Here is a 70,657-nt window from a genome sequence, read left to right as displayed (position 1 = left end):
TAATGAAGTCGAACTTATCAGTAATTGCTACTGTGAGGAGCTGAGGGTCCAGCGGCAGGGCCCATATGTTTCTTGTGGGGAGGTGGCACTCACAGAGCCATTGGAGGTTGGGACCGTTCAGGAGGGAGGAAGTCACCTGCCCAGACACAGGCGTGACATCCAGGGCGGTTGCCCAGAGAAGCTTGGTTGGGTATTGGGGTGCCTGTCTGGGGATCTGGGATACTTGTTGGGTATTGGGGCACAGAGGGAGTGGAGCGGCCTTTGTCCATGACTTTAGACATCACCCCTCGAGGCGGGCAGGGCTGCCCCTGGGTGAGGTTCCCACTGCATGTGCCTGTGTCTGGGTTTCAGATGCTGAAAATGCTGAGGCAAAGCTCAGGGGCCTCCCGGGGCAGCTTGTGGACATCGCGTGCAAGGTGTGCCAGGCCTACCTGGGGCAGCTGGAGCATGAGGACATCGACACGTCAGCAGATGCCGCGGAGGACCTCACTGAGGCCGAGTGGGAGGGCCTGACCCAGCAGTACTACTCCCTCGTTCAGTAAGACTTGCGCAGGCCCCTGGCACGTGTCGGAGCCATGAGTGTGGATCGCAGGAGCTGCCAGGGCAGTGCAGCCTGGGAACTGGGTCACCTGTCTGGGCATTAGGCTACCTGTGGGGTATTGAGTGTTGAGATGCCTGTCGTGGTGTTGGGGCTCCTGTCTGGATGTCTGGGATGCTTGTTGAGTATTGGGGTGTCTGTCTGGATCTTGGGGCTTCTGTCTGGATGTCTGGGATACTTGTTGGGTATTGGGGTGTCCGTCTGGATCTTGGGGTGCCTTATGGGTGTCGGGGTGCCCAGGCCCTCTGTTGCCTGTCCCACCAGGCCCCTGATGACTGTTGAGAGGATGATACCCCCTCAGGGTGCCTTTGGGGAGTAGCATTGTCTTGTGCATCTTCAAAATCCAGAAGGGTATGATGTCATTTGAGCCCCCCACAGCCCGAGACAGGCAGGTGGGGTTTGTCTGTCTCTCCACTGGGGCACCTGCCTCACTCTTGGTGTTGGTGAGTGACTGGCAGAGGTGTGCCTGGGCCCAGAGCTCCTGGCAGCTGGCGAGTGACTGGCAGAGGTGTGCCTGGGCCCAGAGCTCCTGGCAGCTGGCGAGTGACTGGCAGAGGTGTGCCAGGGCCCAGAGCTTGGCAGCTGGTGAATGACTGGCAGATGTATGCCTGGGCCCAGAGCTCCTGGCTCGCTGACTCTCATCATCACCATTTGCCGCTCCAGGGGTCCAAAGGCTGACCCTGGCCTTCTTGCCCCCTGCTGAGGGCCCAGTTCTTCCTGGGGCCAGGGGTTCAGCACTCCCTCGACAGCGGCCACCAGAGAGAGGAGCTGGGCAGAGGTGGGCCTGGCACCCCCGGAGCATGAGCAGGTGCCGGCTGATGGGCAAGTCAGGAAAGTGACTTCTTTCAGAGGGTCTGCCGCAGCTTCATGCTTCATCCCAGGGTGGTGTTTATTCTTTTGTTTCTTTCTTCTTCTTGTGAATTAATCAAATATTTTTCTTTTCCTTTTCCTTTTATTGAGGGATTACGTAAATACGGTTAAGGGCACACAGTGTATAATCGTATTTGTACAGGTGGATGAAATTTTGCTTACGTGTCCACCTGCATAGCCACAGCCCACTTGAGACAGAAGACGTTTCCAGTCCCCCATCAGCCCCTATTAACCTTTCCCTGGAGAACCCCCACAGGGGTCACAACCCATTCTGGCTCCTGCAACCATGAACCAGTTTTGTTTTCAGATTTCACATTTGGGGAACAGTCTGTGCTCTCTCGTTTATGACTTCTTGTGCCCAACATGAAATCTGTGAGATCCGTCCACGCTGGCACACATGAGATCTGTGAGGTCCGTCCACACTGGCACATGTGAAGTCCTTGAGGTCCGTCCACGCTGTTACACGTGAGGTCCATGAGGTCTGTCCACGCTGGCACATGTGGGATCCGTGAGGTCCGCCCACGCCGGCACAAGTGAGGTCCGTGAGGTCCGTCCACGCTGGCACACATGAGGTCCGTGAGGTCCGTCCACACTGGCACATGTGAGATCTGTGAGGTCCGTCCACGCTGGCACATGTGAGGTCCATCCACGCTGGCACATGTGAGGTCCGTGAGCTGTGTCCACACTGGCACACGTGGGGTCTGTGAGGTCCGTCCACGCTGGCACACCTGGGGTCTGTGAGGTCCATCCACGCTGGCACACCTGGGGTCTGTGAGGTCTGTCCCTGCTGGCACACATGAGGTCTGTGAGGTCCATCCAAGCTGGCACACATGAGGTCCGTGAGGTCCGTCCACACTGGCACGCATGAGATCTATGAGGTCTGTCCACACCGACACACATGAGGTCCGTGAGGTCCGTCCACACTGGCACATGTGAGGTCCGTGAGCTCTGTCCACACTGGCACACGTGGGGTCTGTGAGGTCTGTCCCTGCTGGCACACATGAGGTCTGTGAGGTCCATCCAAGCTGGCACACATGAGGTCCATGAGGTCTGTCCACACTGGCACACATGAGGTCTGTGAGGTCTGTCCACACTGGCACACGTGGGGTCTGTGAGGTCCATCCACACTGGCACACGTGAGGTCCATGAGTTCCATGAGGTCCATCCACGCTGATACACGTGGGGTCAGTGAGGTCTGTCCACACCGACACACATGAGGTCCGTGAGGTCCGTCCATGCTGGCACATGTGAGGTCTGTGAGGTCTGTCCACGCTGATACACGTGAGGTCTGTGAGATCCATCCACACTGACACACATGAGATCCGTGAGGTCCATCCACGCTGGCACACGTGGGGTTGGTGAGGTCCATCCACGCTGGCACATCTGTAGTTATGAGTTTTGTTCCTTTTGAAGGTAATATCTTTTCCTCGGGATGCTTCAAGATATTCTCTATCTTTGGTTTTTAGCAGTTTGATTATAATGCTTCTACAAATAGTTTCTTTGTATTTCTCCTGATTGAGGTTCGTGGGGCATTTTGATCTGTGGGTTGGAATTTTTCCTCAAATTTAGAATACTCTAGGCCATTATTTCTTGGATGTTCCTTCTTCCCTGTTCTCTCTTCTCTCCTTCCGGGGCTCCAGTTACATATGCGTTAGTGCTGGGATTACAGGCATGAGCCACTGCACCCGGCCTAAATCTGTAATTTAAAAACTTCCCTACAAAGGAGGATCCAAGCCCATAATGATTTCACTAGTTAATTAAATTTAATTAATTCATTAATTAAAATTAATTCCAATAACACACAAATGCTTTCAAGTAACAGAGAAGGAGAGAACATTTTCTAATCATTTTATGAGGCCAGAAAAGCCTGATATCAAAACTTGAAAAAAGTAAAATAACAAAAAATTATAGGCCAGTATTTCTCGTGAATATATATGTACACAAAACTTTAACCGAAATATTATTTAATTAAGCCAGTGAAATGTGAATGAAATAATACATCAGAACCAAATGGGCTTTATTCCAAGAATGCAAGGTTGGTTTAACATTGAAAAGTTAATCAGTGAATTTTATTACATTTTCAGAATAGAAAAGAAAAGCTATAAGATCATCTCAATAGATGCAAAAATTGATGAAACTTAATACCTGTCCTTGTAAATTTGTTTAGCCAACTTGGAAATGAAAAAACTCTTCTTTTTTTTTTTTTTTGAGATTGGGGTCTCACTCTGTCCACCTAGGCTGGAGTGCAGTGGTACAATCATAGCTCACTGCAACCTCAAACTCCTAGGCTCAAGCAATCTTTCCACCTCAGCTTCTCAAGTAGCTGGGACTTCAGGCACGTGCCACCACACTGGCTAATATTTTAATTTTTTTGTAGAGACAGGGTCTTGCTATGTTGCCCAGGCTTGTCTTGAACGCCTGGCCTCAAGCAATCCTCCTGCTTTGGCCTCCCAAAGTGCTAGCATTACAGGCGTGACTGACTACACACAGCCAGATCTTTTCATTTGAAAGTTTAAGAATCCAACAGCTAACATATTTCATAGTGGTTGTATATTATTGAGAGTGTCCTCCTTGAAATCAGAATGAGACGAAGTTGCTCATCATCAGACTTCTGTTCAGCATAGACTGAATGGTCTGACTAGTTAAATAGTACAGGAAAAAAAACGTAAGGCATAAAGATCAGAAAGGAAGAAATCAAGTTCCTATTTGTAGATGATATGATCGTTCATATAAAAAATTTAATATTTAAATAATTTAAATAAATGATAAAGTACTAAAATTAAGTGAAATCAGCAAGGTCACTGGGTACAAAGTTAATATACAAGACTCCATCATATTTCTGTGTTCTAGCAACAAATTGTGAAATGAAATTCTAAAAACACAGTACACTAACATCAAATAACAACAAACCTCTAGAAATAAATCTAACAAAATACATTCAAGACCCTAAATTGAAAGTTATAAAGTTAGAGACAGTAAATACCTAATAAACGTGTGTGTGTGTGTGTGTGTGTGTGTGTGTATAACATGTTAATGACTTAGAAGACTCAATAATGTAGAGATGTTTGTTTTTCTCAGACTAATCAATAGAGTCAATGTAATCCCAGCCAGAATCCTGAGAGGTATTTTTTTGTGGGGGGGCAGGAGGAATTAATGAACTGATTTATATAGAAATATGAATGATTTAAGAAAAGCCAAAACAGACTTGATAAAGAAAAACAAAAGTGGAAGACTTGTGCTCCAAATTTCAAGACTTACTCTAGGTTTACAATAGTTAAGATGTGATATTGGGATAGGATCGGTGTAAGAGAATAGAGTCTAAAGATAGACCCTCCTATCTGTGTTCACTGCATTTGAGACCAAGCTGCTGCTGCAATTCATTAGGGAAAGGTTGGTCTCTTCACCAAATGGTGCTTAAACAGTGGTCAGCCATACGAAAAAAAAAAATGTACCTTGAATTCTGCTTCACAAATACACAAAAATTAGTTTGATATATCATATATGTGAAAGGTTTTTAAGAATGGGAAAACACTGGGCCAGGTGCGGTGGCTCACGCCTGTAATCCCAGCACTAGGCCGAGGCGGGCAGATCATGAGGTCAGGAGTTCCAGACCAGCCTGGCCAATATGGTGAAACCCATCTCTACTAAAAATACAAAAATTAGCTGGGTGCGGTGGTGCGTGCCTGTAGTTCCAGCTACTCAGGAGGCTGAGGCAGAAAAATCTCTTGAACCCAGGAGGCAGAGAGGTTGCAGTGAGCTGAGATGGCGCCACTGCACTCCAGCCTGGGGCAACAGAGCAAGACTCTGTCTCAAAAAAAAAAAAAAAGTTAAAACGACATCACCAAGTATCTGCCAATGTGTGGAGCAGCTGGAACTCTAGCACACAGCTAGGGGAGTGTAAATTGGCACAACCCATTTAGAAAAGTCTTTGACAGTTTCTTACACGTTTAGGCATCTACATACCCAATGGCCCAGATAATCCATTCCAAGGTATTTATGCAAGAGAAATGGAAACATGTGTCCTCAGAAAGACTTCATTCTTGATGGCCCAAATCTGGAAACTGCCAAACTGTGTCCAAGGAGGGGCTGAGCTATGCTGCAGCGTGGATGAATCTCACAGTCAGGTCGAAGGAAGCCAGACACTGGCTGGGCGCGGCGGCTCACACCTGTAATCCCAGCACTTAAGGAGGCCGAGGCGGGGGGATCACCCGAGGTCAGGAGTTTGAGACCAGCCTGGCAAAAATGGTGAAATCTGTCTCTACTGAAAATACAAAAGTTAGCCGGGCATGGTGGCTCACGCCTGTAATTCCAGCTACTTGGGAGGCTGAGGCAGGATCATCGCTTGAATCGGGAGGTGGAGGTTGTGGTGAGCCAAGATCGTGCCACTGCACTCAAGCCTGGGTGACAGAGTGACACTCTGTCTTAAAAAAAAAAGAAAAGGAAAGAGGCCACACACAAAGGAGCACCAATTATGTAGTTTCATTGACAGGAAGTTCAGGAACAGGGCAGTCCTGTCTGCAGTGATAGTCAGCACGGTAACTGGTCTCTGTTCCTGTTGAGGAGCCCAGGCGTTCCTGTCTCGATCTGGGTGGCGTGTACACGAGCGTACAAGGACGTACACACTGTTCAACTTGACTTTTTTGAGTATGGCAGGATGCACCCCACTGTGTTTTCTTAGACCTGAATTAAAAGGAAGACCCAGGGGCGACCACCAGTGGCAGCATCGGATCCCCGCAAGTCCCTGTGGTCGTCTCATCCCAAACCGTGTCAGGAGGGTGGGCGTCCAGGGGATCTTCCCGGCTGCTGCCGGAGGGGTCTCTCTGGAGTCCCTGGTGCTTCGGGCCTGTCAGTCCTCACCTGCTGGGCTCAGCTGGGACCCCTGGCAGGTGTGCCCTGGGGTCAGGACCCAGAGAGCCCTGGCTGTGGCCCCTGCTCGCCGTCAGCATCTGGAGGCCCGTGCTTGTTCTCTGATGAGTTTGGGATGTGCATCTCATGGTTCCTGGACTTTGCCAGCTCCTGCGCGGTGCTCCCCTGGGCTCCTGAGCAGCTGTATCCCTCACTGCTCACAGCCTTCTCCCCCCAAAGCAGGGGCAACACAGTGGCGTGTACACTTGTGGGGACAGTGGTCCTGCCCAAATACCACCTCCCAATGTGAGGGCTGTCACAGGCTCGGGGCTGGGCTGTCCTGGGAGGCTGTGAGGGATTCCTTCCCACAGCTCATCCTCCTGAGGGAGTCGCTGTAGCCCCGTGTCACTGGGAGCTTGCTGGTATCCTGGGCAGCCTTGGCGTGACCAACATGGTGGACGTCATGGGTGACCCACCCTATTTAGACCACAATAGTTGGGGGTTGGACTGTGCTGCACAGACAAGGCTGCTTCAGGGGCGCGGGGGGTTGGCCATGGCCGGTTTGCTCCAAGTTCTCATCACAGTTGAGCAGTCCTGTTGCCATCCCGAGGTCAGGAGTGCTCGGCGCTCACCACGGAGGAGGCGTGGCAGCCGGTGAGAGCCAGGAGGTGCCCCTGCCTGAGGTCGCCTTCAGTCCTTCCCTGGGAGGGGCTTGTCCCTACAGGGGCTCTCGCCCAGGCACCCCCGGCCACAGTTCCACAGTGGTGGGGCCCCTCCCATGTTGTCAGGGACACCCCAGCCTCACTTCTCCCTTCAAGCTGCCCCCAGCAGGTGTGAATGGAACCCCGATGTCCTGTGTCTTCAGGGGCTTCCCCACCCCAGCCCAGGCCACCCCAGCCCACGCCGGCTGCGAGAGTCACGGCTGGCGTCCTTGGAGCCCCACTGGCTCTCACTCCTGTGCTGCAGCCACCTTGTCAGGACGCCGTGGGGTCCACACTGGGTCTTCACAGCCCTGAGTCTGCCCACGCAGGACGGCTCCAACGGGCCCTGGGGCAGCTGCTGGTACTGGCATGGCTTCCCCCCAATCCATCCGGGCAGCAGGAGTGCACCCCCGAACTCTAAAAGCCCCTCAAACAGCTCTCCCCACCCTCTCCTTATTCCCTGTGGTTATGATGATTTCGTGAGTCTAGCCCATGACTGCAAAGGGTCTTGAGTCAGAATGACGCTGAGCTCGCAGGATGTGGTGCTGGCAGCTGGCCGGGACACAGGAGGCCTGCACGGGCCAGCCGCTTTCCTACCAGGGGTCGGTCCCAGGCACCACCAACCACAGGCGGAAGCTGGGCATGGCTGCGTCTGCCCCCGCCTGTGTCTCCCACGTTTCCGCATGGCTGCATCTCCCCACCCCCACCTGTGCGTCCCACCATTTCCACCCAGGCAGGGTGCTGCTTGGGGCCTGTGGCCAGCTCCGACCCACACACCGGGGTTCCCACTGTCTTAACACAGCCCTCGTCTGGAGCAGCCTCACAGGGCTGTGTTTTCCAGGTGTCCATACTGTTGGGAGAACTTCCTGGGCCGACCCGCAGCCCTTTCCCGCCAGGCCAGCCCCAGACCATCCTAGAGCCGAGCGCCTGCTTGGTGGGTGAGGCGGGGCCCAGGCCTCCAAGTCTCATGCACTTTCTGGATCTTGCTTTGTAGTGGCGATGCTTTCATCTCCAATTCAAGAAATTACTTTTCGCAGTGCCAGGCTCTGCTGAATAGAATCACGTCCGTGAACCCTCAGACGGACATTGACGGGCTCCGGAACATCTGGATTATAAAGCCCGCGGCCAAGTCCCGGGGCCGAGGTGAGTCCCCTGGTGCGGGTGCTCCCCGCACCGCGTTCATAGCCACCAACGGCCGCACTTGATGCCAGGGGCCGTGAGTGAGGGACAGTTTCAGGCCCACAGCACCACAGGGAAGGAAGGGAGGGAGTAGAACGCCGAGGCAGGCGTGGGGGTCAGGACTCAGGCGCTGGAGCAGAGCTGGAGGCATCTTCACGCATGTATTCCAATCACAGGGCAGGACCCGGGTTGACGGGCTAATCAGGATTTCCTCCTTTGTATTCACAAACTGGTCTATGCTTTCCTTTTTAGTTTTTTATTTTCATTATTTTATTTTTAGTTTTTTGAAACGGAGTTTCGCTCTTGTTGCCCAGACTGAAGTGCAGTGGCGTTATTATTTTATTTTTATTTTTTTGAAACAGAGTTTCACTCTTGTTGCCCAGGCTGAAGTGCAGTGGCGCAATCTCGCCTCACTGCAACCTCCACCTTCCAGGTTTAAGCGATTCTCCTGCCTCAGCCTCCCGAGTAGCTGGGACTACAGGCGCCCACCACACCCGGCTAATTTTTTGTATTTTTAGTAGAGATGGAGTTTCACCATGTTGGCCAGGCTGGTCTTGAACTCCTGACCTCAAGTGATTCACCTGCCTCGGCCTCCCAAAGTGCTGGGATTACAGGCATAAGCCACCACGCCCATCCTCCTGGCTCCCTTTTAAAAGTGTCTCTGTCCCTGCCCCTTCACTGATCTCTGTGTCCCCTCTGGAGTCTCAGAGGCTGGTTCTGTTGGGGGAGAGCCTGGGGACTCAGGCACTGGCTTTAGCCTCATCCATGAGCGCTAAGCCTTCCCTGCTCCCCCGTCGCCCCCACCAACCATGCTGCCTGCTGGCCTTGGACAAAGCCAGTGCAGGTCTCAGGGCCAAGCTGCGACCCTGCCCCAGGGCTCAGGAGCTCAGGTCCCGCTGCACAGTGGCTGTGCATGCTGGGTTGAGCGGTGGCCTCTTGCAGACATCGTGTGCATGGACCGTGTGGAGGAGATCCTGGAGCTGGCAGCTGCAGACCACCCTCTTTCCAGGGACAACAAGTGGGTGGTCCAGAAGTACATCGAGACGCCGCTGCTCATCTATGACACCAAGTTCGACATCAGACAGTGGTTCCTCGTCACGGACTGGAACCCCCTGACCATCTGGTTCTACAAGGAGAGTTACTTGCGGTTCTCAACACAGCGCTTCTCCCTGGACAAGCTGGACAGGTCAGTGCGGTGGGCGACCTGGACACCTCGGGCCAGGGAATGGGCTGCTGCCTGCATGCCTGGAGCAGCCGCAGTGAGAAGCAGCATGGGCGGGGCCCCCTCACTGCCACCTGCCACCACGAGAGGCACAGATGGGGAAACTGAGGCTTGGGAGGCTGATGACCTCCCCCAGGGACAGGCCCAGGCCCACCGGCCTTCAAAGCCAGCGCCCTACACCCCATGCTCTGTGTATCATCTCTGGAAAATCTTAAAAGGCACCATTTTGCCTGTGCCCAGGGGGATTGGAATGGTGTGGGCAGCACCTGGGCCCTGGTGCAGGGGAGGCGGCGTGTGGGGTGCCTGGTGGAGGCTCAGATATCTGCAAGTGTGCTGCCCAGGGTGGATGGACCCCCGCCTCACCCGGGTCCCCTCGTGGGCAGGATGGCGAGAGCCTGCGGAGTCCTCAGGAGTGTGCTGTCCACACGGCGATGCCTGCCACCCTCTGTCTGCACCAAGGCTTCCTCTGACTGTTGTGTGGCCCTTGCTTGGTGTGAGGCGCTAGGGGACCTGACAGCTGGGCAGGAAGGGGGTCTGCTTTTCAAGAGTGAGAATCCAGGGAGGCCTGAGAGTCATGTAACAGAGACCTTGCAGGGGAGTTAACTCTGGCCCAGGCGAGGGACTGTGGTCATGCCTGGTGGGTCATGCTTGAAGTCACACCCAGAAGAGGCCTGGGAGGAGCTGGCCAGGGGCCACGACCCTCACCTGCTCACTGCCTCTGGTCAGGTGGGCCTGGAGGGGGTCCAGGAACTCACCTGTACAAAAGCAGCTCCCAGGCAGGGCAGTGAGAAGCCAGGGCCCCCTTCCAGCGCCCATTTCTGGGCCTCCAGCTGTGAGCTGTGCGCCTGGCCAATCCCATGGCCTCTCTGAGCCCTGTTTCTCCATCTGGGACAGTAACACTCGTCCCAGCTGGGCCCCTCCAGCAGAGGGTTGGAGTCCTCAGGGGCAGGGTTCTCTAGAGCCAGCTGGGTGGGCTCAGCACGGCTGGGAGGACCGGCCTTGGGTGCCCTCCTGGGCCAAGGGAGGCTGAGCACCTGCCCTTCGTCCCCCCTGCAGCGCCATCCACCTGTGCAACAACGCCGTCCAGAAGCACCTGAAGAATGATGTGGGCCGCAGCCCCCTGCTGCCCGCACACAACATGTGGACCAGCGCCAGGTTCCAGGAGTACCTGCAGCGCCAGGGCCGCGGCGCCGTGTGGGGCAGCGTCATCTACCCGTCCATGAAGAAGGCCATCGCCCACGCCATGAAGGTGGCCCAGGACCACGTGGAGCCTCGCAAGAACAGCTTTGAGCTCTACGGGGCTGACTTCGTCCTTGGGAGGGACTTCAGGCCCTGGCTGATCGAGATCAATTCCAGCCCCACCATGCACCCGTCCACGCCGGTCACAGCCCAGCTGTGTGCACAGGTGCAGGAGGACACCATCAAGGTGGCCGTGGACCGCAGCTGTGACATCGGCAACTTCGAGCTCCTGTGGAGGCAGGTGAGCCACGCCCGCCCCTGGGGACTTTGGTGGCCGCCCGCCATGTGGATGCTTTGCCACCTGGTCACTGGGCGAGGGTGGAGCTGCAGGCCGCCAGTGCAGCGGGGTCCATGGAGGACGCCGATCCTGCTCTGTGACCATGCTCGGTCCCGCTGAGGGCCCAGGCCTGCCCTGCTCTCCCATGGGGCTCAGTGCCTCGTCGGCACCGAGGAAGGGGCTACTCCAGGCGTGCGGGTGGAGCGGCCCCGCTCACTCAGGCTCAGTGCCTCTGTCCAGCTTTCCTCCCTCTTGTTCCCAGCCTCACCCAGTCCTGACAGTGCTTAGAGGTGGGGGCTCCATGCCCGCAGCCTCCAGGCCACCTATGCTGCTCCTTCGCCTTGGCCTGCAGTGCCTCCTCCACTCTGAGGATCTTTCGCGGGCCTCCCTGTGCCTGCGGATGTGCTGGAGCCATTGGGAAGCGTGGCCAATGCCTCTCTCTTGCGGCCTCTCTGTGGCTAAACTCGGGAAAAGAGCAGCTGAGTCCCTGGGTGTGGGGCCCCCCAGGCTGACCCCCAAGCCTCAGGAAGCCTTGGTTCCCCGCAGGTTCTCCAGAGCCTGGGAGCCTCCTGGGGGGGTCTGCGTGGGACCCCAGGTGTTCACTCCTGAGTCAAGTGGGGGTCTGTGCCCCGACCAGCCCCTCCTGCACAGACCCCTCCTGCAGGGACCCCCCTATCCCGGCCACAGCCCAGCACCCCAACCTGTTCCTTCCCCACAGCCTGTGGTTGAGCCGCCCCCATTCAGCGGGTCCGACCTCTGCGTGGCGGGCGTCAGTGTGAGGAGAGCCAGGAGGCAGGTGCTGCCCATCTGCAACCTCAAGGCCTCGGCCTCGCTGTTGGACGCGCAGCCGCTGAAGGCACGGGGCCCCTCGGCCATGCCAGACCCTGCCCAGGGGCCCCCATCACCAGCTCTCCAGCGGGACTTGGGACTGAAGGAAGAGAAGGGGCTCCCCCTGGCCTTGCTGGCACCCTTAAGGGGGGCAGCCGAGAGCGGTGGAGCCGCGCAGCCCACCCGCACCAAAGCTGCTGGGAAGATGGAGCTCCCGGCCTGCCCCTGTCGCCACGTGGACAGTCAGGCCCCAAACACCGGTGTCCCCGTAGCCCAGCCCGCCAAAAGCTGGGATCCAAACCAGCTAAATGCGCACCCGCTGGCGCCTGTGCTGCGGTGTCTGAAGACAGCAGAGGGCGCGCTGCGTCCGCCGCCCGGAGGAAAAGGTAACCTGCGCCGCTGGCGGTGCGCTGTGGGGTTGGGGGCCGCTTGCTGCATCCCCAACCCTCGCCAGCAGCCGCTGCATCCTCCAGAGCAGCGCGCAGGGCAGGCTTCGGTGCTGGGGCCCGGGGTGTCCCCTGACGGAGGTGCCGGCGGGAGCCGGGGAGCGGGGTTGGGGCACCTGTCCCAGCCCGGCACGGGGGTCTCGGGGTGGGGGGCGTGGGAGTGCCGGCCAGGTGGATAGTGGGGTCCCCTCTGTAGAACCTGGCGGGTGATGCCTTTGTCTCCATACCTCTGGGAGTGTGGTGCGGGTCGGAGGGTTTGAGTTAGGACCTTGAACTGCGCCATGAACAGCACCAAACTCCCTGGCCGAGCGAGGGGGCCAAAGTGGCCGCTGGGCTTTTGCGTGTGGTTTTCTGAAGGCTCTGAAGGCTGAGGTGACAGGCCTGAGCCACCACGCCCGGCCCCCATCGGGCTCTTCCGAGCCTCGGCTACACGTTCAGACTTCAGGGGCTGCCACAGGCTGCTCTTGGCCTCAGAGTCGCGGAGAAGGACGTGGGGCAGGGACGCGGCTGACCAGCAGGGCAGCATCAAGCCGTTCCTCCCGCATGGGGGTCTTCAGGACGGCGTGATGGGGGGGTCTTTACGAGGGCGTGATGGGGGTCTTTAGGCAGCATGACGAGGGGGTCTTGTTTTTTTTTGTTTTTTTTGTTTTTCTGAGACGGAGTCTTGCTCTGTTGCTGAGGCTGGAGTGCAGTGGCGCAATCTTGGCTCAGTGCAACCTCTGCCTCCCGGGTTTGTGCCATTCTCCTGCCTCAGCCTCCCGAGTAGCTGGGACTACAGGTGCCCGCCACCACGCCCGGCTAATTTTTTGTATTTTTAGTAGAGACAGGGTTTCACCGTGTTAGTCAGGATGGTCTCAATCTCCTGACCTCGTGATCCGCCGCCTCGGCCTCCCAAGGTGCTGGGATTACAGGCGTGAGCCACCGCTCCCGGCAATAGGGGGGGTCTTTAGGACAGCGTGATGGGGGTCTTTACGAGGGTGTGTGGGGGTCTTTATGAGGGTGTGATGGGGTCTTTATGACAGCATGATGGGGGTCTTTACCAGGGTGTGTGGGGTCTTCAGGATGGTGTGATGGGGTCTTTACAAGGGCATGATGGGGGTCTTTATGACGGCGTGCAGGTGTTGCCGCCTCCCTGATTCCCACTGCGATTCAGGGGCTGGGACCCACTCACGGAGATGCCTCTTGCCCTACAGGAGGCGAAGTTCCTCCTGCAGCAATCCCGTGGCTATGGCCCGCAGGGCACATTCCCAGGTGTGGGGATCACTCAGGAAGGCCAGTGACGTGGCCTCCCAGACACCAATGACTCCCCAGTCCCCACGTGGTCTGCCTGCCACAGGGCAGTGTTGCCGTAAGCAATGTTGCCCACCAGAGGAGTTTATGTTCCCCTTTACCAGGTCACCAGTGGGAGGCAGCTGGAGGCTTAGCCCAGTGCCAAATTCTCATGCTGAAGAGGAAAGATCTCCTCTGCCTTTGATCCTCACATACCAGCCATGCCACCAGGGTTCTCCCTCCAGACCCTCCTGCCCGGTGCTGCGAGTTCACTGGGCAGATTGCCTGCCTTCGGAGTCCCCGCAGATGACTGTTGATTCAACCTGGCATTTTGACACCACCTTACAGAGGCCTCTGTCTTTCCAGAGCTGTGACATTTCCTCACCACCCACCAGCTGCTTCCAAAGCTGACACCACGTGTCTGAGGCACCTCTCACTTGTGGGTGCTGGCGTCCGTGCGTGAGTCAGGTTCCTGCCGCAGTTGCCACGCGTGGCAAACAACTCCAACCCGTGCGTACGAGCGTTTCACGGTCAGGCCCTCGAGGGCACGGCCGGGAGGAGCTGGGCTTGCTTCCAGACTCCTGGCTGGGCTCAGGCCAGCTCCATGTGCCCCTCGGCCTCAGGCTAGTGGCTGCCTGGTGTGTGTTTGTTCCGTGACAGTCAGGCAACCGCACCGTTGCACTCAGAGCCTGTGCTACAAAAGGCCTGTGGCGACAGGGTCACCAGGCCCAGTCTGGCCAGCAGGACAGGAAGTGCGTGCTGGCCCTTGGAGCTTGTCGGCTTAAGAACAGCAAACTGCTGGGACTTTGACTGGGATCACCTTGAATCTGCAGATCTTGGGGAGAACGGACATCCTTTTTTTTTTTTTTTTTTTTTGAGAGGGAGTCTCATTCTGTTGCCCAGGCTGGAGTGCAGTGGCTCGATCTTGGCTCACTGCAAACTCCATATCCCAGGTTCAAGCAATTCTCCTGCCTCAGCCTCCTGAGTAGCTGGGACCACAGGCGCCCACCACCATGCCCAGTTAATATTTTGTATTTTAGTAGAGACAGAGTTTCACCATGTTGGCCAGGCTGGTTGGAAACTCCTAAACTCAGGCAATCCACGCACCTTGGCCTCCCAAAGTGTTGGGATTACAGGCGTGAGCCACCACTCCCAGCTGATTTTTTTTTTTTTTTTGAGACGGAGTCCCATTCTGTCTCCCAGGCTAGAGTGCAGTGGCACAATCTCAGCTCACTGCAACGTCTGCCTCCTGGGTTCAAGCGATTCTCCTGCCTCAGTCCCCTGAGTAGCTGGGACTACAGGCGTGCACCACCACACCCAGCTAATTTTTTTGTATTTTTAGTAGAGATGGGGTTTCATCATATTGGTCAGGCTAATCTCGAACTCCTGACCTCAGGTGATCCACCCACCTCGGCCTCCCTAAGTGCTGGGATTACAGGTGTGAGCCACCGCAACTGGCCGACATTTTTTTAAATAAAGTTTTCCAACCATGATCCAGATCTGGTTCATTTAACTGGGTTCTTTGACTTTCCTCAGTGGTTTTCAGGATAGAAGGTCTGGCAAGTCTGGCATGTCATTCATTAGATGTTTTTCTAGCCATTTGGTGGTTTTTCTTGCCTAGTAAATAGTATCTCTTTCCAAACGGTCTTGTGAAGGTATGACTTACCTACAGTGAGGACAGGCCGTAAGTAGACACAGCTTGATGGATTGTCACATGTGTGATACCCACACAGCCACACGGAGCCTCCTGCCTTTTCTAGTCTCTTCTCCAAATGGTGATCATCACTATTGGACTTAAATCATCATCGATTACCTTTGGTGGTCCCTGCACGTCTTATAGGTGGAGCGGCATGGTCTGCGCTTCCATGTCTGACCCTCTGCTCTGAGGTGGCGGCGGTGCAGAGTGGCGGGTGTATTTCCGTGTCTGACCCTCCACTCTGAGGTGGTGGCTGTGCAGAGTGGCAGGCGTATTTCCGTGTCTGACCCTCCTCTCTGAGGTGGCGGCTGTGCAGGGTGGCGGCTGTGCAGAGTGGCGGGTGTATTTCCGTGTCTGACCCTGCACTCTGAGGTGCAGCGGCTGTACAGTGTGACGGGTGTGCACCCTTTGTCGGTGATGAACAGTACTGCATTGCACACGTGTGCCAGACCCCGCCTGGTCCCCTGCTGACGGACAGCTGCCTTGCTTCCACTGTAGGACTGTGATAAATGAAGTTGCTCTGATCATCCTGTTCCGGCCGTTACGGGGACATGTGCCTTTGTCTGTCTTGGCTGTGTGTCCAAGAGTGGCACCACTACGTCATGAAGGATGCTTGGGTTTTGCTTTAGAAGAAACTCCCCATTTCCAATATGGTTGTGGCGTTTTGCACTCCCACCTGCCACATGAGAGTCCTGGTTGCCCCACATCCTGGTCAACACTGGGTATTGTCAGGCTGTGTTTTTAGCCAGTCTGGTAGGTGTACGGGTATCTCATCGTGGTTTTAATTCATGTTTCTCAGGTGACTAGTCATGCTGAGCACTTTGTTCATTAGCCTTTCCGATATTTTGCTTTGCAAAATGCCTTACTAAGTCTTTTTCCTATTGTAAAATTAGGTTGCTTGTTTTTGGTTAGTTACTTGTAGTGGTTTTTATAGATTCTGTATATTTATTTAATTTATTTATTTTTGAGACAAGGTCTCACTCTGTTGCCCAGGCTGGAGTGCAACTGCACGATCTCGGCTCACGGCAACCTAAGCCTCTGGGGTTCTAAGCGATTCTCCTGCCTCAGCTTGCCGAGTAGCTGGGGTTACAGGCATGCACCACCATGCCCAGCTAATTTTGTATTTTTAGTAGAGACGGGGTTTCACCATGTTGGGCAGGCTGGTCTCGAACTCCCGACCTCAGGTGCTGGGATGACAGGCCTAAGCCCCTGCGCCTGGCCTCTTCTGTGTATTTATTTGTCAGATACGCACAGTGGGACTGTTTCCTCCCAGTCTGTGGCTTTTGCCTTTTTGCTTTCTTAGTGATGCCTTTTTTTTTTTTTTGGAGTTTTTGCTAATTTGTTTTTTTTTATTTCTGTGGGTACACAGTAGGTGTTTATATTTGTGGGTTACATGAAATATGATGATGCAGGCATGCGGTATGTAATAATCGCTCAGTGTAAACAGGGTGTCCAGCTTCTCAGGCATTTAGATGCTCTTCTGTGATTCCTTCGACAAGCTTTATGGTTTTGACTTTCACATTTTGGTCAATGATGCGTCTTGAGTGAATTCTTGTGTATGGTGTTGTAAAAGCCAATGATACAAATGGGCTCACTCTTGTCCTACACAACTAAATCAGAATCAAGGGGCCAGGGGAGAAAACACTCAGAACATAACCTGGCACCTGCTCCAAAAATTAAACATTTTGTGAGCCCAGCACCTAAAGCAGCCCCTGTAATCCGAAGACAGTTTTATCTGCGAGCTGCTGAAACAACCTGCTGGGACTCTGAACATGCTTTCACCCACACCATCATTCACCCGTCAGAGCCCCACAAGTCTCCTGGTGCTTACTGGTCTTGCTGGTGAGCTTGCTTGTGAAACAACACAGATCATTTATGTTTCTAAGAAAACTCCCAACCTTGTCTTTGTTCTTCGGACGTAGCGAGATCACCCCGTCTGTGTATATGCCCTGAATTGCAATTCTTGCTTCCTAAATAAAACGTTAAATTTAGATTTTCCTGTGACTGTCCAGTAGTTCCAGCACCATCATCAAAAAGACCATCCTTCCTCCCACTGAATTACTTGGGCATCTTTGTCAAAAATAGACTCTCTTGAAGGAATTCTGGATTATTTACGCTGTTTCAACAATCTATTTACCTGTCCTTATGTCAATACCATACTGTCTTCGAAGTTTTCAAATACGACAGTGGTGGCTCACACCTGTAACCCCAGCACTCTGGGAGGCCGAGGCGGGCGGATCATTTGAGGTCACAGGTTGGAAACTAGCCTGGCCAACATGGCGAAACTACTAAAAAAAAAAAATAGCCAGCCATGGTGGCAGGCACCTGTAATCCCAGCTAGTAAGGAGGCCGAGGCAGGAGAGTTGCTTGAACCCAGGAGGTGGAGGTTGCAGTGAGCCAAGATCGTGCCATTGCATTCCAGCCTGGGTGACAGAGAGAGACTCCGCCTCAAAAACAAAACACAAAACAAAACCAAATATGATAGTATACATTTTCCAATTTTGTTTCTTCTTCAAAATTGCGTTGGCTACTCTATGTCATTTGAATGGTTTTGTTGTTGTTATTGTTGTCTGTTTGTTTTGAGACGGAGTCTCGCACAGTTGCCCAGGCTGGAGTGCAGTGACATGATCTCAGCTCATTGCAACCTCTGCCTCCTGAGTTCAAGTGATTCTCCTGCCCCAGCCTCCCAAGTAGCTGGGATTACAGGTGCCCACCACCATGCCCGGCTAATTTTTTGTATTTTTAGTAGAGATGGGGTTTCACTGTGTTGGCCAGGCTGGTCTTGAACTCCTGACCTCGTGATCTGCCCACCTCGGCCTCCCAAAGTGCCGGGATTACAGGTGTGAGCCACCGCACCTGGCCTGAATTTTCATGTTAAGTATTTATTTATTTATTTATTTATTTTGAGACGGAGTCTCGCTTTGTTGCCAGGCTGGAGTGCAGCGGTGCGATCTTGGCTCACTGCAACCTCCGCCTCCCAGGTTCAAGCGATTATCCTGCCTCAGCCTCCCGAGTAGCTGGGATGACAGGCGCACACCACCACGCCCGGCTAATTTTTTTGTATTTTTAGTAGGGATGGGGTTTCACCGTGTTAGCCAGGACGGTCTCGATCTCCTGACTTTGTGATCCACCTGCCTCGGCCTCCCAAAGTGCTGGGATTACAGGCATCAGCCACCGTGCCCAGCCTCATGTTAAGTTTTAAAAAGACCTGCTGGGATGTTTATTGAGATTGCATCAAATCTATAGATCATTTTGGGGAGAATTGATATCCTACAATATTGAGGCTTCTGATCCCTGCACATGATGTATCTCAACATTTATTTAGGTTTTTTCAGTTTCTCCAAGCAATATTATTGCATAGTTTTCATTACATTTATTCCTAGGTATTTGATGGATTTTTGATACTTTTATAAGTATATTTTACAAATAAATTTTGATAATTTTATCAATAGTATTTGAAATTTTATTTTCCAATTGTTTGTTGCTAAAATGTGCAAAATGCCCTGGTTTTGTACATGGACACTGTGTCCTGACGTGTTGGTAAATTCACCTCTTGGTTCTGGTTTGTTGCTAAAATGTGGGACATGCCCTGATTTTGTACATGGACACTGTGTCCCAACTTGTTGGTAAATTCACCTCTTCGTTCTGGCAACTTGTAGATGCCTTTGGGTTTTCGACAAAGTCACATCACCTGCAAATCAATTCTGTTTCACTTCTTCCCTTATGATCTTTATGCCTTTTGTGTCTTATTCTTGCTGCTCCACACCTACATGGACCTGCAGTGTTAAGAGTGGGCAGGAGTCTCTTAACTGTGACAGAGGATGCTGGGTTTTCATCAACACACATCATCAGATGGAGGAGTACACATCATCAGATGGAGGAGTGCACGTTGTCAGATGGAGGAATGTGCATCAGATGGAGGAGTACACATTGTCAAATGGAGGCGTGCACGTCAGATGGAGGAGTACACATTGTCTGATGGAGGAGTGCACGTCAGATGGAGGAGTGCACGTCAGACGGAGGAGTACATATCATCAGGTGGAGGAGTACACATTGTCAGATGGAGGAGTGCACGTCAGATGGAGGAGTACACATTGTCAGATGGAGGAGTGCACGTCAGATGGAGGAGTGCACATTGTCAGATGGAGGAGTGCACGTCAGATGGAGGAGTGCACGTCAGATGGAGGAGTGCACATCATCAGATGGAGGAGTGCACATCATCAGATGGAGGAGTGCACGTCGTCAGATGGAGGAGTGCACGTCAGATGGAGGAGTGCACGTCAGATGGAGGAGTACACATCATCAGATGGAGGAGTGCACGTCAGATGGAGGAGTGCACGTCAGATGGAGGAGTGCACGTCAGATGGAGGAGTGCACGCCAGATGGAGGAGTGCACATTGTCAGATGGAGGAGTGCACGTCAGATGGAGGAATACACATCATTAGATGGAGGAGTGCACATCAGATGGAGGAGTGCACGTCAGATGGAGGAGTGCACGTCAGATGGAGGAGTGCACGTCAGATGGAGGAGTGCACATCAGATGGAGGAGTGCACGTCAGATGGAGGAGTGCACATCATCAGATGGAGGAGTGCACGTCAGATGGAGGAGTGCACGTCGTCAGATGGAGGAGTGCACATCTGATGGAGGAGTAGACATCATCAGATGGAGGAATGCACATCAGATGGAGGAGTACACATCATCAGATGGAGGAGTGCATGTCAGATGGAGGAGTGCACGTCGTCAGATGGAGGAGTGCACGTCTGATGGAGGAGTACACATCATCAGATGGAGGAGTGCACGTCGTCAGATGGAGGAGTGCACATCAGATGGAGGAGTGCACATCAGATGGAGGAGTGCACGTCATCAAATGGAGGAGTGCACATCATCAGATGGAGGAGTGCACATCAGATGGAGGAGTGCACATCGTCAGATGGAGGAGTGAATGTCAGATGGAAGAGTGCACATCAGATGGAGGAGTGCACGTCATCAGATGGAGGAGTGCACGTCAGATGGAGGAGTACATGTTGTCAGATGGAGGAGTGCACATCAGATGGAGGAATGCACGTTGTCAGATGGAGGAGTGCACATCAGATGGAGGAATGCACGTTGTCAGATGGAGGAGTGCATGTCAGATGGAGGAATGCACGTCAGATGGAGGAGTACACATCATCAGATGGAGGAGTGCACATCAGATGGAGGAATACATGTCATCAGATGGAGGAGTACACATCGTCAGATGGAGTACACATCAGATGGAGGAGTGCATGTCAGATGGAGGAGTACACATTATCAGATGGAGGAGTACACATTCAGATGGAGGAGTGCATGTCAGATGGAGGAGTGCACGTCAGATGGAGGAGTGCACGTCGTCAGATGTAGGAGTGCACGTCATCAGATGGAGGAGTGCACGTCAGATGGAGGAGTGCATGTTGTCAGATGGCGGAGTGCACGTCAGATGGAGGAGTACACATCATCAGATGGAGGAGTGCACATCAGATGGAGTGCACGTCGTCAGATGGAGGAGTACATGTCAGATGGAGGAGTGCACGTTGTCAGATGGAGGAGTGCATGTTGTCAGATGGAGGAGTGCACATCAGATGGAGGAGTGCACGTCGTCAGATGGAGGAGTTCATGTCAGATGGAGGAGTGCACATTGTCAGATGAAGGAGTGCATGTCAGATGGAGGAGTGCACATCAGATAGAGGAGTGCACGTTGTCAGATGGAGGAGTACACGTCAGATGGAGGAGTATATGTCGTCAGATGGAGGAGTGCATGTCGTCAGATGGAGGTGTGCACGTTGTCAGATGGAGGGGTACACGTTGTTAGATGGAGGAGTGCACGTCAGATGGAGGAGTGCACGTTGTCAGATGGAGGAGTGCATGTCAGATGGAGGAGTCCACATCATCAGATGGAGGAGTGCATGTTTTCAGATGGAGGAGTGCATGTCAGATGGAGGAGTACACATCATCAGATGGAGGAATGCACGTCAGATGGAGGAGTACACATCATCTGATGGAGGAGTGCATTTCGTCAGATGGAGTAGTGCACGTCTGATGGAGGAGTACACATTGTCAGATGGAGGAATGCACGTCAGATGGAGGAGTGCACGTCATCAGATGGAGGAGTGCACGTCAGATGGAGGAGTGCACGTCAGATGAAGGAGTGCACGCCAGATGGAGGAGTGCACGTTGTCAGATGGAGGAGTGCACGTCAGATGGAGGAATACACATCATTAGATGGAGGAGTGCACATCAGATGGAGGAGTGCACGTCAGATGGAGGAGTGCATGTCAGATGGAGGAGTGCACATCAGATGGAGGAGTGCATGTCAGATGGAGGAGTGCACATCATCAGATGGAGGAGTGCATGTCAGATGGAGGAGTGCACGTCGTCAGATGGAGGAGTGCACGTCTGATGGAGGAGTACACATCATCAGATGGAGGAATGCATGTCAGATGGAGGAGTACACATCATCAGATGGAGGAGCACACATCAGATGGAGGAGTGCACGTCATCAGATGGAGGAGTGCACGTCGTCAGATGGAGGAGTGCACATCAGATGGAGGAGTGCACATCAGATGGAGGAGTGCACGTCATCAAATGGAGGAGTGCACATCATCAGATGGAGGAGTGCACATCAGATGGAGGAGTACACATCATCAGATGGAGGAGTGCACATCAGATGGAGGAGTGCACGTCAGATGGAGGAGTGAATGTCAGATGGAAGAGTGCACATCAGATGGAGGAGTGCACGTCATCAGATGGAGGAGTGCACGTCAGATGGAGGAGTACGTGTTGTCAGATGGAGGAGTGCATGTCAGATGGAGGAATGCACGTCAGATGGAGGAGTACACATCATCAGATGGAGGAGTGCACATCAGATGGAGGAATACATGTCATCAGATGGAGGAGTACACATGGTCAGATGGAGTACACATCAGATGGAGGAGTGCATGTCAGATGGAGGAGTACACATTATCAGATGGAGGAGTACACATCAGATGGAGGAGCACACATCAGATGGAGGAGTGCACGTCGTCAGATGGAGGAGTGCACGTCTGATGGAGGAGTACACATCATCAGATGGAGGAATGCATGTCAGATGGAGGAGTACACATCATCAGATGGAGGAGCACACATCAGATGGAGGAGTGCACGTCATCAGATGGAGGAGTGCACGTCGTCAGATGGAGGAGTGCACATCAGATGGAGGAGTGCACATCAGATGGAGGAGTGCACGTCATCAAATGGAGGAGTGCACATCATCAGATGGAGGAGTGCACATCAGATGGAGGAGTACACATCATCAGATGGAGGAGTGCACATCAGATGGAGGAGTGCACGTCAGATGGAGGAGTGAATGTCAGATGGAAGAGTGCACATCAGATGGAGGAGTGCACGTCATCAGATGGAGGAGTGCACGTCAGATGGAGGAGTACATGTTGTCAGATGGAGGAGTGCATGTCAGATGGAGGAATGCACGTCAGATGGAGGAGTACACATCATCAGATGGAGGAGTGCACATCAGATGGAGGAATACATGTCATCAGATGGAGGAGTACACATGGTCAGATGGAGTACACATCAGATGGAGGAGTGCATGTCAGATGGAGGAGTACACATTATCAGATGGAGGAGTACACATCAGATGGAGGAGTGCACGTCAGATGGAGGAGTGCACGTCAGATGGAGGAGTGCACGTCGTCAGATGTAGGAGTGCACGTTGTCAGATGGAGGAGTGCACGTCAGATGGAGGAGTGCATGTTGTCAGATGGCGCAGTGCACGTCAGATGGAGGAGTACACATCATCAGATGGAGGAGTGCACATCAGATGGAGTGCACGTCGTCAGATGGAGGAGTACATGTCAGATGGAGGAGTGCACATTGTCAGATGGAGGAGTGCATGTTGTCAGATGGAGGAGTGCACATCAGATGGAGGAGTGCACGTCGTCAGATGGAGGAGTGCACGTTGTCAGATGGAGGAGTTCACGTCAGATGGAGGAGTGCACATCAGATGGAGGAGTGCATGTTGTCAGATGAAGGAGTGCATGTCAGATGGAGGAGTGCACATCAGATAGAGGAGTGCACGTTGTCAGATGGAGGAGTGCACATCAGATAGAGGAGTGCACGTTGTCAGATGGAGGAGTACACGTCAGATGGAGGAGTATATGTCGTCAGATGGAGGAGTGCATGTCGTCAGATGGAGGTGTGCACGTTGTCGGAGGGGTACATGTTGTTAGATGGAGGAGTGCACGTCAGATGGAGGAGTGCACGTTGTCAGATGGAGGAGTGCATGTCAGATGGAGGAGTCCACATCATCAGATGGAGGAGTGCATGTTGTCAGATGGAGGAGTGCATGTCAGATGGAGGAGTACACATCATCTGATGAAGGAGTGCATTTCATCAGATGGAGTAGTGCACGTCTGATGGAGGAGTACACATCATCAGATGGAGGAATGCACGTCAGATGGAGGAGTACACATCATCTGATGGAGGAGTGCATTTCGTCAGATGGAGTAGTGCACGTCTGATGGAGGAGTACACATTGTCAGATGGAGGAATGCACGTCAGATGGAGGAGTGCACGTCATCAGATGGAGGAGTGCACGTCAGATGGAGGAGTGCATGTCAGATGGAGGAGTGCATGTCAGATGGAGGAGTGCACATCATCAGATGGAGGAGTGCACGTCAGATGGAGGAGTGCATGTCAGATGGAGGATTGTGAGTCATTAGATGATTGTCAGTTGCTTTAGGTCGTCAATTTTTGTAAATGTTTCTTGGTGCAAATAATGTGTAATTCTGAAATTGTTCAGTATCATGAGTTGGGCCAGATTTGTTTATTGTGTTGTTGACATATTTCATTTTCTTAGTTTGCTTATCAGTTACTAAGCAAAGTATGATAAGATGCATGTAATTCTGTCAGTTCTTGCTTTAGAGTTTTCAGATTGTTACTAATTTTATTTTGGTGAGGATTTTCCTGGTATGTTTTTTCTTTCATCATTATATAAGCTTATGTTTTACATATTTCTCTGCATAAAATTCTGGACTGCCAGTGTCTTTTAACCAGTGCATGTAACATTTACGTTTAATGTAATCATGTACATGGATTCTGTGGTGATTGATTCTGCATAAGAAATCACTGCAAAGCAGAGCTGCTGACAAAGCAAACATTTATCCTCCACGTTTTCTGTGGCTCAGGAGTCCGAGAAGGGCTCCTCGGCATGGTGCTGCTTCAGGGATGCTTCTGAAGCTCAGTCCCGGTGTGAACTGAGGCAGCCGCATCTGAAGGTTTGCCTGGAGCTGGGGACCCACCTCCCTGATGGTGCACCCCCCATCAGTCCCTCCCACGTGGACCTTCCACAGGGCTGCTTGAGTGTCCTCACAACATGGCAGCTGGCTTCCTCCAGTGAGTGATTCAAGAGAGACCACTAGATTCATGAGGTCTTTATGACCTCACCCAAGACATCACATACCCCTGCTGCTCGTGTATTCTACTGGCCATGCACCTCAATCCTGATCCAGACAGGAGGGGAGCACACATGCATGACTGCCTGGGGGTGAGGATCACTGGGGGCCTGATGACCACAGTACCTACCATCTGATTTCATTTAACTTGTTGATCTCATCTATTCTATGTTCCTTTTTCTCTCTGTTCTTGCCTTAGTTTTCATTGATGCTTCTCTCATTTTGGTTTTTCCTTCTTCTGGTTTGGAGGTTACAGACTCTGTTTCTGGTGTTTTACTCACTGCCTACAAACTACTCATTGCACGTTAAACTTACCAAAATCTAAAGTGAAGGAAGTCACACTTATACCCACCTGGCAACATATCGACTTTGAAGCCTGGAAAATGTGAAGTCCCCTGCTCCCTTCTGACTTCCTGCTATTGCTGTCAGCCTGTTTAATAATGTTTTTAACAGTCTACTGGGCGTGATTATCATCATCGCTTGCACAGCCAGTGGTTTTTAGATTTACTACATACATTCCTCTTTGCCCTTCACTCTTCCTGAGTCTCAGACTTCCAACCATGTTCATTCTGAACCACTTTCTTTCTGCTCAAGACAGTGTCCCTTAGGAAGGTGCCAGTGATGGGACGTTCGGATGAGCTTTTGGTCTGTCAATATCTTTTCCACACAGGTTCATGACAGCGTCAGATTCTCTGCAGCAGGAGTACAGGTTGCAGCCACTCTCCCGCCGAACATTGAATATGTGTTTCCACCATCTTGTCTTTGCTGTGGCTCTGGGAAAATCAGCAGAGTCAGCCATCACTCTCCAAGGGGAGCTGTCGGTTCTATCTGCCAGCTTTTGAGTGTTCAATTTGATTTTTACTTATTCAACCTGGAATTTGAATGTCTTTGATGTGTGCGCTGGTGTCATTATTCAATTATGGGACTCTCTCAGCCATTATGTCTTTAAATATTGCCTCCACCCCGTTCTGCCTCTTTCCCTTTGGAACACAAACTAAATGTTTGCTAAGCCTTCTCTCTCTCCCGGTATCTTTTAGTCTCCCACTTCTTTGTTTGATTTATTTAGCTGCCTGTGCTGCATTCTAAAAATACCTCCTCGCCTGTCTTCCAGCTCATTTCAGAATGCTACCCATTGAAGTTTTAATTTCTTAAAGTTTTCATTTTTAGAAGTTCTACTTTTTAATAAAATTATTTGATCTTTTTTCTTTTTTTTTTTTCTGAGACAGGATCTCACTCTGTCACCCAGGCTGGGGTGCAGTGGTGCAGTCACAGCCTCCAACTGCAGCCTCCAACTCTCAGGCTCAAGCGATCCTCCCACTTCAGCCTCCTGAGTAGCTGGGACCACAGGTGTGCACCATATCCAGCTGTTTTTGATTCACCCTTGCACCCAGCTGTTTGGGGCTGCATATTGTTGGGGGCGTGGGGTGTCTTCTGTCCCCACACTCCGGGGCCTTGGGACCCAGAGCTCCAGGTGGCCCTGGTGGCAAAGTTCAGAGGGAGGAGCTTCAGGGCTGGGCACCTTTCAGAGCGCCCTCTCCTTGGGCTCACTCACCTTCCCTGGCCTGGACCTGGTCCTCCTTTACCGTCTTGCCTGCTGCTTTTGCTTGTTTTTGTGATGCTTTTCCTATCTTATGCCCTTATTTGGTGGTTTTCCCTGGACGGGCTGGTCTGGGTCCCAGACTCCCAGGTACTGAGTGCACCCCATGGGCTTTAGTGGCTCCCTGGAGCCTGCTGACACCCCACAGTGAGTCTCACCCCAGCCCCAGCCTCCATACAGGGTTGGGGCCCAGACCTTGGGCCTCCCCTCCCTCAGCAGGGTCCAGGCCCCACACCAGCTGCTCGGTTAGCTCATGCATGCTCCATTAATCACGCACAGACACATGGAGAGCCGCAGACACCACGTCCCCTCCTCCTTCACTTAGGATGGGCCCAGCCTCTGCCCCGACTTACTGGACACACACTTTCTGGGCACCCCGGTGGGTCCCATTAGGCCCTGGGTGCCTGAGGGACAAAGCCCTGCCCCGCAGTGCTACCTGGCCTGCTGCACTGGGCCACCCTGGCAGACTTGACCTCCCAGTCCTGTGCCCGGCCTCCGTGCGTCTCTCTGCTGGGATGAGAGCCCTGGGGAGTGGGAGCTGTTCCCACCTCGTTCTTCCTGCTGCTCATGCCCTGCTTGTGCCACGTGGGCCCTGGCCTGTCCCATGGGCCAAGCTGGCCCAGCCCTTCCGAGGTTCCCGGAAGCCAAGGACTGCTCTGTATAGGCACTGGAGGCTCTCCCCACCCAGACCCCCAGGAAGAGTGACTCAGCCTGGGGCTCGGAGTTTGCCGTGGGCGGTGGGTGCCCCAGCAGGGTGGTGCCTGCACTTCTGGGCTGGGCTGTGGCTGCTTGGGAACCTATAGCCCCGGCGGCTAGGAAAACCGGGGAGTCCCCTCTTCACCCCACATCCCTACCCCACCCTGGGGCTCCTTCTGTCCCTGCCCCACCAGCTATAGCTGCAGCAAGTGTGCAGGCTGGCCTTCCCCTAGTCCTTCCTGGCCTGGGCAACCTGAAGTTTGACTCACCAGCCCCAGTACATGGGGGACGGGGCTTGGCACAGGCTCACCCCACTGAGAAGGGCTGGCCAGGGACCCGGGACAGCCCCAGGACAAGGACAGCGGTTGGAGGCCAGTGAGAGCCAGGCCAAGGCCCCAGCCCCTCGGGTGAAAGGGACACATGGTGGTCACACCTGCCAGCCTTGCCTGTCCTGTGACGCTCCGAGGAACTGTGTGAAAGTTCTCAAAACGCAGCAGCTCCCATGCAGGGGGTGGCCTCGCTGAGTGGCCAGCCCTGCAGTCGACGGCACCTACCTGCTCTCATCCATCACGGCTGCCACCTCTGAGTCCATGCAGGAGAGGGCACGGTCTGCAGCCGCCTGCCACACCACGGGCACCACGTGGCCGCCTGCCAGACCACGGGTACCATGTGGGATGGTGGGCCTGGGGTGTGCTTCCTCCGGCAGCTCCTGGCATCAGAACTGCCCATGGGCCCTGGTGAGGTCTGACCACAGGTTGTGGGCAGCAGGTCTTCTAGCTCCACCAGGAGCCCCAGCCCAGGCGTACTTCGAAGGTGCCAGTGTGTCCAGATGGCCTGCACTGGGTGCAGCCTCTCGTGGGGACAGGGCTCGGTGGCTGCTGGAGCACCCCCAGTCTTAACACTCCCACCTCCCTCCTGACCCCTCCAGCTGCTGACCCATCCTGGGACTCTGTGGCTGGCCCAGCATGCTGCTGGCCCTCGTCTGCAGGCACCATCCTGAACCCACCACCCACTTGGTCCTGGCCCAGTGGGGATGGGTCCTCAGCACCAGGCGTCTGAACCCGAGCCCAAGCACAGCAGGGCAGGACGAGTTGGGGTGGGGGCTGCTCTTCTCCGAATCCCCCGGCCGGTTGGGTCCTTCTAGGCAGGACTCGCCTGGAGGAGGGCTGGGAGAGGCTGACAAGCTAGAGGCAGAGCTGGACTGCCCCTCTGGGGTGGGGGGCCAGGCGGAGGGGCGTTAGGGAGGGTGAGGGGGGTGGGGAAGGGGACCTCCCATCCTCAGAGCCTTCATCCCAGAGGGACGACACCCTACCCCCGCCCCCCTGCGTTTGAGCGGAGGTCTTGGTTTTCCGAAAGCTGGGGGAAGCAGGTGGGCTCCATGCAGGAGCTAGTTGGGAGCCACCTGGGGCTGTCTTGCAGGTGATAAGGGTGGCCCTGGGGGGCCTGCCTGGGGGCGTGGCCTTGAGGGGCGCGGGCGTCGCCTGTTGGTGGGTGTGGGTTGAGGGACAGGTGGGTGCGGTCCGGGGACCTGGGGTTGAGGTCAAGGGGCGCTAGGCACAGTCAGGGGGCCTGGGGCGCCCTCGGGGGTGGGCTGGGGTAGGAGACGACAGGGGCGAGGTTTCAGGGATCTGTGGGCTCAGGGTCTGTGGACGCAGTCCAGGGTTCCCGGGGGGTGTGGGAAGGTCAGTGGGCTGGAGGAGCGGTCGGGGGCTGGGTGGCCGGGGCCCGGGGCCCGGGGACGCGACTGCAGGTGGAGGAAGGCGCTGTCGGGGGTGGGGAGTCCCGGGGCGCGCCGGGGCGGGCGAGTGCTGTCGGGGTGGAGGGAGGCGCGGCTGGGGAATGTGGGGCCGGCGCACGCGGTCTCAGCGCCCCTCCCTCCCCAGGGCTGCCGAGGGACCCCCGAGCGCCGCCCTGCCTCGTGTGCCGCGGGCTGCTGCCGCCCGCTGGGCCCTGCAAGCGCTGCCGCTCGTTCTGCGCCGCGGTCCTGCAGGGCAAGTCCTTCGTGCGGCTCGGCGGGCGGAGCTGCAGCCCGCGGACCGCGTGAGTCGGGACCGGCGCGGGGACCAGGACGACGACCCGGAGCCACGCGCGTCTCCGTGGAAACCTGCGCGAAGCTGAGGCCGAGAACACAGCGCTGTTGTGGTGAACCCGCGTCCTCGCCGTGGTTTTCTTGGGAACCTCGTGCCCAGCACCCCCGCACCCGCTCCGGACCCTCCGAGCCCCTCTGGGGAAGGCTCCAGCCCGGGTCCCGGGCGGACGCTGGTTCGTTCCTTCCCGCGTTCGTCCGACGAGTCTCGGCGCCGCCCAGGGTCTCCGCACCCCGTTTCCTCCCATCTGGTGCCCAGCGCGGGCGCGGAGGGAGCCCCCGGGGTTGGACCCTCAGATCCCTTCACCGTTGGGCTTCTGGGCGACGGATGGTCAGTGGGCTGTGTGGCCATGCTGCCCTGGAGACCCAGACTTGGAAAGACCCCACCCCCACCCCAGGCCTCGCCCAGCTGCGGTGGGTGATCTCGGTAGCCGGGGCCTGCCCAGGAGCCCGTGGCCTGGCTCTTCATGGATACTGAGCAGGGCCAATCCCCCAGCCCTCAGAGACAGGGCTGGAGCCCTCTGACCTCAGGCTGGAGAGGGTGGCCGGGGGCCTGGGGCAGAGGGCAGAGGCCGGCCCCACTGTCCTTCCCTGGGCCTTGGAACCAGCACCAGCCACACCCCGTGGGCCGTCCCTACACGAGATCACCGACTACTGGCCACCTGCAGCCCCTGCCTGTGTCACGGCGCGCTGGGATGGTGCCTTCAGGCAACGGGTGTGTCGTGGTGGGGGCCTGTCCCAGAGAGGCCTGGAGAGGTTTGGGTGTGAGTGGGCCCATGGGGGAGGGACATTTGTCCTTTCCCAATGATCCTGCTGGCCGTGCCCATGGACATCGTCTGGGACACCCCTGCCACAGTACAGCAGCCCCCATCGTCCCCTGGTATAAGGAGGGCTGGAGGCCAGGCTGAGGGGCGAGGCCCAGCTGGAGTATCTGTCTTACAGCTCAGCCAGCCTGGGATGGGGGATGACAGTGGCCCGTCCTGAGCCACCCCCAAATGTGCCTGCCTGCTGCTGACCATGCCGTGGCATGGAGGCTGGCACTAGCCACTCTCTCCAGGGCGCTGTGGCCACAGGCACGCTGCTGCAGGGGGCAGGCTTAGCCCCATCTACTCTGCCCAGCAGTGAGCGCATAAGTTCCAGCCCATGGAGGGCTCTAGGCCAGGCGGGGGCAGGGTCGAGGTGCTGGCCCAGGAGGCAGGGAGGTGGGCAGTGCGGGTGGCGGGAGGGAGGGAGGACTTCACAGTCACAGCAGGCCCCTGCTGCCTTCCCTCCCCTGGGACCGAACCCCAGAGCTTGTTTCCCAAGCTCCCTCCTGACTACCGGAGCCCACAGTGTGAGGCCCACGGCCTCTCCCAGCCTGGGGGTGGTGCCGCCCTCCACACTTGGGGTGTCCTGGTGGGTATTCCAGGCAGAACACCCCAACTAGACACTCCCAGGCTCCCCAGCTATTAACTCCCTCCATCCCCCCAAACACACACACACACACACACACACACACACACACACACACATGGGGCAGTGCCCTCCCAGAACCCGAGGCAGGTGCAGAAGCCTCTGTGCCTGTCCAGGAAGGGAGGAGCCAGGAGGACCCAAGAACTACACCCTGGTTCTCTCCAACCCCCTGCCCTGGCTGGAGGCAAATGGGAAGCAGTAAGCTTCTGCCCAGAAACTTTCCTATGCATTTGATGCTCCAAATAAGATGACACAGAACAGCTCCTTGAGCAGAAGCTGGGCCCCAGAGTTCCCAGCCTCGGGGGGTGCCCTCTGGAGTGGGGGGGGGGGCCTCATAGTGAGGACCGCACAGGGGAGGTGGCCTTTTGCATCTTGAGGGGAGGTGGAGGCCAGGGACTTGGGTGGAATCTCAGGTCTTAGGAGAGGGCTCTCCCTTAGGGGCTGGGGCTGAAGCCAGGGGCTCTGGGGTGCGAGTGCCCAGGACAGATTCCACCCCTCTGCCAGCCCAGCCAGGTTTCCAGGGCCCTTGTCTACCCTCCTGGCCTCATGCATGCCTGAGGGAGGTGCACGCCGGCGGCAGCCTATCCCACCGGCCTGGAGCCATCTCTGCACCAGTGGCCGCCCTGTGGGGAACCCCATTAGGGTGTCCTCGGACCCCAAAGGCCCCAAGGTTTCTGGATGCTTCCTTTGGAAACCTAGAAACTCCACAAGTGTCTGGCCACAGTCTTCTGGCCCCAGGCGGTGGAAAGTCTCCGGGCTGCTGTCTGTGAAGCGAGCCCTGTTTTGCCGGGAGGGGGAGTGTCTCGCTCGCTCCCGCTGTGAAGAGCAGCCTCCACTCCTCTGTTTGTCTTTGGGGCTGGAGCTGCAGGGTCAGCCTGGAGCCGCTGCCACAGGGCATCCTGCAAACTTGCCCCACTCACATCCACGCTTACCAGTGGGAGCTCTCACTGCACAGCCAGATGCTGGCTGGGCAAGCACTCGCATTCTTGGGCCTGACCTGGGGCACTTTCCAGAGCCTGGCCATCCCCCGGATTACAGAATGTGGCCTCTCCTGTTCTCAGGTAAGCTCCTGCCTCCTCCTAGGCCCCTACACTGTGGCAGATAAGGCCCTGGTTTCTCCTCAGGTGGGTCTGGCCTGACGCTCTCAGCACATCAGCAGGTGAGGGGTTGCAGGGCCCTGGGGGGTCCGAGGGCAGCACTGGTGAAAGAAGGATGGGAGACCTGGCCTGACCCTGCCGAGCTGCTCCGGGAAGTGTTTGCTGGAAGCTCAAGGCAGGGTGAGCCCACCTTGGACCCACCTGTGACCTCCAAGGAGGCTGTGTTAGAATCTAGGGCAGCCCGCAAGCCCATCCAGGGCTCCCACCCCACCCCCCGCAGCTGCTCTGAGCCATCGGGAGCCTGCAACACCTGGGCTTGTGTAGACACCTGCCAAGGAAACACTCGGAGAACGTGCTGAGAATGAGATGTTGGCAGTGGAGGTGGCTGGGTTGGGGTGGAGGGCTGTCACTGCACAGCCCAGTCACTCAGCCTTATAGGAGAGGGCGCTTCATCAGCACCTGCAGCAGGAAGTGTACCCAGCGTCCCAGGAAGGGGCCCCGGTGCCCAAGGCTGGCCGGGCACAGTGGGGACACAGGCATGGAAAGGGCACGGAAGGTGTCCCAGAAAGGGAGGACTCACTGAGGACCTGCTGGGTGCACCGTTTCTGGCATGGGGACAGCAGTGAGCAAGATGTGTCTTTAGGGTGGTGGCCTGGTCACCTCAGGGGACACTTGCGGGACATCCAGCAGCTCCACAGGGCCTGAGATGGGTCCAGCAGAGGGCTCAGCTCGGGGAGGGGAGCAGCAAGGGCTGGAGTGCTGGGTGCCATGGGCAGGCTCAGATCCACAGGGCATTCGTGGAACAAGGAAGAAAGCAGGCTGGGATGCGTGGGAACCGGTGGCAGCAGGGGAGACGGGCGGGTTCAGGTGGGAGGGGTGTCCACCGGCTGCCACCCTGCAGTGGAGACGGAAAACAGGGAGGGGGCAGGCCTGGGGATCCTGGCTAGGAAGGGGAAGGAGAAGCGAGAGATGAGACCTCAGAATCGACTTTTGCCTCTGGGAGGAAATGGTCCCTGAGTTGGGAGACCTGGGGGGAGGCGGCCTTGAAGTGCAAGCTGGAAAGCTTTGCTGAGGCGGCTGCGGGGTATGCAGGCAGCCTCCCGGTCCGAGGTGTGACCGCGCTGTCCACGCTGGGGCGGCCAGGTGATCCTGGGGAATGGGTGGGGACCAAGATTGAACCCTCAGTACTCCAAGGAAAGGGGCAGGGGCAAGGGCAGGGGCTGAGGCGGGTGGAAGAGGCCAGGAAGGAGGGGAAGTGCTGGAGGGGAGAGGAGAGGAGGGGTTTGGCGGGGCTGAGGGAGGGTCTCATGGAAGATGGGGTGGGGAGGGTTGAGCAGGAGGGGTCAAGGGGTGACAAGAGGAGCGGGAAGCTGGAGGTGGGTGTAGGGGCGCTGCCTGGGCAGCCTTGGACAGGGAGGTGGTTGCGAGGGGGCGCGGGAGCCCCTGCCCGCGAGGGGAAGGCAGGGAGGGGAGGCTGGGGCTACAGCCGCGCCCTGGGGGGACCCGCGCGGGTGACGGCGGGAGGCTGGGCCGCATGCAGGGGAGCTTGGGCGGGGTGGGGCCGCGAGCAGCCGCCCTGGGGGTTCCCTACACACCCCCCGACGCCGGCCGCTGGGAAGCCCCGAGAAGCACGACGGAAAACCCCGTGTGGGGGAGGCGCCCAGGGCCCCGGCTCAGCCCTCCCCGCTTCCGCTCCCCCCACCTTCCCCCCACCGTGCCCGGGTCCCGCTCCCCGTGGGGGAGGGGAGGGGAGGGGCGGGGCAGAACCGCGCGACGTTCTGCGCCCCGTTCTGCGCCCCCGACAGCGGCTTCTCCTGCAGCCCCAGACACTCGGGCCACGGGGCCAGCCCTGGGTGGGCTTCAGAGTCCAGGAAGTCAGGAGAAAGCGCGGACGCCCTTCGCATCTCCAGCCCACCCCGGCCTCCGAGCTCCCAGCGGGGATTCTTTCTCTCCTGAAGGTGGATGCGGGGAGTCCAGGCCACAGTGGGCGCCCAGAGGGGCTTCAGGGCACCTGGTGGGAGGGAGGCCCGGGGACCCACGCCACTGCCCCCCTGCAGTTCCACACAGGCGGCCGGCCTCACTGGGCCTCCCCGCGCTGCCTCCGCCGCTCCCTCTGTGCCCGGGCTGGTCTGGGCTGCCCTCGCCTGCCCACCTGAGGCCTGCTCGGATCACGTTCCCCAGAGGCTGCCCCAGGTGAGCCCGGCCCCTTTTGCCTGGGCAGAGCCCTCAGCAGCCCGGGGTCAGCTCCGCCAGCCCCTCGTTTGAGGCCCTGCTCCCCACCAGGGGCCGAGGCCGGGGCTTCCATCAGGACGCTGGGTCCAGCCTGTATACTCCGCCCACGGGCAGCGGGTTTCGTGGCCATGGCAGGCGGAGGAGGGTCACTAACGGCAGTCTCTGGGGAGTTATTGGGGTGGTCGGCAAATGGGTGGAGACGGTGGGGTGAGAACGAAGACTCAGAGGCCATCTGCAGGGTGGGGTCCTGGGCTGGACCCTGGAACAGAAAACAGTCCACTAGTAGCAATTGATTCCACACTAGACTGAGGGTCACTAACTGCCGCCGATTCCACACTAGACTGAGGGTCACTAACTGTCGCCGATTCCACACTAGACTGAGGGTCACTAACTGTCGCCGATTCCACACTAGACTGAGTGTCACTAACTGCCGCCACCCATGTGGCTCCCCAGGTTTTGCAGATGCACGGGGAACTGTTGAGATGAGGGAATCCTGGGTAAACTCTCTGTAAATCTAAACATATTCCAAAATAAAAAATATTTAGAAGGAGGTGTAGCCACCGGTAATGCCCGCTCCACAATTCAAGGAACAGAAGTGGGCCCGACTTTTATTTTTCCGTGTTCCCACCTGGGCTAGGAGCAGAAGTCCAGGTCTCCATCTTGAGCTCCCCCCACCCCCACCCCCACCCCGACAGCCTGGGCTTCCCCGTCCGGTCGGTCCGTAGAGGGTCAGCTCTTTTCAAGAATGGAGCGGCTGTGTTGACCACAGGCTGCACAGTCCAACGCCCCAGGCTCAGTGGCCGCCCCCAGGGGGCCTGGACTCTGGGGGTCCTGCCCTGCTCTGAGGGCGCCAGTGCCACCCTGTGCTCTCGGACCTCAGCTCCCACGCCGTTGGTGCTGGGGTGCCGGGCGCCTCCTGCCTCACCCACAGGCTGTCTGTGAGCAGCCTGTCCCACAGGACCCTTCTGCCCCGTGGGAGCCTGGCCACAAGTCCTCATGCCCCTCTTTGGGTGCCCTTGGTCAGGTTGGGCTGGGGATGATCATAAATCAGGAGTGCAGCTTGGACCTGGACCATCCAGGGCCTGTTCACTGCAAGGCATGCCCCCGCCCCCCACCACCAACTCAGCCTCACTTCCTTCCAGGCCCAAGAAATTGACCTCTATGAGGCCCCCCAAGCACCCCTTAGATTTATAACCTGCACCCCCACACTATCCGGACCCCTCTTGCTCCTCCTGACCCCTCTGTTATTTTCCCACCCCTTTATTTTAGTTACATAGAATATAAGTTGCTGATTTCCCAGGTTTCGGATCGTTCTGTCTCCCCCTTCTCGGAATGTGAGCTCCTGGAGAGGCGGGGATGGTTCAGTTTTCCTCTGTTCATGAATCCCAGCACCTAAGCAAGCCTGGCGCATAGTGGGTGCTCTCCTAAGCAAGCCTGGCGCATAGTGGGTGCTCTCCTAAGCAAGCCTGGCGCGTAGTGGGTGCTCTCCTAAGCAAGCCTGGCGCGTAGTGGTGCTCTCCTAAGCAAGCCTGGCGCGTAGTGGGTGCTCTCCTAAGCAAGCCTGGCGCGTAGTGGGTGCTCTCCTAAGCAAGCCTGGCGCATATTAGGTGCTCTAAGCAAGCCTGGCGCATAGTGGGTGCTCTCCTAAGCAAGCCTGGCACATAGTGGGTGCTCTGCTAGTGTCCACTTAAACGCACAGTGGGTCGGGGAGCTGGGGCCTGAGGGTCCAGAGGGATTCAGACCACACTGTTTACTAAGTGACCGCCGCATGCCAGCCTTGGGCCAGGCCCCTGACACTGAGGAGAAGCTAGGATTCAGGGCAGCCCAGGACCCCCGGGAGTGAGGGACAGGGCAGGAGCAGGATGGGCTGGGGAGGGGGTGCCCTCAGCCGCTCACCCCTCTCACTGTTCTGTCCCCAGGGCTTTGCCTGCAGGAGCCACAGGAACCGTGAGTACATCTCAGCCCCAGGGGATGCTCAGGGCCTGGACTCCCCACCCCAGGCCACCAGGGCCGCTTTGTCCACCGTGGGAGGCAGGTCTGTCCTGCAGTGTCCCCAGCAGCTGGGGTTCCCTTCTGGGCAGGGCAAACCGCCATCACTCACCGATGCATGTGGGACCCTGGCCACACCCAGGCAAGGCCACCCTGGCTCCTGGCCAGAGGTGGGCCTGCCAGAGAGAGTCCCACGTCTCCACTTAACGCACAATGCCTCGTTGCGTTCCAAACCGGCCGCCCAGAAGCAGCAGGTGGAAAACCCCGTCTCCTCTAGCAAAGCTTTTTCCCTGTGTAAAGTGATCCCTACTGGGCCTTTAACAACTACCTTGTCTTTGTTAAACAGCGTATCTATTTATAAAAGGACTCTGAGTGATGCAGACGCCATAAGGAAGAAAGTTAAAGCTCACTGGAAAGCCTCCATGTAGAAATAAACAGTGTTTACCTAGGCAAACATTGCTCTAGGCATTTTGGGTTTTTTTTTCTTATTTTTGATTTTTATAGGAATAGACCTGAAGTCTTCCTATCTCTGGTTGATCAACCAAACCCAGGCTGTTCTCAAACTCCTGGGCTCAAGTGATCCTCTTGCCTCGGCCTCCCAAAGTGCTGGGATTGTGAACTTGAGCCACCATGCCTGGCCTGTTCTAGACATTTGTGTAGCCAAATATACAGATATTTGCAGGATAAACAGATAAAAATTATTTTATAGAAATGAAATTACCTTATGTCATTTAAACTATTTTGTTTATTTTTACTTGAATTCAACAGAAAAATAGATGGCTAAACTTTACTTAAATGTTCCTTCACCTCAAGGACCTCTAAGCTTAAGGGAGGAGATTAGATCAGCTTGGCCCCTGTGCAAGGATGACATGCAAATTCACAAAGCGGACTATAGTAACAAACAAACAAACAACAAATGCAAAGCATGGCTGATGCGGTGGCTCACACCTGTAATCCCAGCACTTTGGGAGGCCGAGGCAGGTGGATCACCTGACGCCAGGAGTTCGAGAGCAGCCTGGCCAACATGGTGAAACCCTGTCTCTACTAAGAATCCCCCCCCAAAAAAAAAAAAAATTTAACTGAGTGTGGTGGCACTTGCCTGTAATCCCAGCTACCTGGGAGGCTGAGGCAAAAGAATCACTCTAACCCAGGAGGCAGAGGTTGTAGTGAGCCAAGATTGCACCATTGCACTCCAGCCTGGGCAATGGAGTGAGACTCTGCCTCATAAAAACATAAATAAATAAATAAATAATAAACCTCTTTAGTATTTCTAATAGATTTCCTATCGAGTCTCCTTTTTTTAATAGATGATCACATATTCTGCAGCTAATGACAGCTTGTAAACCTATGCATTGGGTGGAGGGGGCGGATCTTGTGGAATTGGCTCGGCTCTCCAGGGCAATGTTGAATGAGGGAATTCCTGAGTCCTGATATTAATGGTAATGATTCCAAAGGTTTACTGTTCAGTATTAAGTTTATTGGATGTTTGCACTAGATGTCCCTGATCTAGACAAAGAGGTGCCTTTCTTTTCCTAGTTTGCTAAACATTCTTTCATCATTAATAGGTATTGAATTTTATGAAAAATTTCTGCATCTATGAAAATTGTCATATAGGTTTTTTAGTTTAACATCCCCTCCCTTTTTTTTTTTTTTTTTTTTGAGACAGAGTCTCACTCTTTCGCCCACACTGAAGTGCAGTGGTGCAATCTTGGCTCACTGCAACCTCTGCCTCCTGGGCTCAAGCAATTCACCTGCCTCAGCCTCCTGAGTAGCTGGGATTACAGGCATGTGCCACCATGCCTGGCTAATTTTTTTTGTATTTTTAGTAGAGACACAGGTTCACCATGTTGGCCACGCTGGTCTCGATCTCGTGACCTCGTGATCCGCCCGCCTCGGCCTCCCAAAGTGCTGGGATTACAGGCGTGAGCCACCGCGCCCGGCCCCAATCTGCTCTTAAAAATCACCCGTTGTATTTTAATTCTGTCGCGGTGGTTTTGTTTCTAGGAATTCCATTTCTCTCAAGTGTGCCTGGTCCCTCATCACAGCCTTTCCTGCTGCCTGTATTTTCAAGCCTGTTTTTTCGCCTGCTTGGCCTGTGGCTTAGGCCACTTACTGGAGGACACCTGGGCCCACCCTCTCCACAGCGTCACTCTGGGCTCTCTGCTTCCTGGTGTGCTTGTTTACCTTCAGCAGCTCAAAGTCCCAGGACTCAGGGCCTCCCGGAGGCTGGATTCCTGTTGCTCCTGGGTGGTGCCAGGAGCAGTGTCTGACTGTCGGGGCCGTTTAAACCAGATTCACAGACTGAGGTTTCATGGGTCTTCCTGGTAGGCCCAGCCTGGGCTGTGAATCTGTACTGGGTTGTGGGCTTTTGGGGGAGCTTTCTCTCCCTGCTCCTCCACTCAGTGACTCTGGAACAGTGCCTGGGCTTTGGGGAGAGGGTTGGTCCAGTTCTGGCTAACCCAGGTCAAGGCCCAGCTCAACGTGGGGAAGTTCTTCCTCACCATGTGCTGGGGCCTCCCCACAAAGCCCTCAGCTCCCACTGGGTTGGAAACGTTCCCTCCATCCCCCACCCCTGTAAAGCAACCTCCTACGCCCTGCTTTCCTCAGCACCCCCATCCTGATTATTTTCGCAGCTCTCCTACGTTTCTAGGAAGGTTTTTAAAAAACATATGTTTTTTTCTCCAGCCTAATTGGTACTTTTCAGCAGTTGAGTTGGTGCAAATGGCTGGGTCTCCCATATGAGGGAAGTGTAGTCCCAGGGTGTTTTTATTTTTATTTTTGGTATTTTTTTTTTATTTTTTGGGGGGTGGGGGGACAAGGTCTCGCTTTGTTGCCCAGGCTGGAGTATAATGGCACAATCTCGGCTCACTGCAACCTCCGCCTCCCGGATTCAAGGGATTCTCCTGCCTTAGCCTCTCGAGTAGCTGGAATTACAGGCGCCCAGCAGCACCATGCCCAGCTAATCATTGTATTTTTAGTAGAGACGGGGTTTCACCATGTTGGCCAGGCTGGTCTCGAACTCCTGACCTGAAGTGATCCGCCCGCTTCGACCTCCCGAAGTGCTGGGATTACAGACGTGAGCCACCGCGCCTGGCCCAGGTGTTTTTAAACACACACAGTTGTCCTCAGCCTCCTCCTCTGTCAACACCAGCTTGAATTCCCAATTCCCCATCGTGTTTTCCCATTCCCTGCTCCTCGCTGCTCCTTTCTGTAACCCACTTGTTCCTGTTGAGCTCCCTTCTCCTTCCTGAAGCAAGCACATCTGTTAGGCGTTCTTTCAGTAAGACTCTGTGGATATTATTTTTATGCCTTATTTTGAATAAGGCAAAACATATTTATTGCTAAGTGTTTATGATGAATTGTAGTTTCACAGTTTTTTCCACACAGTAACAATGAATTCTGTTTTGTACCACACTAATCTTGTGTGTTTCTGCTTTACTCACCCTTCCTTCTACACAGCCTCCTCTTCATTTTGTCAGCTTAGTTGAGACAAGAGCCTGTTCTTATTTTTATACATTTTATTTCACAATGAGCAGCTTCTCCTCCTGCACCCGTTTCACTAACTCTGTATATGTCCTCATTTTCCGTGCTCACCGTGAGTCCTTCTCCTCCGTGGCTTCACCCTTTTTTTTTTTTTTTTTTTTTTTTTACTTTCTGGTTTTGATTCCTTTCTTGGTTGCCTGGAATAAGTCTTTGTCTTTTTTCTAGAAAGGGTCAAAAGATGCAGATTTCTCATTTCTTGCATAAAGGAGGTTGTCTTTTTTTTTTTTTTTGAGATGGAGTCTTGCTCTGTCACCCAGGCTGGAGTGCAGTGGCATGAACTCTTCTCACTGCAACCTCTGCCTCCCTTCCTCTCCTACCTCAGCCTCCCGAGTAGCTAGGACTACAGGTGTGTACCACCACACCTGGAAAATTTTTGTATTTTTAGTAGAGACAGGGTTTCACCATGTTGGCCAGGCTGGTCTCGAACCCCTGACCTCTGGTGATCTGCCCTCCTTGGCCTCCCAAAGTGCTAGGATTAAAGGGGAGTTGTTGGCCTCACACATATGGATGACAACATACACACCGAGTTCTAAGGCACAGTCATTTCTCTGAAGATTGCTGCATACCAAGCCCCGGGGATGATGCTCCAAGGGAAAGAAACACCAGCCTTGGGAACAAAGCTCCCCTCACTCCCCTCCCCACTCCCTAGCACAGCCTGGCTTTTTATCCCCAAGCCATCCAGCTTTATTTTATTTTTAAATTTTCAATTTCTAGTTATTCTTTGCTAGTATATAGAAATACAGTGTTTGGGAGGCTGAGGCAGGTGGATCATTTGCAGTCAGGAGTTCAAGACCAGCCTGGCCAACATGGCGAAACCCTGTCTCCACTACAAATTAAAAAATTAGTCGGGTGTGGTGGTACGCACCTGTAGTCCTAGCTACTCAGGAGGCTGAGACACGAGAATCGCTTGAACCCGGGAAGCAGAGGTTGCAGTGAGCCGAGATCGCACCACTGCACTTCAGCCTGGGCAACAGAGTGAGGCTCTGTCTCAAAAAAAACACAAAAAAACAAAAAACTAAAACAAACAAAAAAGAAATAGTGGATTTTTGTATATTGATCTTGTATTCTGCAACTTTGCTAAACTTATTAGTTTCAGTGCCTTTTTTGTAGATACTAGTGTTTTCTACAGAGACAACCATGTCATCTACAAGGGTACACAACTTTCCTTCTTCATTTCCAAGCGAGAAGCCTATTTCTTTTCCTGCCTCATTGTGTGGAGCAGGGTCTCCCCTGCAGTATTGAGTCGAAGTGAGAAGAGCAGGGATCCTTGTCTTGTTTTTTATCTGAGGGGTGGAAATAATCTGTTCTTTCACTGTGAAATGTGATGTTACATACAGATTTTTCACAGATCGTCTTTATCAATTTGAGGAAATTTCATTCCCTGTTTGCTGAGATTTTTTCTTTTTAATCGGGAATGGATGGTGAACTTCGTCAAAAAATTTTTCTGTGACTATTGAGATGGTCATAAGTGGTTTTTAAAATTTTGTCAGTTGGGTGCAGTGGCCTCTCAAAGTGCTGGGAATACAGGTGTGAGCCACCATGCCCAGCCTTTTTTTTTTTTTTTTGAGATGGAGTCTCACTCTGTCTCCAGGCTGGAGTGCAGTGGCACGATCTTGGCTCACTGCAACCTCCGCCTCCTGGGTTCAAGCGATTCTCCTGCCTCAGCTTCCTGAGTAGCTGGGATTACAGGCGTGAGCCACCACATCTGGCTAATTTTTGTATTTTTAGTAGAGACAGGTTTTACCATGTTGGCCAGGCTGGTCTCAAACTCCGGATCTCAGGTGATCCGCCCACCTCGGCCTCCCAAAGTGCTGGGATTACAGGCGTGAGCCCCGCCCGGCCCACTCCCTCAAATTCTCTTGGGTGGTTCTTTCTCCGCTTCTGGTCGTTCCCTCATATGCCTATGTTCATGAATACTCCACTGAGTATTAGCAAAGTGGATATTCCCCAGAGCTCTCTCTGCGTTATCCTCTCCCCTCTCATACTCGGTCCGGCTGCCCAGACCCTCTATCCCAGTTCCTCCTCTCAGGGAGTGTGCCAAGCTCCACTTGGGATCCACCCCCACCACTGCCTGAGAACACTCCCCAGACAGTGGCGCATTCCCAGAGCTCACTGTGGCCGTTTCCTGTCTCCCAGGACTCACCGTCCCTCACTTCCTCACGCCCACTTGTCTTGAAACCATTGCTCATGGATTTTGCCTTGGTCTCCCAGCTGTCTCAGGCAGGAGGATAAATCAGATCCTTGTGAGTCCATCCGGACTACAGTGGGAATTTGTAAGAGTTGGATTTCTGGCTGGGCGTGGTGGCTCACACCTGTTATCCCAGCACTTTGGGAGGCCGAGGTGGGCGGATCACCTGAGATCAGGAGTTTGAGACCAGCCTGGCCAGCATGGTGAAACCTTGTCTCTATTAAAAATACAAAAATTAGCCGGGCGTGGTGGTGCGTGCCTGTAATCCCGACTACTCGTGAGGCTGAGGCAAGAGAATTGCTTGAACCTGGGAGGCGGAGGTTGCAGTGATGTGAGATCACTCCACTATGCTCCAGCCTGGGCGTCAGAGCGGGACTGTCTCAAAAAAAAAAAAAAAGAAAAGAAAAGAAAGAGTTGGATTTCTTACTCATAGCATATTCGAACTTCATTCCCAGTGCCCCTCTGAGGCACAGAGTTACTGGGTGGAAGTTCTCAACCGTCAGTTTTCTAGGTTCTTGCCGTGTTGAACAAAACACACAAGTAAAGCAACAAAAAATAATGGAGTAAGGAGGGCACAGATTTACTGAAGTGAAGGAGCACTCCACAGAGCGGGAGCAGGCTGAAGCAAGCAGCCAAGGCCCCGAATGCAGTGCTCCGCAGGGTTTTCATAAAGCTAAAAGAATTTGGTAACACTCCTAGCTGCCCTTTGGAGGTTTCCAGTGGGTTACACCCTGTGGAGGATCGGCCCGCAACCAATCAGAGGCCGAAGTGAAGTCTCATTATCACAGGAGGGAGGCTGTGGCCTGTGCTGCCTAATCTTGACTGGAACTGGCTGCACCTGCTGTTCTTTTGCTTATCCCTTCGACCCCCGGTTCCCCTCATTCCTTACTGTCCTGCCTCAGCAGAGTGCTGTGTTCAGTGTGGGCTCCGCTGAGCAGCAGCTGCACTGTCTCACCAACAGCATGTGGGTCCCATGCCTCGGTGGCCATGCCTTCTATAAAGAGGGTGGCAGTCCTCCTGTGGAACGGCTGGGTTGCCAGGCTCTGTGGCCCACCTGAAGTTCTGCTCTGAGACCCACCTGCAAACCTGGCTGAGCAAAGGCAGCAAAATTGCTCAGCCCCCAGTGCCCAGAATGATACCCAGCTCCACACTGCCCACGTCTGGTGAGGCTGCCCAGAATGGTGTTTGGTCTCAGAGCAAAAGGCCCTGGGGGCAAGTCCTCCCTGTGAGGATGCGGCCAGTTCCCTGTGGACAGAGGCCTGGGCTGCAGCAACCTTGGGGTCGGCTCCCAGGTGTCCCAGCAAGCCCGTGTTGGCCTTTTCTGCTGTTCGTCTTTGAGCAGAGTCGACAGAGCTTGCCAGCAAGTCGTGGTGGGCTTCCTGCCCCCTTGCTGGCCAGGTGGGGCAGCAGCTTCTGCTGCTCTGATGCAGACTGGTGTGCAGCCTGCCCCCCTGACCCGGGCCCACTCCTGGGGTCCCACAGACATTTCGGAGTGTGTCTCGGTGGGGGGGGGGGTGCTCACCACATGCCAGGGGACTTGCTCCCCAGTTGGCCTGGGGCAAGATAGTAAAGACCCCCTGGCAAAGACTGTGCAGCCCCAGGGCTCTCTCCCCCTTCCCAGAACCACCCACAAAGCCTTTCCGAGCACCAGGGAACTCGAGGCCTCACGCTCCTTCTCCCTCCCCAGGGAACTCGAGGCCTCACGCTCCTTCTCCCTCCCCAGGGAACTCGAGGCCTCACGCTCCTTCTCCCTCCCCAGGGAACTCGAGGCCTCACGCTCCTTCTCCCTCCCCAGGGAACATTTTTAACAGCTTCTGCCGGCCACGCCCCGTGTCCATGTCCAGGTCAGTCCTGGAGGCCCTGACGTCCTCCACTGCCATGCAGTGTGTCCCCTCTGACGGCTGCGCGATGCTCCTGCGTGTACGCGCCTCCATCACCCTGCATGGTGAGAGGTGGCCTCGAGGGTGGGAGTTAACACCTGCAGGTCCAGCAGTGGGCCCAGGTGCCTTTTATTCCCATCAAACCGTGGGCGGCCTGGTGAGGGAGGGGGGGCGCTGCTAACCGCACTTCACAGAGAGAAGGCAGAGGAACAGGGTCCCACGGCCCCGTCCGGAGCCAGGGGCGGCCCTGCTCTGATGCACCCTGCCGGGTCCTTCCTCCACCCAGAGCGCCTGCGGGGCCTGGAGGCCTGTGCCATGAGCCTGGACACCCAGGAGACGCAGTGTCAGAGCGTGTGGGTGGCCAGGGCCTCCCACCGGCAGCAGGGGGGGCAGCAGGTGAGGCCAAGGCAGGGCTCTGCCACCCAAGTCCCGAAGACTGGGCACCACTCCTCCTGGGCGCCATCCCTGGCTCTAAGCTCCAGCCATGCAAGTGGAGCTGGCTGGGTGGGGTGGGCAGTGCCTCTGAGTCCACGCAGCTCACACCTGCAACTGCTCAGCTCCAAGTGCACTTCGGCTGCTTTGCGGTGAGCGTGGCCCAGCACCTCTATGTCACCCTGAGGACCATCCCTCATTTCTGCGGGGTCCAGCTGGACCAGAGGCACCTCGTGGAAGGTAGGGTCCCCAGGGCCCCCTGAGCACAGCTGCCGTTCAGCCTCCAGGGCCTGGCTTGGGGTGGGACTTGCCCAGGGCAGGGGCCTGGCCCTCACACTGGACAGATCCCTGCAAGACCTTTGGCTTAATTCGAGGTCGCATGACAGAGGCACAGCGCGTGGTTGGGGGGCGGGTGGAGGAGGATGGGCCCTGAGGGCAGGGCAGCCCGCACCCCGCCATTGCCTCTGCGGTTTGCAGACTGCAGAGAGGAGGACGTGGGGAGGAGCGTGCCCGACTGCCTCGGTGAGTTCCCTCCTTCGACGCCCCTGCGAAGACCCTCAGACGCTGCGACAGGCTTCCTCTCCCCGGGGTCTTCTGCCCCATTTGGGAAATCCTGAGGGGCCCTCGGGCGGGCGACTCCCAAACGTCTGAACCCAGCAGGAGCCACCACGTCGGGGCTCTCGGGACAGACAGAGCCCCGCGTCGGTGACCGCTGGTCCCAGCGCGGCCCCGACTTGCCGCCTCCTGCAGCGGGGAAGCTCAGCTACTGGGTGGACCGGAGGCGCAAGGCGATTCTGGTGCAGGTGCCCAGGGCCTCCGGGAGCCCCGACTACTACGTGCGGCTCTGCCTCAAGCGGTTCACCTGCGAGGACGCCGGCGCCCCTGTGCGAGTGAGCGCCCGCCCCGGTCAGCCTTAGGCCCCGCCCACCTCCGCGCCCCGCCCCCGGCCAGGCTTAGGCCCCACCCACCTCCGCGCCCCGCCCCCGGTCAGGCCTAGGCCCCACCCACCTCCCGTCCCCGCTCCCGCCCCGTTCGGCGCAGGCCCCGCCCACCCCAGACCACCCCCGCCCTCCCGCGCGGCCCCTCAGGCGCCCTTTCTGGGTTGCAGGTGACCGCCAACAGCGTCTCCCAGGCCGTCTCCCAGGCTGTCTCCCTGCCCTACAGCCAGGAGCTGCCGTGCCTGTGCCTGGAGGTCGGTGGAGGTGTGGCCTGGACTTGGGGCGGGTGAGGGGAGCACAGGGATGGGTGGGCCGCGCTGACCCCAGCCCCTCCCACAGGGCTGGTCTGCGACCCCTGACGCGGTGCGGATCCAGATCTGCCCGTTTGAAAACGGCAAGTGTCCTGCGATGCCAACGGGCGGAAGGACAGTCTGACTCCACCATGAGGACTGACGTGGGGGGATGAGATAAGGGGCAGGCCCAGCCTAAATCCCTGAGCCTGCTCGGAAGGGCTTGTCACCAAGGGAACCTGCGCACAGATGTGGATGTGCATAAGTGTGTGTGTGTGTGCAATGTACATGTGTGCGCACGTGGACCAGCTCACCTGGGAAAACCAAGGCTGTCAAGAGGGGCTGTCTGAGGGGTACAAGAGAGATGTCCTGCTCTCGGTTCTGCTCAGCGACGCTGCACACACACACATGCACAGACACCCACGAACATACACGCCCATACACATGCACACACACACATGCACAGACACCCATGAACATACACGCCCATACACATGCACACACATACACATGCACACGCACACCCATGCGCAGGCAGGCACACCCATGCACACGCACACCCGTGCGCAGGCAGGCACACCCGTGCACACGCACACCCGTGCGCAGGCAGGCACACCCGTGCACACGCACACCCGTGCGCAGGCAGGCACACCCGTGCACACGCACACCCGTGCGCAGGCAGGCACACCCGTGCACACGCACACCCGTGCGCAGGCAGGCACACCCGTGCACACGCACACCCGTGCGCAGGCAGGCACACCCGTGCACACGCACACCCGTGCGCAGGCAGGCACACGCAAACACACGCAAACACACGCATGCAAACACACGCATGCAAACACACGCAAACACGTACACATGCACACCCATGCACAGGCAGGCACACTCACGCACACCCATACCCATGCCACCCATGCCACCCATGCCACCCATGCCACACCCATGCCACCCATGCCACCCATGCCACACCCATGCCACCCATGCCACCCATGCCACACCCATGCCACCCATGCCACACCCATGCCACCCATGCCACACCCATGCCACACCCATGCCACACCCATGCCACACCCATGCCACACCCATGCCACACCCATACCCATGACACACCCATGCACAGGCACACACATACATAGGCGCACGCACCCATGCACATGCATATCCACACACATGCACATGCACCCATGCGCACACGTGCACAGACTTGGGCCAGGGCTCAGAGACCCATAGGAGGACTGCGCTGGACCCTGGCCCAGTGGTCACTTGAGTGGGTGCTAGACCCCATGGGCCTGGCAGCCAGACCCCATGGGCCTGGCAGCCAGACCCCATGGGCCTGGCAGCCAGGGTAGGGCCCAACTGACCTGTGTTTCGGGGAGGGTTCCTGCAGACACTGAGGCACTGGAGTTGCTGTGGGACACGGTCTACTACCACCCGGAGAGCCAGACACTGAGCTGGGAGCCTGCCTGCCCTGTGAGTGGCCACGTGAGCCTGTGCTGGCGCCCGGGGCCCGGGGCCGGCTGCCGTAAGCTGCAGCAATCCAGCCAGCTGGTGCATCGCAGAGTGAGTGCCTGCTCAGCAGGGATGGGGGTGGGCATGGATGCCACAGCCTGACCCGAGCCCTCCTCAGGTGCAGTACCCGCTGGTGGACACCCAGCCCCAGCTCTGCCTGAAGGTGAGGGGCTGCCACAGCCTGCCAGTGCCCTATTTGGGGAGGGGCCAGGGGGCATCAGGGCGGGGAGTGGGGCAGGGGCCCTTGCCCAGCCCTGGAGCCCAGCCTCCCAGGCGTCCCTCAGAGCCCCCTCCTGGTCTGACAGTGGGTGAGCTAAGGGCCTAAGGAGGGGAACTGGGCCCAGAGCACCCTGAAGCTGACCCAGCCTGTCCCTGTCCCTGTCCCTGCCCCACACACACTCCACCCTCCTGCACCCCTCACCCCACTTTGCAGTTCTCTACCAGTTGGGGGTCCTGGGTGCGGTGCCCTTTCGAACAGCGTCGCTTCCCAAGTAAGTTCTCCATGAGGCCTGCGCAATGTGGACGCAGCACAGAACATCCTTTATGTCACTCTGTGCTGGTCAGGGAGGTGGAATAACGGTGCCAAGCCAGTGTGGAGGAGGTACAGTGGGCAGGCGCCAGGCCCACTGGGGAAGGAAGGGAGGCGGTGGGGTGCTGGGCCAGATGGGGGTCTCACCCTTCACTCCCCACAGCCTGGAAAATGACCATCCAGCCTTCGCCCACAAAGGGCCACCTCCGGGTCACCTTCTTCTCGTCCAGCCCCGCCCACTTCCAGGTGCACCTGTGTTACAGGAGGAAGTCACAGCTCCCTGCCTGCCAACGCACACTCCAGGCCAGCCCGCTCCCTTCAGCCTCAGTGAGCCGAGAGAGTGGGGCTCCATCCTGGGGAGGTGGGGGTGGTGGCGGCAGGACCCCATCACTTCCCTGTGGTGATCTCTGCCCCACCCGGGCCCTGAGCCCACCCAGGGTCTAGTCTACCTGGCAGGGAGGGATGGGGGGCCAGCCCTGCTTTGTGGGTGCTGAGAGGATGTGGGAGAAGGACAGTGTTTAGCCTGATCCACCCTTCCTCCCATTGCCTGTGACCTGCCCTCCCCCACCCAGGGTGACCCGGCAGCCGCCCCTGCCTTTGCCTTCCTAGACCTTCCCAGGGAGGAGGCCTGTGCCCCAGGCATCTGCATCCAGGTGGGTGTCGCTGCTGTGCCCAGCCCCTACCCATCTCCTCCACTGCAGGACCTCAGTTCACACCCCCCCTTCCTATTCCCCCATCCCCGGGGGAAGCAGGAGGCCGTGTTGACGGAGCTGCCTTATGCCTGCAGGGCTGGAGGAGCGATGTACACTTCTCCGTCCCCCAGCAGCTCTGCAACCTCCGCTCCAGCGGGTGCCCAGCCCTCAGGGGCCGCAGGAGGCCGAGGACTAGACCCAGGCCTCCCACGGCAGGCTGGGCGTGGCGTGCACTGAACAGGAGACTGGGTGGGGGAAACGGGGAGACCATCCGGCCCTGAGTCAGGTCAGGCTTCTGCGCCAAACCCAGGCCTGTGCCCAGCACTGCCCTCCAGCCTTGCATTTGTCTCCACCACACACCGCTGGGCCTCCTGCACGCCCACCCTGGTCTCACTGTCACTGGCCTTGCCTCCTCCTCCCTGGGGGTCCCCCTTCCCTGATCAGAGCTCTGGTTCCAACCGCCAGTGACTTGGGATGTCCCTTTGCCCACCAGCCACCAAGGCCCAGGCTCCCAGGACCCAGGGTACCTCAGGACAGGACTCTGCCCAGTGGACAGAACTAAGCACGTGTGGCCTGGGTGTGGTCAGGAGCGTGGCTCTGCCTTGGAGTCCAGGAAGGGTCAGAGCTGGCACTCCTACCTGCACCCCTCCCTGTGAGCTCAAGAGCTTGCCTAGCTTCGGGTGGGGTGAACCGCAACAGCCACAGAGGTGGGAGAGGTGGGAGGGGTGGGAGGGGGTGGATAGGACAGCCTGGCACCCAGGGCCTCTGGAGACCCTTTCCAGGGAGCACCAGTGGGCCAGGCAGGGGTCTCTGGAATGTCTCCTCAGCTCAGCCGAGCCACAGCCATTTCAGGGCAGCCTGCTGCCCACAGGACATGCCCAGGGCCGTGGCAGGACCCGCAGACCTTCAGCTCCCCCTTCTCCCAGCAAGACTTTTTGGCCAAGCCTAGGTCCTCCTGCCTAGCAAAGGTCACCTCCAGCAGATCACAGACTAAAGGGGCAATGGCCACCTGCTGGTCAGGTGTCCCTGGGGCTGGCACCTGCCACTGTGGAGTGCCCATGCTATGCTGGGCAAGTCCACGGCCCCAGGGACAGGCCTGGAGGCAGCAGGAGGACTGGGCCTGGCTCAGGTGGGGGGATCTGGGGGTCACACACACTGCTCTTGGGGCCAGGGTGGGCTCCTCCTTCACTTGTCTGCTGAGCCTCCCTGCAGATGGGAGGCTGCTGTCCACAGCCACTGGCACCCCAGGACTGGGCAGCCCCCTCCCCTTCCCTCACATGTCTCAGCCTCGCACAGTGGGGGCAGGGCTGGGAGGGGGTGTCCCAGCCAGTACCACCCCTACGTCTCTCTCCAGCTGCACCCACCCACATGGGACGGCAGCCTGAGGCCAGGAATCTCCTCACGAACAAGTAGGTGCCAGGGACACATTGCTAGGGGGCAGGAGGCCAAGGCACAGCCTCGGACAGCTGAGCCAGGCCCTCCCTCCGAGAGTGTGGGCTGTTCTCACCTGACTGTGGGGCCCAGGCACCTGCTGGCTCTCCTGGGGCTACAGCTCCATGGGGCCCTCAGGGGCTCTGGGTCACATAAAAGACCTTCAGCCCTGTCCTGAGTCCCCTGGGAACAGCAGGACCTGGGTGTGCTACCCCTTCCCCGGATGGCCCAGGTGCTGGACCCCAGCCTCCCTCTCAGACAATTCATGGTCATGGCCACTGTCCTTGGCCCTGAAGACAAGGCCCTGGCAGCTGCCTGGAGCTTCCCCAGTGCTCTGGGGTGCAGGGTGCAACCCCACCCTTCCTGTAGCTGACCAGGCCCGAGGTGGTCAAGGATCACCCCAGTTTCTGCCCAGGGCACCCCACACTGGCTGGAGTCCACCTCTCCTGTCTGTGCATCCTTGGGTGCTGAGCTTCACTGGGGCACCCGCCCCACTCGGACCACTCCAGAGGGTCTCAGCTGCCCCAGATTCCAGCCCCACTCACCCAGCAATGGTCAGTCACTTCCTGTGGTCTCAGAGGCCACCTGCCTGGGGCCACCTGCTGGGATGTGCGGTTCTCAGACATTCCAAGTGGCACATCCAGGTCCCAGCCAGGGGTGCCCAGCAGTGGCCTGTGCAGTGGGCCATGGGGTCGGCCCTTGAAGACCTCTTGTGTGGGTCACGTAGGCTCCCCGGCTTCCCCGCTGAGCCACCCTCTGGAGCCTGGACATCGTCTCACCTGAGTGCTGTGCAGGACCGCGTGCCCGGCCTGTCCCGGTGGTGGTCGCACCCGATCTGCAGATGCACTCCCACCGCAGTCTGGGCCCAGGCTGCCCTCTTCCAGCTGGCCGTGGGCCGCTGGGCCTTCTTTTCTCTCCTGCAACAGAGGCTGCTATGCCCCACAGACTGGAGAGGGGGCTGCAGAGCGAGTAAGTCCCCGCCACTCAGTAAACACTGGTCCAGGGGTAGCTGTTAAAATGGAGCTTGGGCCTGGCTGGATGGTGACGGCATCAGGGACAAGTCTGGAGCACGGGTGTCGTGGAGCCATCCCCGCCAGGCTGGACCCAAGAGCACCCCAAAGGCGTGGGAGGCCGCACCCCTATGGGCATGTGGGGGGCAGGGAGCACCTTGGGACTCAGGGGAGGGGCAGGGTCTCTGGGAGTGGATTTGGGGTCAGCTAAGGTCAGTGTCACATGGTGTGACCAGACATCCCCATCCAAGTGTCCCCATAAAGGAGCAGTGGTGGAGACACCCTGGGGATGCGGAGGTCAGGCCAGGTGAGGGGCTTTAGAAGCTGGGTTTGGGCACCAGGGGCAGGGAGGCCAGTGGGGGGCAGGGAGAGGGTGTCCCTCCCTAACCTGGAGATCAGGGGCATGGGGGGATGCAGGCTGCCACTCACCCAGGTGCCCCTCCCTAGCCTGGAGGAGGTCAGGGGCACAGTGGGGGTGGGGGGCACAGCACAAGCTGCCACTCTGCTCTCTCCATGTCTCCTCTGGAGACCCCGTCCACCCCCAGCCAGAAAACAAGTGTCCCGGCTCAGCAGGGCAGCCCCCGCCCCAGGCTCCTGCTCCTGCCTCCTGGACCAGCCAGGGGTGCTCCCTGTGGTGCACAAAGACCCCTGCTCTGACCCAGGGCTACTCTGGGAATCCTGGCCGCCGTGGAGGTGGGGCTGGGGAGGATTGGCCAGACCAGGGTCACAGAGCTGAGCTCCTGCCTGACAGGTGTGGGCTCCCTCAAGCCTTCCACAGATGGGGGAAACTGAGTCTTTTCTTCTGCAGATGGGGGAAACTGAGTCTTTGGGGACTGTTAAGAGGCTGTGTTCAGATATCAGCTGTCCTACTGTCCCTCCCAGACAAGGGAGGCACCTGCTGGAGGACACACGCGTGCTGCCACCAGGCGGCAGTGGCTCTTAGTGCTGGTGCTGAGCCGGATCAGCCGCCCCAGCACCCAACATGGAGCGCCCACAGCCCAGTGCACCCACCGCCTCCTTGGCCAGAGACGCTGCCCTCCCTCCACCACCACCGCCGGAAACCCACCCCCACACCTGCCAGGAGAAAAGTGCTGAGGACCCCGGGCCCCAGAAAGGGGGGTGCGGTAGGGGCGGGCAGGAGCACCTGCACTGGGGTGCACAGCCCTGCTCACATCTGGGCCACAGTATAACACGGGTGAGCCTTGGACGCCCGCCTGCCTCATTCACTCATGACACACAGCTGAGCAGGCCCTGGGCCCTGGGCACCGACCCAGCACCGGGAACAAACAACACTGGCAAAGATCCCGGGCCCTGCAGCTGGGGGACCAAGTCTGGGGCTGCCTGGCACTAAGGAGGGTCTTGGGTCAGAGTGTCAGTGCTGACACCAGGACAGTCCCAGGCAAACTGGGATCATGGAGCTGACCTTTGCATGGGAGAGACAACCAGAGCCAAGTGACATAAGTAAGCGAGGGGGCGTGGTTGGTGCCAGTGTGGGGTGAGGAATGAGGCTGGGAGCACGATTGGGAGTGTGGGGAGCTGCAATCTGAAATAGGGTGGGGCTGGGCATGGTGGCTCCCACCTGTAATCCCAGCACTTTGGGAGACCGAGGCGGGTGAATTACTTAAGGTCAGGAGTTTGAGACCACCTGGCCAACATGGGGAAACCCCAGCTCTACTAAAAATACAAAAATTAACCAGGCATTGTGGTGGGCACCTGTAATCCCAGCTACTCAGGAGGCTGAGGCAGGAGAATCGCTTGAACCCAGAAGGCAGAGGTTGCAGTGAGCCGAGATCATGCCACTGCACTCCATCCTGGGTGACTGAATGAGACACCATCTCAAAAATAATAAACTAAAAATTAAAATGAAATAAAATAGGGTGGGGCCAGGCACGGTGTTGCACACCTGTAATCCCAGCACTTTGGGAGGCCAAGGCGGGAGGATTGTTTGAGCCTGGGAGATTGAGGCTGCAGTGAGCCATGACTGCACCACTGCACTCCAGCCTGGGTAACAGAGCAAGACCCTATTTCAATAGATATAAAATTTCAAAAATAGGGTGGTCCCTGGGAGGCTCAGACAAGGTAATGTGTGAACAGAGACTGCAGAGGCAGGGCCTTTGCATTGCCCGGCTCCAACAGGGTCCCTGACTGCCTCACGGAAGAGCAGCGAGAGTCAGCTTGTGGAGGGCAGGCAGGTGGGGAGAAGTGCAGAAGGTGAGGCCTTCGGGGTGTCCTGGCACGTAAGTGTGAATAAAAGAGACCAACGTTTTGGCCTCAGCTCCTTGTAGACAAATTTGTGTCCACAGATGTGTGGAAAAATTCTTTGTGGACAAAGGATAGACAGAACTCAAAGTCATCCGTCTGCTCACTGAGATAAATGCATATCTGATTTCTTCCTTTGGAAAGGCTAATCAGAAACTCAAAAGAATGCAACTGTTTGTCTCTTATCTATGACCCAGAAACCCCCTCTCCAATTTGAATTGTCCCACTTTTCCAGACAGAACCAATGTACTTCTTACATATATTGATGTTTCATTTCTCCTTATAATGTATAAAACCAAGCTGTGCCCGGACCACCTCAGGCACATGTCAGGACCTCCTGAGGCTATGTCATGGGCTCGTGTCCTCAACCTCAGCAAAATAAACTTCCTGAATTGATGGACACTTGTCTCAGATATTTGGGGGTCACAGATACGTCTTTATATATTGTATGTCCATTAACATAGATTTATAATTACTGTTTTATGAGTTGGTCTTTTGAATCGTATAGAAAAAAACAGGAGTTACAAACCAAAACTATCATAATCCTTGATTTTCTATTTTCCTGTGTAGTTACCTTTACTTATACCACTGCCCTCTGGTCTCCAAGGCTTCTGATGAGAAATCTGCTAAAAATCTTATTGAGGCTCCTTTGTACGAGACCAGTTGCTTCTCTCTTGCTGCTTTGTCATTGTTTTTTTGACAGTTTGACAACAGTGTTTGTCACTGTGGATCACTGAGTTTATCTGGCTTGCAGTTTGTTGAGATTCTGGGATATGTAGATTCACTTATTTCATCAAATTTGGGGAATTTGGGGATACTATTCCTTCAAGTAATTTTTTCTTCCCTTTTCTATTTCTCCTCTCCTTTCGGGACTCCCATGAGGTGTATGTTGGTACACTCGATGGTGTCCCAGGTCCCTCGGGTTGTTCCATTTTTCTGCATCTTTTTTCTTTCTGCTCTTCAGAGTGGATAATTCCAATCGCCTTGTCTTCAGGTTCCCTGATCCTTTCTTCTATGTGCACAAATCTGACATTGAACCACTCGAGTGAACTCTTCACTTCTTTCTTTTCTTTTTTGAGACAGTCTCACTATGTTGCCCAGGCTGCAGTGCAGTGGCATGAATGTGACTCACTGCAGCCTTGGCTTGCTGGGCTCAAGCAATCTTCCCACCTCAGCTTCCCAAGTAGCTGGGACTATAGGCATGCACCACCACACCTGGCAAATTAAAAAAAAAATTTTTTTGTAAAGACAAGGTCTCACTATGTTGCCCAGGCTGGTCTTGAATTCCTGGGGTCAGCATCCCAAAGTGCTGGCATTACAGGTGTGAGCCACCGTGCCCAGCCGAATTCTTCATTTCTGCTATTTTGCTTTTCAGCTCCATATTGTCCACTTGGTTCCCTATTATAATTTATGTATCTTATTGACATTGCCTCTTGGTTCACACCTTGTTCTTCTGATTTTCTTTAGCTCCATGTCCATATTTCCCTTTAGCTTATTGAATATAAATACACACACACACACACACACACACACACACATAGAGAAAGAGAAAGAGACTCTCCCTCTCCCTCTCCCTCCCCCTCTCCCTCCCTCTCCCTGTCCCTCTCCTCTCCCTCTCCCTCTCCGGTCTCCCTCTGTTGCTGAGGCTGGACTGTACTGCCGTGATCTCAGCTCGCGATCTCAGCTCGCTACAACCTCCCTGCCTCGGCCTGCCGAGTGCCTGGGTTTGCAGGCACATGCCGCCATGCCTGACTGGTTTTTGTATTTTTGGTGGAGATGGGGTTTCGCCATGTTGACCGGGCTGATCTCCAGCTCCTGACCTCGAGTGATCTGCCTACCTTGGCCTCCCGAGGTGCTGGGATTGCAGACGGAGTCTTGCTCACTCAATGCTCAATGTTGCCCAGGCTGGAGTGCAGTGGCATGATCTCGGCTCGCTACAACCTCCACCTCCCAGCCACCTGCCTTGGCCTCCCAAAGTGCTAAGATTACAGCCTCTTCCCAGCGGCCACCCCATCTAGGAAGTGAGGAGCGCCTCTGCCTGGCCGCCCCGTCTGGGAAGTGAGGAGCGTCTCTGCCTGGCCGCCACCCGTTTGGGAAGTGAGGAGCGCCTCTGCCTGGCCACTGTACAATCTTCCAAGTGTGAAGTGACAGCCTTTCTGCAGGTGTATCCAACAGCTCTGAAGACACAGTGACCATCGAGAACGGGCCATGATGACGATGGCGGTTTTGTCGAAAAGAAAAGGGGGAAATGTGGGGAAAAGAAAGACAGATCAGATTGTTACTGTGTCTGTGTAGAAAGAAGTAGACATAGGAGACTCCATTTTCTGTACTAAGAAAATTCTTCTGCCTTGGGATGCTATTAATCTATAACCTTACCCCCAACCCCATGCTCTCTGAAACATGTGCTGTGTCCACTCAGGGTTAAATGGATTAAGGGCGGTGCAAAATGTGCTTTGTTAAACAGATGCTTGAAGGCAGCATGCTCGTTAAGAGTCATCACCACTCCCTAATCTCAAGTACCCAGGGACACAAACACTGCGGAAGGCCGCAGGGTCCTCTGCCTAGGAAAACCAGAGAACTTTGTTCACTTGTTTATCTGCTGACCTTCCCTCCACTATTGTCCTATGACCCTGCCACATCCCCGTCTCCGAGAAACACCCAAGAATGATCAATAAATGCTAAAAAAAAAAAAAAAAAAAAAAAAGAGAGAGAGAGAGAGATGGAGTCTTGCTCTGTCACCCAGGCTGGAGTACAGCAGTGCAATCTCAGGTCACTACAACCTCTGCCTCCCAGGTTCAAGCGATTCTCCTGCCTCAGCCTCCTGAGTACCTGGGATTACAGGTGTGTGCTACCACATCCGGCTAATTTTTCTATTTTTGGTAGAGACAAGGTTTCTCTATGTTGGCCAGGCTGATCTCGAACTCCTGACCTCAGGTGATCTGCCCTCCTTGGCCTCCCAAAATGCTGGAATTACAGGCGTGAGCCACCACACCCAGCCTGCTTACTGAATATTTTTAAGATAGTTGATTTAATATTTTTGTCTAGTACTTCCAATGTCTGGACAGCTTCAGAAGTGACTTCTATAAAATTACCTTTTTTTTTTTTTCCTGTGAATGGGTCATACTTTCCTGTTTCTTTGTATGCTGTGTAATTTTATGTTGGAACTGGACATTTCAAGTATTATAATGTGTGTCTGAGTCCACTTGTGTTGCCAAAGGAGCACCTCAGGCTGGGTAATTTATAGAGACTCTGTCTTGCTCCTGGTTCTGCAGGCTGTACAGGAAGCATGGCACCAGCATCTGCTTCTGGCAAGAGCCTCAGGCTGCTTTTATTCATGGCAGAAGGTGAAGGGGAGGTGGCACATCACATGGTGAGAGAGACACAAAAACGAGGAGTGAGGTGCCAGGGTCTTTCTAACAAGCAGATCTCAGAGGAGCTACTAGAGGGAGAACTCACCCTACCGTGAGGACAGTACCAAACCATTCACGAGGTGTTCACCCCAATGACTCAAATACCTCCCACCAGGCCCCGCCTCCAATGGGGATCCAATTTCCACGTGAGATTTGGAGGACAAATATCCAAGCTATATAAAAGAATCTGAAAATCAGATTCTTCCTCCTCAAAAATTGCTGTTGAGGGCTACAATTGTCTTTTTTTTTTTTCTTTTTGAGATGGAGTCTCACTCTGTTGTCCAGGCTGGACTGCAGTGGCCCAATCTCAGCTCACTTCAATTTCCACCTCCTGGTTTCAAGCAATTATCCTGCCTCAGCCTCCCGAGTAGCTGGGATTACAGGCACCCACCACCACGCCCGGCTAATATTTTTGTATTTTTAATAGAGACAGGGTTTCACCATGTTGGCCAGGCTGGTTTCAAACTCCTGACCTCAAGTGATCCACCCGCCTCAGCCTTCCAAACTGCTAGGACTACAGGCGTGAGCCACTGCGCCTGGCCAATTATCTTTTTTTTTTTTTTTTTTGGAAGACAGAGTCTCACTCTGTCACCCAGGCTAGAGTGCAGTGGTGCAATCTCAGCTCACTGCAACCTCCGCCTCCTGGGTTCAAGCAATTCTCCTGCCTCAGCCTCCCAACTAGCTGGTACTACAGGCTCCTGCCACCATGCCAGGCTAATATTTTTGTATTTTTAGTAGAAATGGGGTTTTGTCATGTTGGCCAGGCTGGTCTCGAACTCTGGACCACAGGTGATAAGCCCGCCTCAGCCTCCCAAAGTGCTGGGATTATAGGCGTGAGCCACAGTGCCCGGCAACATGTTTAGCAACTTTTCCAAACTATGTTTGCAAAGTCGGTATCCCTTCTTATGAGTAGTCATTGAAGTTTATTTCATTACCTCTGCAGTCAGCCAGTGATCTAATAAAGATTTTCTTAAATGTCAAAAAGTATATCTCTTTACATCTTTCAATACAGGCCACATTAAGGAACTAAAAAAAAGAGAGAACTAAAATAACCCAATTCTAGCAGGAAGAAGAGAATAATAAAGATTAGTGTGGGCTGAGTGCGGTGGCTCATGCCATAATCCCAGCACTTTGAGAGGCTGAAGTGGGAGGATCACTTGAGGCCAGGAGTTTGAGAACACCTTGAGCAGCATAGCAAGATATTGTTTCCACAAAAAATTAGAATTAAAAAATTAGCTAGGCATGGTGGCACGTGCCTGTAGTCCTAGCTATTCAGGAGGCTGCAGCAGAAGGATTGGTTGAACCCAGGAGTTTGAAGTTACAGTGAGCTATGATCATGCTATTGCACTCCAGCCTGGATGACAGAGCAAGACCCTGTCTCAAAAAAAAAAAAAAAAAAATATATATATATATATATATACACACATATATATGTGTGTGTGTGTGATTAATGACATATAATGACATAGAGAATAAAAAATAGAGAATATCAACAAAAGCAAAATTAGTACATTGAAAATATCAACAAAATTGACAAACTCTTAGCCAGATTGACAAGGAATAAAACAAGACTAAAATTACTAAGATCACAAATGAACTGGAAACATTACTACTGATTTTACAGAAATAAAAAGGATTATAAAAGAATGCTATAAGCAACAAATTGGATAGCCTAAATGAAATGTACAAATTCTTAAATGCACACATACTACCAAAACTGACTCAAGAAGAAACACAACATCTAAATAGACCTATAACAAAGAGATTGAATCAATAATCAAAAACCTTCTAACAAAGCAAAACTCAGGAGCCGAGAGCTTCACTGGTGAACTATACCAAACATTTAAAGTAGAATTAAAGTAGAATTCTCAAACTATTCCAAAAAATTGAGGAGGAAGAAACACTTCCTAACTCATTTTGTAAGGCTGGCATTACCCTGATATTAAAGCCAGAATGGCACTACAAGAAATAAAATTATGGACCAATATCTCTCATGAACATAGATGCAAAAATTCTCAACAAAATACTAGCAAACTGAATTCAACAGTGTATTAAACAGATCATATGCCATGACCAAGTGGGATTTATTCCAGGAATGCAAGGATGGTTGAACATGCAGAAATCATTATGATTCAACACATTTATAGAATGAAGAGAAAAAAACACATAATTTCCTTGATGCAGAAAAAGCACTTCACAAAATCCAACGCTCTTTCATTATATAAATGCTTAATAAACTAGGAATAGAAGGGAACTTTCTCAACATGATAAAGCCCATATATGAAAAGGCCACCGCTAACATTATATTCAACGGTGAAGGGCTGAAAACTTTCCCCCTAAGATCAGGAACAAGACGAAGATCCCCACTTTCAACACTTCTATCTAACATAGTACTGAATATTTTAGCCAGAGCAATTAAATAAACCAACAAACAATCATTCAAATTAGAAAAGAATTAAAATTATCTCTATTTGTAGGTGACATGATCTTATATGCAGAAAATCTTAAAGAATCCACAAAGAAAAACACTTTTAGAGCTAACAAACTGGACAAAGTTGCAAGGCACACAAAACCAATACACAAAAATTAGTTGCATCTGTATACACTATCAAGGAACAATCCCAAACAAAAACTAAGAAAACAATTCCATTTACAATGGCACCAAAAAGGCAAAATACTTAAGAATTAACCAAAAATATGGAAGGCTTGTACACTAAAAAACTTGCACACTGCAAAATACATCCGAAGGAAATTAAAAAAGACCTAAATAAATGGAAAGACATCTGTGTTCATGGATTGGAAGACTTGATACTGCTAAAGTGGCAATACTACCCAAAGTAGCCTACAGACTTGGTGTAATCCCTATCAAAATCCCAATGGTGTTTTTTGCAGAAATAGAAAACTCTATCCTAAAATTCACCTGGAATCTCAAGGGACCTGAATGGCCAAAATAATTCTGAAAAACAGCAAAGTTGGATTCATACTTCCTGATTTCAAAACTTACTACAAAGCTACAGTAATCAAAATTGTATAGTATTGGCATAAGGATAGACGTGGAATAGAATTAAGAGTTAAACTCTCACATATTCCCAACAGGGGGAAAAGGCCATTCAATGGGGGAAACGACAGAGTCTTCAACAAACGGTGCCGAGAAAATGTTAACTACAGGCAAAAGAATGACCTTGGACCCTGACCTTACCCCATATTCAAAAAGTAACTCCAAATGGATTAAAGATTAAACTTAGGAGCTAAAACTACAAAGCTTCTGGAAGAAAAGACAGGAGAAAATACTGGATTTGGCAACGTTTTCCCTTCCTTTCTTTTCTTTCTTTCTTTTCTTTCTTTCTTTTTTTCTCTTTCTTTCTCTTTCTTTCTTTCTTCCTTTCTTTCTTTCTTCTTTCTTTTTCTCTCTTCTTTTTCTTTCTTTCTTTCCTTTCTTTCTCTCTCTTTCTCTCTCTCTCTCTCTCTGAGGCAGAGTCTCACTCTGTTGCCAAGGAGTGCACTGGCGTGATCTCGGCTCACCGCAGCCTTCACCTCCCAGGTTTAAAGTGATTCTTCTGCCTCAGCCTCTCGAGTAGCTGGGACTACAGGCGCATGCCACAATTTTGTATTTTTTCAGTAGAGATGGGGTTTCACCATGTTGGCCAGGCAGGTCTTGAACTCCTGCCCCAGGTGATCCACCCACCTGGGCCTCCCAAAGTGCTGGGATTACAGGCATGAGCCACTGTGCCCAGCTAGCAACGTTTTCTTAAACATGACACTGAAGGCTGGGTGCGGTGGCTCACGCTTGTAATCCCAGCACTTTGGGAGGCTGAGGCAGGCGGATCACCTGAGGCTGGGAGTTCGAGACCAGCCTGACCAATATGGAGAAACCCTGTGTCTACTAAAAATAAAATTAGCCGGGTATGGTGGCACATGCCTGTAATCCCAGCTACTCGGGAGGCTGAGGCAGAAGAATTGCTTGAACCTGGGAGCCAAAGGTTGTGGTGAGCCAAGATCACGCCATTGCACTCCAGTCTGGGCAACAAGAGCAAAACTCTGTCTAAAAAAACAAAACAAAACAAAACAAAACGCTGAAAGCACAAGCAACAAAAGAAAAAATAGATAAATTGGATTTCATGAAAATTAACAACTTTTGTGAATGAAAGGACACTATCAAGCGAGTGAAAAGACAACCCACTGAGTGGGAGGAAATATTTGCAGATCATATCTCTGATAAGGGTCTAGTATCTGGAACATATAAAGAATTTCAACAACTCAACAACAAAAAGACACACAACCCAACTAACAACTGGACTTGAACAGACATTTCTCTGGAGAAGATATGCAAATGGCCAATAAACACATGGAAGAGCTCTCAACATCATTAGTCATTAGGGAACCGCAAATCAAAACCACAGTGAGATTCCACTTCACATCCATTAGGATGGCTATTATTAAAATACTAATGTGGGGCCGGGCACAGTGGCTCAAGCCTGTAATCCCAGCACTTTGGGAGGCCGAGGCGGGCACATCACTTAAGGTCAGGAGTTCGAGACCAGCCTCGCCAACATGGTGAAATCCCCGTCTCTCCATGGGAGCGGCCCTGGCCCCGCGGGTGGGAGCCGGCGAGAAGGGGCGCCCGGGCGGTGTGGACGGGCTGCGGGGAGGGCGGGGAGGGCGGGGAAGGCCTTCCAGGCGCGAGGCAGGAGGCCCCGTCCTGAGCCCTGCAGAGGACGCGAGTCCGGCGCCGCCTCCACGCCACGTGGGGACGAACCGCCTCGAGCTGGGGAGCGGGGCGGCCACTTGCCTCTCGGCGAAGACCGACGTCGCTGGGCGTTTTGCGGAGAGTCCTCGTGGCTCCGACTCGCCCCGATACCTGCCCCGGGCGGAGCAGACGCCGCCCCGATACCTGCCCCGGGCGGAGCAGACGCCGCCCCGACCTCCCGCCCGGATTTCTGGCTCTGGTGTCCGCCCGCCAGGGGCCCTGAGGGAAGGCGGGGGCGTCGCGCTTCCCGGGGAGGCGAGAGGGAGCAGCTGCGGAGGCGGGAGGAGGAGGCGGGAGGAGGAGGCGGGAGGAGGAGGCGGGAGGAGGAGGCGGGAGGAGGAGGCGGGAGGAGGAGGCGGGAGGAGGGGGCGGGCCCGGGGGCGAGGCTCGGGCGTGGCTTACAGGCCCTGGAGGGCCGGGCAGCACCCGCAGCTGCTGTGGATGAGGGGCGGCCTCCGTGGAGCCCCCTGGCGGCGGGAATAAGTGCGGGGCGTCCTGCCCCCTCCACGCGCAGGAACCCGGAGCGAGGGCGCGAGGGCTCAAGGTCTCCCGTCTCCCCGCCCCCTCGCTTCAGCTTTTACTGGGGCAGATGTCTTTGAGGACAAGCTCCTGCCTCAGCCTCAGGTTCCCAGGACGCGTGTTCCCCTCGCAGCTGAACCAACCCGACGGGGCGCTCCTGGAGAGACCCTCCCTTCACCCCAGGAGGGACCCCACGGGCGCCTGCGTCCTGCGAAGCTGGCGATTCCACTGCGTGGCAGCGCTGCTCCCCTACCCCGGGAGTCTGGAGGGAGCCGGGTGGACACAGGCTCAGGGTGACCCTCGCCACCTGGGTGGCCGCAGGGTGACCCTCACCACCTGGGTGGCCGCAGGGTGACCCTCACCACCTGGGTGGCCAGGGAGAGCTTCTCCATCTCTTACCTGTGCCTTTTTATCCATGAACGAGGACCCGAGAGCAGGCTGCCCAGGGGGACCGGGCTCCCACCCGGGCAGGGCCTCAGGCAGCTCTGGGCCTCAGGCAGCTCTGCGCGCCCTGGAGCAGTGGGAGGTGCCGGTTCGCTCATCTGGAAATGCCCCCGTCCCCAGCTCCCCCAGGCCTTCCCAGGAACACCCACAACGGTTCATCTCAGAATACCGATGACCAGTTGTTCCAGCACCATTTGCTGAGAAAATTTTCCTTTCTGCACTGGATGGCCCCTTTGCCAAAGATCAAAGGAGATGATGAGTTTCTGTGGGTGTATCCGAACTATCTGTTCCCTTCTGTGGATCTATGCACCTATCACTTTGCCGAGTCCACGTGGTCATCACTGCTGTGGCGCTATAGTAAGTGTTAAACTCGGATAGTCAGCTGGGCGCGGTGGCTCACGCCTGTAATCCAGCATTTTGGGAGGCCGAGGCGGGAGGATCACCTGAGGCCAGGAGTTCAAGACCAGCGTGACCAACATGGCGAAACCCCATCTCTACTAAAAATACAAAAATTAGCTGGGCGTGGTGGCGGGCGCCTGTAATCCCAGCTTCTTGGGAGACTGAGGCAGGAGAATCGCTTGAACCCGGGAGGTGGAGGTTGCAGTGAGCCGAGATGGTGCCACTGCACTCCAGCCTGGGTGACAGAGCCAGACTCCATCTCAAAAACAAAGAAAATCGGATAGTCTGAATCCTACAACTATTTTCTTGCTTTCAAATTTTAGTTATTCTAATTACCCTTCCATATAAAGTTTAAAATCAGTCTACATCTACCAAAGGAAAAAAAATCCTGCTGGAATTTTGCCTGGTTTTGTGTTAAATCTGTAGAACACTTGGGGAGAAAGGACCTCTTTACTATGCTGAGCTTTCAAATCCACAAACCCAGTAAGTCTTTCCCTTTATTTGATTATTTTCAAGAGCATTTTATAGTTGCCAATGCACAGGTTTCGTACGTTGTGTTGGATCTACATCCAGGCATGTTTTGGAGCTATTGTAAATTATAACCTTAATATTTTTTGGCTTCCTATTGCTCACTGTTTGTATATGGGAATAAAACTCATTTATTTATTTATTTATTTTTATTTTTCAGACAGAGTCTCCCTCTGTCGCTCAGGCTGGAGTACAGTGGCATGATCTCGGCTCACTGCAACCTCCGCCTCCTGGGCTCAAGTGATTCTCCTGTCTCAGCCTCCCTAGTAGCTGGGATTACAGGCGCCTGCCACCACGCCCAGCTAATTTTTGTATTTTTAGTAGAGACAGGGTTTCATCATGTTGGCCAGGCTGGTCTTGATCTCCTGACAAAGTGCTGGGATTACAGGCGTGAGCCGCTGTGCCAGGCCTTGATTGATTTCTATGTGTTGACCTTGTAACCTGCAACCTGGCTAAACTCATTCATTGGTTCTATGTTCTTTGTGGGTTTGTTTTTTTTGTTTTGTTTTGTTTTGGTTTTGTGACGGAGTCTCGCTCACGCTGTCACCCAGGCTGGAGTGTTGTGCTGTCATACAATCTTGGCTCACTGCAACCTCCGCCTCCCAGGCTCAAGTGATTCTCCTGCCTCAGCCTTTCAAATAGCTGGGACTACAAGCATCCACCACCACGCCCAGCGATTTTTGTATTTTTAGTAGAGATGGGGTTTCTCCATGTTGGCCAGGCTGGTCTCGAACTCCTGACCTCAAGTGATCCACCTGCCTCAGCCTCCCAAAGTGCTGGCATTACAGGTGTTACCCATGGCACCCGGCCTTGTTCTTGGTTTCTAATAGGTTCCCTGGGATTTTCTACATAAATAATCATGTTTGTCTGCAAATCAGGGCACTTTCATTTCTTCCTTTCCAGGGGGTATGCCTTTTATTTCTGGTCTCTCCCTTTTGCAGTAGCCGGAACTTCCAGCATGGTGTTGATAGAGGGTGAGGGTGGAAATCCTTACCTTGACCCTGGTCTTAGGACCAGGGGGAAGGCATCTAGGCCTTCACCACAAAGTATGCAGTTAGCTGCAGGATATTTGTTGATGTCTTTTGTCAGGCTGAGGAAATTTGCTGGACGTAGAAGTCTGAAAAATGCTGTGTCTTTTCTTTGTAGCCCCTATGAGTTCTGATGAGAAATCCAGTCATTCAAATCATTTTTCTTTATAGATAATACATCTGTAGATAGATAATATATCGATTTTCTCTGGCTGCTTTTAAGATTTTTATTTTTATTTTTGAGGCAGAATTTTACTCTATCACCCAGGATGGAGTGCAGTGGCGTGATCTCACTGCAATCTCCGCCTTCCGGGTTCAAGCAATTCTTGTGCCCCAGCCTCCTGAGTAGCTGGGACCACAGGTGCACGCCACCACACCCGGCTCATTTTTGTATTTTTAGTAGAGACTGGGTTTCACCATGTTGGCCAGGCTGATCTCGAACTCCTGACCTCAAGTGATCTGCCCACCTTGGCCTCTCAAAGTGCTGGGATTACAGGGTGAGCCACCGCGCCCAGCCTTAAGATTTTTTTGTCTGTAGTTTTCAGCAATTTAATCTTCGAAGTGTCTTGGAATGGATTTCTTGGTTTAACCAGGATGGAGTTTGCTCTGCTTCTTGAATCTGTTGGGTCTTTTACTAAACTTGATAAATTTTTCAGCTGTTACTTCCTTGAATATTCTTTCAGCCTCGTGGTCTCTCTCCTTCTAGGACTCCAGTGGCACAAATATTAGCCCTGTTATCATCCCACAGGTCCTAGAGTTTCTGTTCATTTTTTAAAAATTCTTTTTTCTCTCTCTTGCTCAGATTAATTTTAATTTCTGTGAACATACCTTTGAGGTCATTGACTCCTCTGTTACTTCAATTCTGCTATTGAATCCATCCAGTGAGTTTTTTCTTCAATTACATTTTTCAGTTCTGAAATTTCCCTTTGGTTCTTCTTTACATCTTCTATTTATTTTCTGAGTCCTTCTGTTTTAATATTTGTGTCAAGACTGTTTGCAGTTGCTGGTTTGAGCATTTTTACAACAGCTGTTTTAAAGTCCTTGTCAGATGATTCATGCAAGCCACCGTATCATTGGTGTTCGTTGTTTTTCCATTCATGAGCTTAGATTTTCGCTTTCTTCATATGCCAACTGATTTTTGTTTCTATCGTGGAAATGTTGAGTGGTATATTATGACTCTCCAGTCTTTTTTTTTTTTGTCATTCTTATTTTAGTCTCTTGTGCAATGTGGTTCCAGTATCAGTTCATTTTCCAAGCCTTTACTGTTCTATTCAGGACTAGCCTTCGTGTGCACCACCTAGTGGTCACTCTGAGACCTCAGTGGAGGTCGACCTGTTAGATCAATTCTCCAAGTATGTGATATGCTAATTAGAAGATCCACACACATGCAGATTAGGAGTGAACCCGGGAGTTTTAGGCTTTTTATTCACAACAGCATTAAAAAACAATAAAATACCAACCAGGCGCTGTGGCTCACACTTGTAATCCCAGCACTCTGGGAGGCCAAGGTGGGCAGATCACCTGAGGTCAGGAGTTCAAGACCAGCCTGGCCAACGTGGCAAAACCTCGTCTCTACTAAAAATACAAAAATTAGCCAGACGTGGTGGTGCACGCCTGTAATCCCAGCTACTCAGGAGGCTGAGGAAGGAGAATTGCTTGAACCCAGGAGGTGGAGGTTGCAGTGAGCCGAGATTGTGCCACTGCACTCCAGCCTGGGAGACAGAGGGAGACCCTGTCTCAAAATAATAATAGTAAAATACCTAGGAATAAGTTTAACGAAAATAGTGCAAGACTGGTATGCTTAAAACTGCATAGCATTTCAAAGAGATTTTGAAGATCTAAACGAATGGATGGACATTCAGTATTTGTGGATTATAAGACTCAATGTTAAGATGACAATACTCTCCAAATTGGTTTGTAGGTTGAATGCAATCCCTACTGAAATGTGAACAGGCTTTTTCGGTTTGCTTTTTTTTTTTTTTTTTTTTTGCAGAAATTATCAATCTGATCATAAAATTTATACGGAAATGCAAAGGATCCAGAATAGCCAAAATAATTTTGAAAGGGAACAAAACTGGAAGATTCACACTTTCCATTTTAGAACTTACTATAAAACTACAGTAATAGAGTGTGTGCTGGCATGAGAATCAAGATATAGATCAATGGAGAATCCAGCAATAAACCCAAACATTTAGGGTCAGTTGATGTTTGACAAAGGTGCCAAGGCTTTCAGCTGGGGAAAGGACTCTCTTTTCAACAATGGTTCTATGACAGTTAGATATCCACATGTAAAAACATGAGTTTAGACCCCTACCTCACTCCATACACAAAAATTAACTTGAAAGGAACCATAGATAGACCTAAATGAAAGAGCTAAAGCTATGAAATGGTTAAAAGGACGCATGAGGGGAAATCTTTGTGACTGACCTTGAGTGAAGCAAAGTGTTCTCAGCTGCAAGACCAAAGGCAGGATCATGAAGGAAAATAGAGATAAATTGGATTTTATCAAAACTGAAAATGGTGTCCTTCAAACAACGTCATTAAGAAAACAAAAATTGGCTGGGCACAGTGGCTCACACCTGTAATTCCAGTACAATAGGAGGTCGAGGCAGGAGTATCACGAGCCCAGCAATTTGAGACCAGCCTGGGGAACATAGTGAGACCCTGTTTCTACAAAAACAAAATAGAAATGTAAAAAATCACGCCTGTAATCCCAGCACTTTGGGAGGCCCAGGCGGGCAGATCACCCAAGGTCAGGAGTTCGAAACCAGCCTGACCAACATAGTGAAACCCCGTCTCTACTAAAAATACAAAAATTAGCTGGGCATTGTGGCATCTGCGTATAAACCCAACTACTCGGGAGACTGAGGCAGGAGAATCGCTTGAACCCGGGAGGCGGAGGCTGCAGTGAGCCGAGATCGTGCCATTGCACTCCAGCCTGGGCAACAAGAGTGAAACTCTGTCTCAAAAAAAAGAAAGAAAAAGAAAATAAAAGTTTTTTGTTACGTATATTTTACAATTAATAATAAATATATTTTAAAAAATAAGACAACCCAAGTAAAAAAAGAAGGCAAAAATTTTATTAGACATCTCAACAAAGAAGATACATAAATGGCTTTGTCTTTTAAACACATGACAAGATGCTCAACGTCATTAACTACTGGGAAAATTCAAATCAAAGCCCAGTGGGAGCCCGCTCTGGCACATGCCTGTGGGTCAGCCCTGCTCTGCAAAGGGCGGCAGAGAAAACGCCCAGTGGGTTACCACTTCACACACTAGCATGGCTGTAATAAAAAAGGGCGATAAGAAGAAGGGGTGACAAGGGCGTGGGAACACTGGAAACTTCATACGTTTCAGACATATGAAAAATGTATAGCCGCCAGGCACGGTGGCTCACACCTGTAATCCCAGCACTTTGGGAAGCCGAGGCGGTTGGATCACTTGAGGTCAGGAGTTCAAGACCAGCCTGGTCAACATGGTGAAACCCTGTCTCTACTAAAAATACAAAAATTAGCTGGGTGTGGTGGTGCATGCCTGTAACCTCAGCTACTCCGGAGGCTGAGGCAGGAGAACTGCTTGAACCCGGGAGGCAGAGGTTGCAGTGAGCTGAGATCACGCCACTGCACTCCGGTCTGAGTGACAGAGGGAGACTGTCTGAAAAAAAAAAAGAAAGAAAGAAAGAAAGAAAACTAGCTGGTCATTGTGGCAGGCGCCTATAATCCCAGCTACTCAGGAGGCTGAGGCAGGAGAATCACTTGAACCCAGGAGGCGGAGGTTGCAGTGAGCTGAGATCAAGCCATTGCACTCCAGCCTGGGCGACAGAGTGAGACTCCGTCTTAAAAAAAAAATAAAAAAATTTAAAAAAAGTATAGCCAATTTCTTCACAAGTAAAATGTATATTTACCGTCTGACCTAACAATGCCATTCCTATGTCTCCACCTGAGAGAAATGACAACATATGTCCACACAAGGAATTGTACCTTCGCTTGAGCAACACAGTGAGACCTCGTCTCTACTAAAAAAAAAATTAGCCCGGTGTGGTTGTGCTCGCCTGTAGCCCTGGCTACTCAGGAGGTGGCTGATGCCGGAGAATCGCTTGAGCCCAGGAGGTACAGGCTGCAGTGAGCCATGATCATGCCATGGCACTCCAGCCTGGGTGACAGCTAGATCCTGTCGCAAAAACAAAAAACCATAAACAATTCTACCTGGATGTTCATAGCAGCTTTATTAATAACAGCCAAAATATGGAAACAGCTCGAACGTCCATCAACTGGTGAATGGCTAAACAAAATATGGCTTTGCCGTACAATGGGAGAGAATTATAAGAACTACCCACCCATGATGCTACAGTGTGGACCAACCTCAAAGGATTATGCTCAGTGAGAGCAGCCAGACACCAAAGACTACCAGTTGTATGATTCTATTTATGCGGAATTTCCAAAAAAGGCAAATCTATCAAGGCGGAAAGCAGGTTAGAGTTTGCTTAGGGCTGGGGGTGGGAAGAGGAAGTGACTGCTCATGGCTGCGAGGGGACTTCGAGGTGATGGAAATTTCTAAAATTGGAGGGTGGCGATGGTTGCGCTGAAATCATTGAGTCGTGGGTGGATCACTGAAATTGCTGGAAGTGGGTGGATTTTATGGTATGTAAATCACACCTCAATAAAGCTGTTTTAAAAATACCTTTCACAGATTTTATTAGATTTCCATTTACATCTGAGAAATGTTTAAAGTGACTCAGTATTCGTTTCAGAGGAATTTTTTTTTAATTAATTTAGCCAGTGGAAAGAAATGAGCCTGCCCTGGAGGTGCCCCCGGTTGGACAAGAACTCCTGTCCCCACCCCAGCAGTAAGTCCTGGCCCCACCATGGCCTGTCCCCACCCCAGCAGCCCCATGGCCCCACAGCCTGTCCCCACCCCGGCAGCAGGTCCTGCCCCACAGCCTCCCCCACAGCCTGTCCCCACCCTGGCAGCCCCATGGCCCCAAGGCCTGTCCCCACCCCGGCAGCAGGTCCTGGCCCCACGGCCTGTCCCCGCCCTGGCAGCAGGTCGTGGCCCCACGGCCTCCCCCGACGACCACTCCGGAGCCCCGCCTGCGCCTGCCCGGCTCCCCGATCCCTCCGGCCTCCTTAGGGAAGGAAGTCTTTCCCCAAAGGAACTTCCACCTCCCTCCCTATCTCCCTGCTGGGTTCTGCCACCACACACACCACACACACAACACAACACACACACAGCACACACCACACACACACACACCACACACACACACCACACACCACACACACACAGCACACACCACACACAGCACACACCACACACAGCACACACCCCACACAACACACATGATATATACACACCACACACACCACACAAACACCACAAAACACGTGACACACACACCACACAACACCACACACAGCACACAACACATGACACACACACCACACACACACCACACATGATATATACACACCACACACACCACTAAACACATGACACACACACCACACACAACACTAAACACCACACACACCACACACACACAGCACACTCCACACACAGCACACACCACAAAACACAAGACACACCACACACACCACCACACATGATATATACACAGCACACGCCACACACAGCACACACCACAAAACACATGACACACCACACACACCACCACACATGATATATACACACCACACACACACAGCACACACCACAAAACACGACACACACACCACACACAACACACCACACAAAACACCACACACACAGCACACACCACAAAACACATGACACACACACCACACACAACACACCACACAAAACTACACACACAGCACACACCACAAAACTCATGACACACACACCACAGACACCACACATGATATATACACACCACACACACACCACACACCACTAAACACCACACACAGCACACACACAGCACACACAATAACACACATGATACATACATACCACACACAAACACCACACAACACCACACACACATAACACCACACACATACAGCACACACCACACAAAACACACCACACAAAACACCACACCACGCACAACACACTACACAAAACACCACACACACAGCACACACCACAAAACACATGACACACACCACACACACCACACGATATATACACACCACAAACACCACACACCACAAAACACCACACACCTCAAAACATCACACACACCACACACAATACCACACGATATATACATACCACACACAACACACACCATACAAACACAGCACACACCACACACACAACACACAACACCATACATGATATATACATACCACACACCACAAAACACCACACACACACAAATACCACACATGATATATACACGCCACAAACACCACACACCACAAAACACCACACATGCACTAACACACCATACACAGCACACCACAAAACACATGACACACACACCACACACACCACACATGATATATACACACCACACACAAACACCACACACCACAAAACACCGCATACACACAACACACACCATACAAACACAACACACAACACCACACGATATATACACACCACACACAAACACCACACACCACAAAACACCACACACACAACACACACTATACAAACACAACACACAACACCTCACGATATATACACACCACAAACACCATACACCACAAAACACCACACACGCACTACACACACCATACACACACAGCACACACCACAAAACACCACACACCCCATACACACACAACACACATCATATATACACACCACACACAAACAGCACACACCACAAAACACCACACACACCCCATACACACACAACACACATCATATATACACACCACACACAAACAGCACACACCACAAAACACCACACACGCACAACACACACCATACATGATATATACACACCACACACAAACACCACACACCACAAAACGCCACACACACCACACACACACACCACACACACACACCACGAACAATACCATACATGATATATACGTACCACACACAAACACCACACACCACAAAACACCACACACACAATGCACACCATACAAACACAGCACACACCACACACACAC

The 70,657-nt window shown here is 53.8% G+C and overlaps 2 protein-coding genes across 3 annotated transcripts in view; both read left to right on the top strand.

Annotated features, from left to right (window-relative positions):
* The window catches only part of TTLL8 (tubulin tyrosine ligase like 8), a 42,139-nt gene extending 16,627 nt beyond the window's left edge, over positions 1-25,512 (top strand). Inside the window, exons 9-14 of the mRNA XM_055374484.2 lie at positions 352-538; positions 8,009-8,157; positions 9,136-9,379; positions 10,472-10,895; positions 11,650-12,145; positions 25,306-25,512. Of these exons, the coding sequence (XP_055230459.1) occupies positions 352-538; positions 8,009-8,157; positions 9,136-9,379; positions 10,472-10,895; positions 11,650-12,145; positions 25,306-25,313 (1,508 nt within the window). The 3' untranslated portion in view covers positions 25,314-25,512. The remainder of the gene's footprint in view (positions 1-351; positions 539-8,008; positions 8,158-9,135; positions 9,380-10,471; positions 10,896-11,649; positions 12,146-25,305) is intronic.
* Positions 25,513-31,425: 5,913 nt separating this feature from the next.
* On the top strand, positions 31,426-53,006 carry IL17REL (interleukin 17 receptor E like). Of its 2 annotated transcripts, XM_055374485.2 has the most exons (16): positions 31,426-31,527; positions 35,715-35,742; positions 43,311-43,460; positions 43,682-43,791; positions 43,953-44,067; positions 44,305-44,349; positions 44,578-44,717; positions 44,936-45,019; positions 45,105-45,159; positions 46,443-46,615; positions 46,683-46,727; positions 46,998-47,055; positions 47,257-47,420; positions 47,666-47,746; positions 47,881-50,185; positions 51,035-53,006. In XM_055374485.2, exons 1-15 carry the CDS (start codon positions 31,426-31,428, stop codon positions 48,064-48,066), a joined length of 1,536 nt encoding a protein of 511 aa, XP_055230460.1. In that variant the 3' UTR covers positions 48,067-50,185; positions 51,035-53,006. The 2 variants fall into 2 exon arrangements, with proteins under 2 accessions (XP_055230460.1, XP_055230461.1); XM_055374486.2 differs by lacking the exons at positions 47,881-50,185; positions 51,035-53,006 and having other exon boundaries at positions 47,324-47,420; positions 47,666-47,702.
* Positions 53,007-70,657: the final 17,651 nt, after the last annotated feature.

Source organism: Gorilla gorilla, chromosome 23 (genome assembly GCF_029281585.2).
Source record: "Gorilla gorilla gorilla isolate KB3781 chromosome 23, NHGRI_mGorGor1-v2.1_pri, whole genome shotgun sequence".
NCBI lineage: Eukaryota > Metazoa > Chordata > Mammalia > Primates > Hominidae > Gorilla > Gorilla gorilla.
This window is presented reverse-complemented; position numbering and strand designations above follow the sequence as displayed.

Bases quoted from the DNA above. Each gene is read 5' to 3' on its own strand.
- IL17REL (XM_055374485.2), top strand. From the start codon at position 31,426: ATGCTGGCTGGGCAAGCACTCGCATTCTTGGGCCTGACCTGGGGCACT. The intron at 44,718-44,935 runs GTGAGCGCCCGC...TCTGGGTTGCAG, and splicing joins ACGCCGGCGCCCCTGTGCGA to GTGACCGCCAACAGCGTCTC. The intron at 46,616-46,682 runs GTGAGTGCCTGC...AGCCCTCCTCAG, and splicing joins GCCAGCTGGTGCATCGCAGA to GTGCAGTACCCGCTGGTGGA.